Raw genomic sequence first — 72,089 nt, forward strand, 5'->3', positions numbered from 1 at the left:
AAAAAAACGGAAAATCGCCCGAGGGATAAAACACTCCTAGGTGCATGCATGGAAAAATATCTGTGGTTGTGTGATCTACAAAAATGATCACCAGTAAATAAAACGGGACGCGGATGAGATTGGCGCAGAATATTGTACACACTGGGATTACGGGGAAAATTCGTGTGTATAATTGTCACATATAAATAAATGTGTAATCAGATGTCATATCTAGTCTGCGGCTGAATATTACTGCAAAAAATCACATGACAGGATTCATATCTATCTATATACAATAAGGGTCCTTCTATCTACTGGGATTTAGCATTCTTATATAGAGCAGGCGAAATCCAAGTCACTAAAGGACCTGGTCCCTCTGCAACCAGGAAATAGCCGACTGGGTGAGAAAGCGAAATCCCAGTGCACAGAGGGACAATGCCGGGGGCGGCTCCGACCCAGAGAGGAGGAGGAGGAAGAAAAAAAAAAAAAAAAAGAGACGTGGGCCCTTTGAATCTTCGGGCGGCGCCGATCGCTGCCACGACCAGGCTCCCCCCCCCCCCCCCCGATACCAGCGATGGCATTGGGCCCCCCTTTAATACTCACCTCTCCTGGTTCCTGTGGCAGCTGCAGCGTCTTCGGCGCCCTCTGACTCTGCAACGTCTCAGGGCAGAGGGTGCGATGACGTCATCACTGCGCGCTCAGCCTCTCTGTTCTGAGCGTTGCAGAGCCGGAGTGGCGCTGAGTGCACCGGACCTGCGCTGGGAACGGGAGAGGTGAGGATTTTAGTTTTTTTTTTTCTTTATGTCTGACTCAGACAGACTGGGGGCAATATGCTGGAGACAGACTGGGGGCAGATTGCTGGAGACACACTGGGGGCAGATTGCTGGAGACACACTGGGGGCAGATTGCTGGAGACACACTGGGGGCAGATTGCTGGAGACACACTGGGGGCAGATTGCTGGACCCACTGGGGGCAGAATGCTGGACACACTGGGGGCAGAATGCTGGACACACTGGGGCAATGCTGGACACACTGGGGCAATGCTGGACACACTGGGGCAATGCTGGACACACTGGGGCAATGCTGGACACTGCGCCTGTGCGGCCGCCCTGCTTGTGAATCCCAGCCCCGCACTCTGCATAATACATAACACTGCGGGGCTGGGATTACCAAGGTGGGTGGCCGCACAGGCGCAGTCTGCAAGCCTGGCTGTGATGTCAGACGGCCAGAGCTCTCTGCGCCTGCACCAAACAGCGATACACAGCGCAGGCACCGGATTTCATGGGTAAACAGTGCTGAGGGGGCGGTGCCCGGCGTTGAGTGACGGCAAGGGGGGGGGGCGCCAAACTCGGAAACAGCCCCGGGCGGCAAAAGCTCTAGCTACACCAGTGCCTACAGCAGACTGGGATTTAGCCACAACCGATCTCATTCCCTGAGGCCCCTGATCACGTGACCACTGACTCCTCCCCCTGTGACCTCATCACAGGTCCTGTGCGCACAGAGCAGCCATATATGTGGAGTGCGGCTCTGCAGGTGGAGGTATGTGGAGATTCCCCAGTACTGAGCGCAGCCGGGGACATTAACCCCTTCTGCACGGAGGAGACTCTTTTGGGGTTGTTGTTGCCCCTTTATAAGAACCATAACGTTGTTGTTCTGTTTCCTGTAATAGATACATACGAGCCAACTATGGAGGACAGGAAGTGAGGAGCGGAGTGTTCTCCTAGTACAGGGCCCCTTTCTTGGCCCCACACAGTGTAATGCTCCCATTATGCCCTGTAAGCAGGTTCTGCCCCACACCCAGCTGCCTCGGGCACTTTACCAGGAGCTGGTACCTCAGATTCTTCCCCGCACCCCTTTCCTTTGTTGGCGCCAAATCTGTTCTGCCTTTGGGGCTCCGGCCTTTATAATCTCAGTAACTGCGCCATCAAGGTCTCCTGACCAGGTGCACCCTCTAGACTCTTCCCTCCGGAAACCCTCCCTCTTCCCATTGGTGTCACATGGTCCCGTCTGGGCGGCAGATAGCAGTCTGTACAAATGCAGCACAGCCCGGAGGAGGCTTTTTATGACTCTCCTTTTTACACCCCTTATGTAATATATATGATGGTGCTCACACAGTATAATGTTTCCACAGTACCGCCATACCCCCCACACAGTATAATGTTCTCACAGTACCGCCATACCCCCTACACAGTATAATGTTCTCATAGTACCGCCATACCCCCACACAGTATAATGTTCTCATAGTACCGCCATACCCCTACACAGTATAATGTTCTCATAGTACCGCCATACCCCCACACAGTATAATGTTCTCATAGTACCGCCATACCCCCCACACAGTATAATGTTCCTACAGTACCACCATACCCCTACACAGTATAATGTTCTCATAGTACCGCCATACCACCCCACACAGTATAATGTTCTCATAGTACCGCCATACCCCCACACACAGTATAATGTTCTCATAGTACCGCCATACCCCCACACAGTATAATGTTCTCATAGTACCGCCATACCCCCCACACAGTATAATGTTCCTACAGTACCACCATACCCCTACACAGTATAATGTTCTCATAGTACCGCCATACCACCCCACACAGTATAATGTTCTCATAGTACCGCCATACCCTCACACAGTATAATGTTCTCATAGTACCGCCATACCACCCCACACAGTATAATGTTCTCATAGTACCGCCATACCCCCACACAGTATACTCTTCTCATAGTACCGCCATAACCCCCCACACACAGTATTTTGTTTCCACAATAGTGGCTTCCCACAGACACAGGATAATGTTTCCACAGTACTGGCATCCCCCTCACACACAGTGTAATGTCCCGACAGTACTGCCATCCCCCCACTTTCTAATGTTCCCACAGCACTGCCCCCTACATGCACAATATGGTACCATCCACCTCACTGACTACCTCCGACCACCGACAATTAATAAATACTCACTTATCCTCATTCTTGGTGCAGATACTAATGAACCCAGGATCTATGAGATATTTACCATACGATGGTTGGATAGGCAGGAGTGTATCATCCATAAAGGTAGCCCACTCGGTTGCTATGATGCCTATGAAGTGACAGGGCTCGGTGGGGTGTGGTATTGGTCACCCTCTCCTTCCCATCATCACAATTACAGCGATATCCACATTCCCATGACGGTGATACCGCTGAATAGATTAGTGAATCAGGGAGTGGAAAGCTCCTGATCCACCATTCAGCCTTCACTTCTGAGTCTGAGACTCCGTGCACTGCAGGCACAATGACGTCACTACATCACACCTGTAGTACGGAGCCTCAGTCCTCACACCGCACAGACCAGAGCAGCGAACCGGGTTGGCTGAGTAGTGTGTGTTTTATATCAGGAATTGTGGGGGCATCATATTAAGAGAAGAGCTGTTGGGACTCTCATACTGAATGTGTGGCTGGTAGGGGCCATTATACTGGGGTTGTGGTGGACTGTAAATGCCTCCATACTGACTGGGGGGTTATTATTTTGTGTAGCTTGTTGTGGCCATAATTAGAGATGAGCGAATATGTTTGGAAAACGGGGCTATATGAAGGGAAAAACACCAGCGCTCACAAACTAAATAGTGTCCTTAGCCGCTGGGATCAGAACAGCCAGGTGCCAAGGCTGTGATGTATTGTGGACATAAAGTACTATAAAAGATCTGATGCCGCGCTTAAGGATATTTGGAAAACGATCTCCAAACATAAATTCGGCAGGAATATGGTACCTTCGGATTCATGATCGGTAAGATGAGCATTTTTCTTAAGATCGGAAAAAGTCGGTAACATTCGGTAAAAGATATAATAGAAGCCGACAATACATGTGCTGCATTTAGTAAAATCACAGCACCATAAAGCAGACACTGGCGCACTACTATTGCACAGATCCAAAATGAAGGGGTGCAGAAGAGTGGTAATGTAACATGACAAAGCAAAAAGAGAAAAAGAGCTCTCCAAAATACCGCACACCACTGCTGAATATAAATATAAAAGGGCAAACTTTTATTGAAGAAACAATTAACAACATCTAAAAATTCCCACAATCCCCAAGATGATCCCGCCAAACATGACAGAGGTCAGAAAATGCATATCTATTATAGGCTTTTTATAATATGACAACATATGATATAAAATACAATAACCATATACCACGTGTCCTCTTATGACACAAATAGCTGATAAGCCCCCGGGGTTGAAGATATACAGCCATATGTATGCACCAGAGATGAACAGAAGACCCCTCTGGGTAACTGAGTACACAGTACAATGTTATATGTAATCTGGACCTGTATGCCAGAGAAATTGTGATGTGCATAAGAATCAAAAACAATGGCGCAAAACAACGTTATGCCACAAATTGACAATGGACGCAGCAATGTCAGCCAAGACCATATGCCCAATCATGTGCAAAAGAACGTTGCACCATGGTCTGTAAGCGTGAACTGACTTCAATACGGTACCGATAAAGACCTAGGTGCAGCCATGTGTCAAAACCCAGATAGACTGAGGGCTACCACCGGGGAAGAAAAAACAGGCAGGGATCAGCGTGGGGACGAACCCTACGCGTGTCGCCGTTACATGGACGGCTTCGTCAGGGGAAGGTGCAGAGAAAGCACTCAATGTCAGTTTAAATACCTTTTAGCATGGTCAGATACGCGCACGAGGTATGCAGAGGGCCGGAACCGGAAGTGACTCGTGAAGAGCAGAGAGATTGCAGGCAGACGTCTCTGCCAATAGTACACAGTGCACAATAGTAAACTCACAGTCACCAATGTGGGAGACTGGGGTTCAAATCCTGGCTCTGCCCTGTTGGACATAATAGACCAGTAGTGGTCCATAACACTATAGTGCCTACCTCAATAACCATGAGAGTGTCATGAGTAAAGAGAGTTATGCCGGCTCAGATGTCACCTGGATTAACAAGGTCCGCGTCAGATGTCGAGGAACCAGGACAATCTGATGATAAATGGGCTACTGGACCAAACCAAACATGGACAAGGCAAGAGGGAATGGGAGCCTGTGAAGAGATTTGCAGAGGAGAGAAGCAGAGGAGTAGCGAGGAGAGAGATGAATTAGTCGGGCGGCAGAGTTAAGGATGGACTGGAGAGGTGCAAGGGTTTTATCAGGGAGGCCACAGAAAAGGATGTTGCAGTAGTCGAAGGGGGAGATCACACATACTGCATCCCATAGACCAGTGCCCATATACCCATCAAACATCCTCCATCCCATAGTCTTGTGCCCAAATACCCATGACACATCCTCCATCCCATAGTGCCGTGCCCATATACCCATCATACATCCTCCATCTCATAGTCCAGTGCCCATATACCCATCACACATCCAGCATCCCATAGTCCAGTGCCCATATACTTATCACACATCCTCCATACCATAGTCCAGTGCCCATATACCCATCATACATTTCCTCCATCCCATAGTCCCGTGCCCATATACCCATCACACATCCTCCATCCCATAGTCCCGTGCCCATATACCCATCATAAACATCCTCCATCCCATAGTCCCGTGCCCATATACCCATCACACATCCTCCATCCCATAGCCCCGTGCCCATATACCCATCACACATCCTCCATCCCATAGTCCAGTGCCCATATATCCATCACACATCCTCCATCCCATAGTCCAGTGTCCATATACCGATCATACACATCCTCCATCCCATAGTCCAGTGCCCATATACCCATCACACATCCTCCATCCCATAGTCCAGTGCCCATATATCCATCACACATCCTCCATCCCATAGTCCAGTGTCCATATACCGATCATACACATCCTCCATCCCATAGCCCAGTGCCCATATACCCATCACACATCCTCCATCCCATAGCCCCGTGCCCATATACCCATCACACATCCTCCATCCCATAGTCCAGTGCCCATATATCCATCACACATCCTCCATCCCATAGTCCAGTGTCCATATACCCATCATACACATCCTCCATCCCATAGTCCAGTGCCCATATACCGATCATACACATCCTCCATTCCATAGTCCAGTGCCCATATACCGATCATACACATCCTCCATCCCATAGTCCAGTGCCCATATACCCATCACACATCCTCCATCCCATAGTCCAGTGCCCATATACCGATCATACACATCCTCCATCCCATAGTCCTGTGCCCATATACCCATCACACATCCTCCATCCCATAGTCCCGTGCCCATATACCCATCACACATCCTCCATCCCATAGTCCCGTGCCCATATGCCCATCACACATCCTCCATCCCATAGTCCAGTGCCCATATATCCATCACACATCCTCCATCCCATAGTCCAGTGTCCATATACCCATCATACACATCCTCCATCCCATAGTCCAGTGCCCATATACCCATCATACATCCTCCATCCCATAGTCCAGTGCCCATATATCCATCACACATCCTCCATCCCATAGTCCAGTGTCCATATACCCATCATACACATCCTCCATCCCATAGTCCAGTGCCCATATACCGATCATACACATCCTCCATTCCATAGTCCAGTGCCCATATACCGATCATACACATCCTCCATCCCATAGTCCAGTGCCCATATACCCATCACATATCCTCCATCCCATAGTCCCGTGCCCATATACCCATCACACATCCTCCATCCCATAGTCCAGTGCCCATATACCGATCATACACATCCTCCATCCCATAGTCCAGTGCCCATATACCCATCACACATCCTCCATCCCATAGTCCCGTGCCCATATACCCATCACACATCCTCCATCCCATAGTCCAGTGCCCATATACCCATCACACATCCTCCATCCCATAGTCCCGTGCCCATATTCCCATCACACATCCTCCATCCCATAGTCCCGTGCCCATATACCCATCACACATCCTCCATCCCATAGTCCCGTGCCCATATACCCATCACACATCCTCCATCCCATAGTCCAGTGCCCATATAACCATCACACATCCTCCATCCCATAGTCCCGTGCCCATATACCATCATACATCCTCCATCCCATAGTCCAGTGCCCATATAACCATCACACATCCTCCATCCCATAGTCCCGTGCCCATATACCCATCACACATCCTCCATCCCATAGTCCCGTGCCCATATACCCATCACACATCCTCCATCCCATAGTCCAGTGCCCATATAACCATCACACACCCTCCATCCCATAGTCCCGTGCCCATATACCCATCACACATCCTCCATCCCATAGTCCAGTGCCCATATAACCATCATACATCCTCCATCCCATAGTCCAGTGCCCATATACCCATCACACATCCTCCATCCCATAGTCCAGTGCCCATATACCCATCACACGTCCTCCATCCCATAGTCCCGTGCCCATATTCCCATCACACATCCTCCATCCCATAGTCCCGTGCCCATATGCCCATCACACATCCTCCATCCCATAGTCCCGTGCCCATATACCCATCACACATCCTCCATCCCATAGTCCCGAGCTGGGTGGCGCTGAGCAGGGAGTTCCTGGAGATGTGCTGTTATGTAACCTGGCAGTGCGGCTCTGTGTGCGGCCGCTGATGATGCGATTTTCTACGCCGGTAACAATAGAGCGCGGCAGTAATAGAGGAGGGGGATTCATTTCTGTCATGTGCTCTCTGCTCCTTTCTGGGGGGGCAGACAATGGCTGGAGCTTATGTTCCCAGGGATGCGAGATGTCTCCCACCCGGTCAGTGTCTGCTGAGGTGTTGTGGAGCGGGAAAACTGCTGCTCATAGCAACCAATCACAGCTCAGCTTCTTTTATACAGCTCTGGTGAAATGAAAGATAGTTAGTGATTGGTTGCTATGTGGAATGGGCGTGGCTTGTCACACACACACACACACACACACACACACACACACACACACACACACACACACACACACACACACACACACACACACACACACACACATACACTCAGCTTTATATATATACTAGCTGTACTACCCGGCTTCGCCCGGGTTAATGACTGCTGTTAGCAAAATAGAATGTGTTAACAAAAATGTATTCTGCACACAAAAACCACAAAACAAATAGATAGAAATGTAATTATTAAAAGGCAAAAACTAAGCTAATAGAAGCATTTCACAACATATATTAGCTTTGTTATACTGAGAATGTCTTTGTTGCCTATATTAACCAATCAGAGCTCAGGTTAATTAACTGTAGCAAAATAGAAGCTGAGCTGTGATTGGTTGCTATTGGCAGCCTGATAAATCCCCAGCCAACAGGAAGCCCACCCCCTGGCAGTATATATTAGCTTACACATACACATAATAGACAGGTCATGTGACTGACAGCTGCCGTATTTCCTATATGGTACATTTGTTGCTCTTGTAGTTTGTCTGCTTATTAATCAGATTTTTATTTTTGAAGGATAATACCAGACTTGTGTGTGTTTTAGGGCGAGTTTCATGTGTCAAGTTGTGTGTGTTGAGTTGCGTGTGGCGACATGCATGTAGCGACTTTTGTGAGATGAGTTTTGTGTGGCGACATGCGTGTAGCAACATTTTGTGTGTCGAGTTGCATGTGACAGGTTAGTGTAGCAAGTTGTGTGCAGCAAGATTTGTGCATGGCGAGTTTTGCGCGTGGCGAGTTTTATGTGTGGTGCGTTTTGAGTATGTGCAAGTTTTGTGTGAGGCAACTTTTGCATGTGGTGCAACTTTTGTACATGTGGCAATTTTTCTGTGTGTGCAAGTTTTGCATGAGGTGAGTTTTCCATGAGGTGAGTTTTGCACGTGTGGCGAGTTTTGCGTGAGCCTAGTTTTGCATATGGCGAGTTTTGCATGTAGCGAGTTTTGCGCGTTGCGAGTTTTGAGTGGTGACTTTTGTGTTTCGACTTTTATGTGGCGAGGTTGGTGTGTGTGTGGTGAAATGTGTGCTGAGGGTCGTATATGTGTTCAAGCACGTGGTAGTGTGTGGCGCATTTTGTGTTTGTGTTCATATCCCCGTGTGTGGTGAGTATCCCATGTCGGGGCCCCACCTTAGCAACTGTACGGTATATACCCTTTGGCGCCATCGCTCTCATTCTTTAAGTCCTCATTGTTCACATCTGGCAGCTGTCAATTTTCCTCCAACACTTTTCCCTTCACTTTTTCCCCATTATGTAGATAGGGGCAAAATTGTTTGGTGAATTGGAACGCGCGGGGTTAAAATTTCACCTCACAACATAGCCTATGACGCTCTCGGGGTCCAGACGTGTGACTGTGCAAAATTTTGTGGCTGTAGCTGCGACGGTGCAGATGCCAATCCCGGACATACACACATACATACATACACACATTCAGCTTTATATATTAGATATACCTGTATGTAATCTCCTGTATATAGTATATACCTGTGTGTCATCTCGCCTATATATAGTATATATCTGTGTGTCATCTCCTCCTGTATATAGTATATACCTGTATGTCATCTCCTCCTATACATAGCATATACCTGTATGTCATCTCCTCCTGTATATACTATATACCTGTAGGTAATCTGCTCCTGTATATAGTATATACCTGTGTGTCATCTCCTCCTGTATATAGTATATACCTGTATGTCATCTCGTCCTGTATGTAGTATGTACCTGTATGTCATCTCCTCCTCTATATAGTATATACCTGTGTGTCATCTCTCCTGTATATAGTATATATCTGTGTGTCATCTCCTCCTGTATATAGTATATACCTGTGTGTCATCTCCCCTGTAAATAGTATATACCTGTGTGTCATCTCCTCCTGTATATAGTATATATCTGTATGTCATCTCCTCCTGTATTAGACCTCGTTCACACGTTATTTGGTCAGTATTTTTACCTCAGTATTTGTAAGCTAAAATGGCAGCCTGATAAATCCCCAGCCAACAGTAAGCCCACCCCCTGGCAGTATATATTAGCTCACACATACACATAATAGACTGGTCATGTGACTGACAGCTGCCGGATTCCTATATGGTACATTTGTTGCTCTTGTAGTTTGTCTGCTTATTAATCAGATTTTTATTTTTGAAGGATACCAGACTTGTGTGTGTTTTAGGGCGAGTTTCGTGTGTCAAGTTGTGTGTGTTGAGTTGCGTGTGGCGACATGCATGTAGGGACTTTTGTGAGATGAGTTTTGTGTGGCGACATGCGTGTAGCAACTTTTTGTGTGTCGAGTTGCATGTGACAGGTTAGCGTTGTGTGCAGCAAGTTTTGCGCATGGCGAGTTTTGCGCGTGGCGAGTTTTATGTGTGGTGCCTTTTGAGTATGTGCAAGTTTTGTGTGAGGCAACTTTTGCATGTGTTGCAACTTTTGTGCATGTGGCAATTTTTCTGCGTGTGGCAATTTTTCTGCGTGTGCAAGTTTTGCGTGTGGCGAGTTTTCCATGAGGTGAGTTTTGCACGTGTGGCGAGTTTTGCATGTAGAGAGTTTTGCGCGTGGCGAGTTTTGAGCGGCGACTTTTGTGTTTCTACTTTTATGTGGCGAGGTTGGTGTATGTGTGGTGAAATGTGCGCTGAGGGTGGTATATGTGTTCGAGCACGTGGTAGTATGTGGCGCATTTTGTGTGTGTGTTCATATCCCCGTGGTGGTGTGATTATCCCATGTTGGGGCCCCACCTTAGCAACTGTACAGTATATACTCTTTGGCGCCATCGCTGTCATTCTTTAAGTCCCCCTTGTTCACATCTGGCAGCTGTTAATTTGCCTCCAACACTTTTCCTTTCATTTTTTCCCCATTATGTAGGTAGGGGCAAAATTGTTTGGTGAATTGGAAAGCGCGGGGTTAAAATTTCACCTCACAACATAGCCTATGACGCTCTCGGGGTCCAGACGTGTGACTGTGCAAAATTTTGTGCCTGTAGCTGCGACGCCTCCAACACTTTTCCTTTCACTTTTTCCCCATTATGTCGATAGGGGCAAAATTGTTTGGTGAATTGGAAAGCGCGGGGTTAAAATTTCACCTCACAACATAGCCTATGACGCTCTCGGGGTCCAGACGTGTGACTGTGCAAAATTTTGTGGCTGTAGCTGCGACGGTTCAGATGCCAATCCCGGACATACATACATACATACATACATACACACACACACACATTCAGCTTTATATATTAGATATAGATTTTTTCTTTATGTTGGAGGGCCCAATTCCAGCTGTTGCTGTCGGACCTGTGATTTCTGTCTCCTCCACTGTGTACAGGATAATAGAGTATAATAAAGCAGTTATGGACGAGACGTAACTAACATTGTGCAGTGACTCTGCTTTCCATGTAGTGATGGATATTTCTTGTTGGTGAAACTATGATGTTTTTCACTTTAACCCTTTGTTAAACCCCTCTGATCAGTGCGATCACACAACATACAAGCCTCTGATGGCTCCGGTGATGCCCTGTACTACTGTAGTGCCGTGTATCATCACTGCTGTCAGTGTAAGGCCGGCGTCACACTGGCGAGTTTTACGGACGTAAGAGCGCAGAAACTACGTCCGTAAAACTCGCATAACATACGGCACAATTATTCTCAATGGGGCTGCTCCTATTAGCCGTATATTACGGTTCAGTATTATACGGCTTTCTACGGCCGTACAAAATCGCAGCATGCTGCGTTTGTCAGCGTACTGCGCAAAAAAATCGCCAATGAAAGTCTATGGGGGCGTGAAAAATACGGATTCCACACTGACCAGCAGTGTGACTTGCGAGAAATACGCAGCGGTGTTAGTGAAAAGTCGGTAATTCAATTGCCGGCTTTTCATTTCTCCTTCCCAAACCCGACATGATATGAGACATGATTACATACAGTAAACCATCTCATATCCCCTTTTTTTTTGCATATTCCACACTACTAATGTTAGTAGTGTGTATGTGCAAAATTTCAGCGCTGTAGCTGCTGAAATAAAGGGTTAAATGGCGGAAAAAATTGGCGTGGGCTCCCGCGCAATTTTCTCCGCCAGAATGGTAAAGCCAGTGACTGAGGGCAGATATTAATAGCCAGGAGAGGGTCCATGGTTATTGGCCCCCCCCGTGGCTAAAAACATCTGCCCCCAGCCACCCCAGAAAAGGCACATCTGGAAGATGCGCCAATTCTGGCACTTGGCCACTCTCTTCCCACTCCCTGTAGCGGTGGGATATGGGGTAATGAAGGGTTAATGCCACCTTGCTATTGGAAGGTGACATTAAGCCAGATTAATAATGGAGAGGCGTCAATTATGACACCTATCCATTATTAATCCAATTGTAGGAAAGGGTTAAAAAACACACACACATGATTTAAAAGTATTTTAATGAAAAAAACACAGCGGTTGTTGTAATAATTTATTGTACTCTCAGTCCATCAGGAACACCCTCGCTTGGAAAAATAATAAACGCACAAGATACATACCTTCTGGTGAACCGTCTCGTCCCACGAAGTAATCCATCTGAAGGGGTTAACTAATATTACAGGCAGAGCTGCGATAATCCACTCGCTCTGCCTGTAATCCCCGGGTGCTGAAAGGAAAGCAGTGATCTATACTTACATTCAGTTGCGGTGATGCGCCCCTGCTGGATGTTCTCATGAACTGCAGCCTGGGAACTTTTTCCCACGCTACAGGTCATATGAGGACATCCACCAGGGGGCGCATCACCGCGACTGAATGTAAGTATAGATCACTGCTTTCCTTTCAGCACCCGGGGATTACAGGCAGAGCGAGTGGATTATCGCAGCTCGTGCCTGTAATATTAGTTAACCCCTTCAGATGGATTACTTCGTGGGACCTGATCTGACAGCAGAAGGTATGTATCTTGTGCGTTTATTATTTTGCCAAGCGAGGGTGTTCCTGATGGACTGAGAGTACAATAAATTATTACAACAACCGCTGTGTTTTTTTCATTAAAATACTTTTTAATCATGTGTGTGTGTGTTTTTTAACCCTTTCCTACAATTGGATTAATAATGGATAGGTGTCATAATTGACGCCTCTCCTTTATTAATCTGGCTTAATGTCACCTTCCAATAGCAAGGTGGCATTAACCCTTCATTACCCCATATCCCACCGCTACAGGGAGTGGGAAGAGAGTGGCCAAGTGCCAGAATAGGCGCATCTTCCAGATGTGCCTTTTCTGGGGTGGCTGGGGGCAGATGTTTTTAGCCACGGGGGGGCCAATAACCAAGGACCCTCTCCTGGCTATTAATATCTGCCCTCAGTCACTGGCTTTACCATTCTGGCGGAGAAAATTGCGCGGGAGCCCACGCCAATTTTTTCCGCCATTTAACCCTTTATTTCAGCAGCTACAGCGCTGAAATTTTGCACATACACACTACTAACATTAGTAGTGTGGAATATGCAAAAAAAATGGGGATATGAGATGGTTTACTGTATGTAAACCATGTCTCATATCCTGTCGGGTTTGTGCAGGAGAAATGAGAAGCCGGCAATTGAATTACCGGCTTTTAACACATATCGCGCTGAATGAAATCTAAATACAGAATATATATATATGTGTCTCAATGACATATATATATATATATATACTGTATATATGTTTTCCCGAACATTTGAGCACATAAATCCATTAGATGTCGGTTTTGCAAGCCTGCGCGAAAATCTCGCAGTACGGATGCCATACAGATTACATACGGAGGATGCCATGCGCAAAATACGCTGACACACCCTGACTACGGATCACTATTTTGGGAACATTTCACCGTATTTCGGCCGTATTACGGCCGTAAAATACGGACCGTATTGTCTTACGCCGAGTGTGACGCCGGCCTAATACTAACCGCCCCATACACATGAGATAAGAGTTGGCTGAACGGTCATTTGGCAGACGGCCATCTCTCCCCCATACACACAAATATTCCAGCTTTCCTGGGGTCTGTATGAGAGAGTCACCTCCAGACTCCTGTAGCGGAGGATTATCTACAGGAAGGACAAACGGATTATCCTCTGAAATTCAGGATGTCAGATCCTTCTCTGCCCTGACATCATCTGTCGGGAGGCCCCCAAATACATTATATAGTCGCCCAAACCCCCGAAATCAGTGATTTCATGGAACAATAGTATAATGTGTGTGGGGGTGGTAAAAGGTAACTTATTGGACGCTGCCTCTGGCCTAATAGACCTTCATACATTGCAGCCCAGACCCCATTATTAGGCATGTAAGTACCGTAATAACTAGGCCGCCCCATACTATCCAGTACTTGGGGGCGGGGGGCATTCAGCCAAACTCTGTCACCTTCTTAAGGCCCCGTCTCACATAGCGATTTACCAACGATCACGACCAGCGATACGACCTGGCCGTGATCGTTGGTAAGTCGTTGTGTGGTCCTGGGGATCTGTCACACAGACAGCTCTCTCCAGCGACCAACGATCAGGGGAACGACTTCAGCATCGTTGAAACTGTCTTCAACGATGCCGAAGTCCCCCTGCAGCACCTGGGTAACCAGGGTAAACATCGGGTTACTAAGCGCAGGGCCGCGCTTAGTAACCCGATGTTTACCCTGGTTACCAAAAAAAACAAACAGTGCATACTCGCCTTTCGGTGTCCATCAGGTCCCTTGCCGTCTGCTTCCTGCTCTGACTGAGTGCCGCCGTACAGTGAGAGCAGAGCGCAGCGGTGACGTCACTACTGTGCTGTGCTCTCACTGTACGGCCGGATCTCAGTCAGAGCAGGAAGCAGACGGCAAGGGACCTGACGGACACCGAAAGGCGAGTATGTACTGTTTGTTTTATTTTACATTTACGCTGGTAACCAGGGTAAACGTCGGGTTACTAAGCGCGGCCCTGCACTTAGTAACCCGATGTTTACCCTGGTTACCAGTGAAGACATCGCTGGATCGGTGTCACACACACCGATTCAGCGATGTCTGCGGGACCTCAACGACCAAAAAAAGGTCCAGGCCATTCCGACACGACCAGCGATCTCACAGCAGGGGCCTGATCGCTGGTACGTGTCACACATAGCGAGATCGCTACTGAGGTCACTGTTGCATCACAAAACTTGTGACTCAGCAGCGATCTCGCTATGTGAGACGGGGCCTTTAGATGCCATGTTTGCTTTTCACAGCAGCAAGCGGTTAAACTGCCAGGGTTTTTGTTGAAGCCTCATCCATACCTCCCAACTTTTGAAGATGGGAAAGAGGGACAAAGTTAGTGGCGCGCGAAGCGCGCCGCGGCAAATTTTAGGCCACGCCTCTGACCACACCCATTCATAATTAGTCACACCCATATCCACGTCCCAACTACACCCATTTAGCACTGCTGATCACACTGTTTCATATACAATAGTTATAAACAAAAAAATATGGCCACACAGTGCTCCATACTGTATAATGACCGCACATGACGCTCCATACTGTATAATGGCCACACATGACGCTCCATACTGTATAATGGCCACACATGACGCTCCATACTGTATAATGGCCACACATGACGCTCCATACTGTATAATGGCCGCACATGAGGCTCCATACTGTATAATGACCGCACATGATGCTCCATACTGTATAATGACTGCACATGATGCTCCAGACCGTATAATGACCACACATGATGCCCCATACTGTATAATGGCCACACATGACGCTCCATACTGTATAATGGCCACACATGATGCTCCATACTGTATAATGACCGCACATGATGCTCCGTATTGTATATTGACCGCACATGATGCTGCATACTGTATACTGGCCGCACATGATGCTCCATATTGTATAATGACTGCACATGATGCCCCATACTGTATAATGGCCACACATGACGCTCCATACTGTATAATGACCGCACATGATGCTCCATACTGTATAATGGCCGCACATGATGCTCCATACTGTATAATGACCGCACATGATGCTCCATACTGTATAATGGCCGCACATGATGCCCCATACTGTATAATGACCGCACATGATGCTCCGTATTGTATATTGACCGCACATGATGCTGCATACTGTATACTGGCTGCACATGATGCTCCATATTGTATAATGACTGCACATGATGCTCCATACTGTATAATGGCCGCACATGATGCTCCATACTGTATAATGACCGCACATGATGCTCCATACTGTATAATGACCGCACATGATGCCCCATACTGTATAATTGCCACACATGACGCTCCATACTGTATAATGACCGCACATGATGCCCCATACTGTATAATTGCCACACATGACGCTCCATACTGTATAATGAACACACATGACGCTCCATACTGTATAATGACGGCATGCATACCGTATAATGGCCCCACATGATGCTCCATACCGTATAATGGCCGCACATGACGCTCCATACTGTATAATGACCGCACATGATGCTCCATACTGTATGATGACCACACATGATGCTCCATACTGTATGCTGGGTGCACATGATGCTTCATACTGTATAATGACCACACATGATGCTCCATACTGTATAATGACCGCACATGATGCTCCATACTGTATAATGGCCGCACATGATGCTCCATACTGTATAATGACCGCACATGATGCTCCATACTGTATAATGGCCGCACATGATGCCCCATACTGTATAATGACCGCACATGATGCTCCGTATTGTATATTGACCGCACATGATGCTGCATACTGTATACTGGCTGCACATGATGCTCCATATTGTATAATGACTGCACATGATGCTCCATACTGTATAATGGCCGCACATGATGCTCCATACTGTATAATGACCGCACATGATGCTCCATACTGTATAATGACCGCACATGATGCCCCATACTGTATAATTGCCACACATGACGCTCCATACTGTATAATGACCGCACATGATGCCCCATACTGTATAATTGCCACACATGACGCTCCATACTGTATAATGAACACACATGACGCTCCATACTGTATAATGACGGCATGCATACCGTATAATGGCCCCACATGATGCTCCATACCGTATAATGGCCGCACATGACGCTCCATACTGTATAATGACCGCACATGATGCTCCATACTGTATGATGACCACACATGATGCTCCATACTGTATGCTGGGTGCACATGATGCTTCATACTGTATAATGACCACACATGATGCTCCATACTGTATAATGACCGCACATGATGCTCCATACTGTATAATGGCCACAGTTCTCCATACTGTATAATGACATACAGGCACGCAGCTCACACACACACGCTCACACACATGCACACGCACACAGCTCACACACACGGCCCACACACACGCAGCACACACACAGCTCACACACGCACGCAGCTCACACACATGCAGCATCACACACACAGTATCACACATACACACGCAGCATCACAAACGCAGCTCACAAACACATGCAGCTTTGACACAAATGCATCACATACGCAGCCTTCACACACACACCCATCACACACACACGCAGTCATCACACACACACACGCAGTCATCACACACACACACGCAGCCATCACACACACACACACGCAGCCATCACACACACACACACGCAGCCATCACACACACACACGCAGCCATCACACACACACACCCAGCCATCACACACACGCAGCCATCACACACACACACCCAGCCATCACACACACACACCCAGCCATCACACACACACACACCCAGCCATCACACACACACCCAGCCATCACACACACACACCCACAGCCAGGTTGGCACTAGGAGGGTGCTGGCTGGCACTGTTAGAGGTGTTACAGTGCTACCTGTGGATGGAGAGGTGCATGGACACACTGCACTATCTGGTTTGCAGGCTTCTCCCTGCCGCCCCTTATCCGCCATACACAATGCATGCCGGTGTGTGCCGGTAATGATGACCGCCTCCCTCCCCCTCACACGCCGCTGCCGCCTCCGAGTGACACAAGGACCAGACTCTGCGCCTCAGCATCGGGTACCACAGATTCCCGCGCATGCGCGTTGCGGTGCGTGGTGGGGGAGACACCAGGCTGGAGTCGGCGCCGCGCACGCAGCTGGTCCCTCCTTCCCCGATCTCCTGGCCCAGATTTACTAAACAAAGGCTGCAGAGTGTGATCATGCCGGCCGCTTATGTCACTGACCCCGCCCGGAGTGCGGGACTAGTCCTAATCGTCTCTACGTCCCGGAAGTGGGCGGGGCTTCACCGGCGGCCGCAAATTCGGGATTTTAAATGCCCGAAGCGGGACAGCGGGACCCCGGTGCCAAAGCGGGACTGTCCCGCTGAAATCGGGACGGTTGGGAGGTATGGCCTCATCTGTGCCGTCCCTGCGGTGCACATCTATGTTCTGTGTACAAAAAGATTAATTTTTTTTAGTAAAGGTTTAACATGTTAAAAATTATAAAATGTGTCTTCTGCTTTTTCCATGTTTTTTTCTTTTTACAAGAATTGTTGGAGACAATTTTCTTTAGAAACATTTCAATATCTGTTTTTTTCTGGTGCTTTTCCTGTAATATAGGAAAGCCTAAGGCCAGAAATAAACCCCATAAATCTCTGTACATGGAGACTTTGGGATCAGATCATTTCTGTCCGCGTTGATTGTGGAAACAAAAAAGCTTTTCTAAAAGCCTCAAACTTGTGTGTGTGAATCAGAGCTGAGATCTAACGTGATAGAAGATTACAGTGCGGGGAAGACGGGAAACCTTCATATAGACGGCCGGTGGTGATGGAGTCAGTGACCGACTCTGGCCACATATGTCTCTAGAGCCGTAGTAGAAGATGAAGATGTCGTCCTCACCATGAAGTAGTTATTTCTCCTGTCGCGTGTAATGAATATCTCCTGCAGTATTGCTACTGCCGATTCCAGGGTCGGTAAATGAGACGAGAATTAGCGTTATGGAAGATGAGTCTATGAGGAACGTATTCAGCTGCCGACTCCGAGGGAGAAACTGCTTGTTGTCTGTGGCCTAAATATATAGGATTTATTAGTAGATGTAAAGAAGGAAACTAAATACTGTAAAATAATAAATCTCCTCATATGTTTCCCTTATTATCTCCAGTAATTGTATTATTACACAGGATTCTTATGATGTTCCATCGGCTCATCTTCTCATTCAGGTCTCTACAATATCGGATCCTCTCAGTGAAGATCTTCTACAAAAGAGAATTGTCCTGATTTACCCATCAAAGATGGATATGGACAGAGACAAGATGGCGGAGAGGATATTACACCTCACCCTAGAGATCCTCTTCCGGCTTACTGGAGAGGTGAGAGATTCTGATGGCGTCACATTACATCATTCTTATCTATGGGAATAACAGATGGACAGAACTGGAGAAGTGAGGACTCTGGAAATGTCTGTAGTGAGATTTATTAATGTGTCTCTCCATTACCAGGATTACACAGTGGTGAAGAAGACCTCTAGTGATCGCTGTCAGGACCCTGTGTCTGAGGGATGGGGAAGACCCCTGAGCCCAATCACAGGGCCTCCACCTCACCCCCTGATCCATGATGACATCAATGACCAGAAGATCCTAGAACTCACCTACAAGATGATTGAGCTGCTAACTGGAGAGGTGACACTGCTGGGAATGCTGGGACATTATACAGTAACACTATGAAGGGATCGGGGGATGACGGTATCATTGTATGTGTCAGGTTCCTGTAAGGTGTCAGGATGTCGCTGTCTATTTCTCCATGGAGGAGTGGGAGTATTTAGAAGGACACAGAGATCTGTACAAGAACGTCATAGTGGAGGTTCCCCAGCCCCTCACATCTCCAGGTAATAGACAGGACTAAATACACACGGCCTATAATTATCTGTATGTAAAGAATGAATTCAGTCCCTGTATGTGTTTCCTCCAGATCTATCCAGTAAGAGGACAACACCAGAGAGATGTCCCCGTCCTCTTCTTCCACAGGACTGTAACCAAGAAGATCCCAATGCTCCTCAGGATCACCAGGTAGATGGAGAGAAGGTGTCAGGAGATCTCCCCCATGATGTGTGGACGCCGGTGAAGGTCTTGTGCTCAGTCTTGTTTTATCCACCAGTATTATATGTTTTATACTTGTGTAATGAGAACGGTGGAGATGGCAGGATTAGAGCCGATCATAGATGTGACTTCTCCATCTGTCGGTGACTTTTATAATATTTGTTTCAGGGTGAAGATCTGACCCATATTAATACTACAGAGACATATGTGAGGGGGGATGAGCGGTGTAAAGAGGAGATTCCTACATATGACTACCCAGGTGAGTAGTAACCACTAAATGCAGAGAAGTCACAGATTCTTCTCATCACCGGCTGTGGCTGCTTTATCGGTGGTGTAGTCCGGCCGTATTACTATGATCACCATTTTACCTCTAGACCACAACATTCTCCTTCTATACACTGATCTGAGAGGCTTCCTGATCATCACTGCGCATGACAGGAAGCCTCTCAGGTCTGGAGACACAGATGTCGTCGTGACGACATCGGGTCTCCATGGCAGCGATCAGAACCAGCGTCATGCCACGGGGTCTAGGATCCAAAGTCAGAGGGGATGTTGGCCCATGTAGTGATGGATCAGCGACCTGTCATAAGCCAATACAGATGAATATGTAATCAGAGCAGCACATAAAGCCCCGCCCACAGCCCCGCCCCAGAGCACGAGAATGTCATCAACTAAAATCTACAAACACAGATTAAACAACAACCACAAGACTGATTTCATCACCAGGTATCAGTGTAATCAGTATAACTGCACCGACCTGACACTGTAGGTTACTGAGCACAATCCTGCTGACAGGTTCCCTTTAAGCCATCTCCGCTCTGCACTATTATACACAGTTCTCTTTAACCCCTTAATGACCGAGACAATTTTTACAATTCTGACCACTGTCACTCTATGAGGTTATAACTCTGGAACGCTTTAACGGATCCCGCTGATTCTGAGATTGTTTTTTCGTGACATATTGTACTTCATGTTAGTGGTAACATTTCTTCGATTTTACTTGCGATTATTTATGAAAAAAACGGAAATATGGCAAAAAAAATTAAAATTTTGCAATTTTCAAACTTTGAATTTTTATGCCCTTAAATCCGAGTGATATGTCACACAAAATAGTTAATAAGTAGAATTCCCCCCCTGAAGTGACCCCATTTTGGAAATGACACCCCTCTAGTTATTCATCTATGGATATAGTGACCATTTTCACTCCACAGATGATTTCCAAAAACACGTAGTGGAAGTTTTAGAGCAAAAATGTCATTGTAGTGCCCAATATATTGTGCCCAGCTTGTGTCTCTGGAGACGTCCCCCCACCTACCCCCGGATATTGTTATCAGCTCTACTCAGATGTGTCTGTCACTAAATAAACCAAATGCTTGAATGTCAAAACAGATTAAAAACGTGGTTCTGTGTGGAAGATTGTAAATCAGTCATGGAGGCATAAGGCCGGCAGTGATGGGCATTGTGGGCAATAATAGCCGGTATCATGCCTCATTCCTCTCTTGGATCATACACGACATCTTCTCTGGGGATCTTTCTTGTTTCAGTTGCTGGAATGAGTACAATAAAATGTCGCTCAGTGAGTCTTCTGACATCTTCAGATTCTAAAGGATTGGCGGGGACAAAATTTTCAAATAACAGGAATACTGCAGGAATTCCGATACTGCAGGTAACCATGTATGTGACACATGTACTGCTGCAAGTCATACAGTCACCAATAACCATTGTCTCAGGCCTCACTTAATAAATTGCTTGGTATTTCCTGCATATTTACATGCTCCACATCTGCCCCCGCAGCTGAAGAAACCTTTAGTAGACAACCAGGACGTTCTACCAGGACCATCCATCACCAGATTAGGAAGGTGGGAGCTGTCCTTGTGGAGAATAAACCCCCTCCTGAAGAACACTCTCCAGTATTATACATGGTTACCTGCAGTATCTGTGACCTCTCCTATATCGGGGGCATGAGACCTCCGGCAGCCTCAGTGAGCCCCTCAGGGATTAGTGACCAGAGACCTCCAATGTATCCAGACATTTTATCAGGTGCACGGCGGTGATCTGAGCGGTTTCCAGTTTTTCGGAATGGAAAGGGTCAGTAAGCCCAGAAGGGGCGGAGCTTGGCGACAAACTCCTTAGCCGAGAAACCCACTGGATCCTGACGATGGAGACCGCCCGTCCCACCGGTGTAAATAAGCGCAGATAGAATATTGTGTTATTAATATTGATCACCGACCTCTTCTGTATAATGACAGCAGCAGATTGTTGGGTTTAAGTTTGTATTTTTGTACTGGTAGAAGAGTTTTAATGTTGTGGGTGTGAAATAACTGAACCATGTGATGGGGTGTTTTATATAAACCCTGACTCCCTGGTATAACACTAGGTTATGACTAAGGGGCATATTTGGCCCTGAAACGTGTAACCCGGTGTCTGGGACCCCTGCTATTTATGCCATTTTTCTACTGTCGGTTGTCCATGCTTTTAATGAAGATTTTGCAGTAAAGCTTATTGGACTGCAACCTCTTGGTGCTGGATTTTTTACTACTTGTTGGATTCTCCTGGGATGGCGGCCATGGACAGAGGGGACAGGTGAGCTGAAAAATACTTTATTTACTTAAGAATTTCAATGACCTTTTCCTGATAATCAAGGAAAGTATCTGCATTTCCGGCTTTTTTGTATAACACATAAGAATTATATGAGGCCACCTGAAACAAATAAATGACTAACTTCTTATACCAGGTATATGATTTTCTTGATACCCGGTATGGCTGTAGAACCTGGTCTACAAGGTCCACACCCTCCATATATTTGTTGTAGTCAATGACAGACACAGGTTTTGGAGTAGTGGATCCCTGTTGGTCTGCAGTGGACCTTGTGGCATCTGTGTGGATCGAGCTCAGGATAAAAATATCTTTGTTATCCTTATACTTAAAGGCAAGCAGCTCTCCATTGTGTAAAGCCCCTGACTGTACCTTTCGGAACTTTTCGTTGACCAATGATTGTGGAATACATATCATTACATACATACCATACAGATCATTATGGCCTCATAGATGCTCCATATAACAATGTGCCCCATATAATGCTCCATACAGATCATTATGGCCTCATAGATGCTCCATATAATAATGTGCCCCATATAATGCTCCATACAGTTCATTATGGCACATAGATGCTCCATATAACAATGTGCTCCATATAATGCTCCATACAGATCATTATGGCCCCATAGATGCTCCATATAACAATGTGCCCCATATAATGCTCCATACAGTTCATTATGGCCCCATAGATACGCCATATAACCATGTGCCCCATATAATGCTCCATACAGTTCACTATGGCCCCATAGATGCTCCATATAACAATGTGCCCCATATAATGCTCCATACAGTTCATTATGGACCCATAGATGCTCCATATAACAGTGTTCCCCATATAATGCTCCATACAGATCATTATGGCCCCATAGATGCTCCATATAATAATGTGCCACATATAATGCTCCATACAGTTCATTATGGCCCCATAGATGCTCCATATAACAATGTGCCCCATATAATGCTCCATACAGATCATTATGGCCCATAGATGCTCCATATAACAATGTGCTCCATATAATGCTCCATACAGTTCATTATGGCCCCATAGATGCTCCATATAACAATGTGCCACATATAATGCTCCATACAGTTCATTATCGACCCATAGATGCTCCATATAACAATGTGCCCCATATAATGCTCCATACAGTTCATTATGGCCCCATAGATGCTCCATATAACAATGTGCCCCTCATAATGCTCCATACAGTTCAGTATGGACCCACAGATGCTCCATATAACAATGTGCCCCATATAATGCTCGATACAGGTCATTATGGCCCTACAGATGCTCCATGTAATAATGTGCCCCATATAATGCTCGATACAGTTCATTATGTCCCCATAGATGCTCCATATAATGATGTGCCCCATATAATTCTCCATACAGTTCATTATGGCCCCATAGATGCTCCATATAACTATGTGCCACATATAATGCTCCATACAGTTCATTATGGTCCCATAGATGCTCCATATAACAATGTGCCCCATGTAATGCTCCATACAGTTCATTATAGCCCCATAGATGCTCCATATAACAATGTGCCCCATATAATGCTCCATACAGATCATTATGGCCTCATAGATGCTCCATATAATAATGTGCCCCATATAATGCTCCATACAGTTCATTATGGCACATAGATGCTCCATATAACAATGTGCTCCATATAATGCTCCATACAGATCATTATGGCCCCATAGATGCTCCATATAACAATGTGCCCCATATAATGCTCCATACAGTTCATTATGGACCCATAGATGCTCCATATAACAGTGTTCCCCATATAATGCTCCATACAGATCATTATGGCCCCATAGATGCTCCATATAATAATGTGCCACATATAATGCTCCATACAGTTCATTATGGCCCCATAGATGCTCCATATAACAATGTGCCCCATATAATGCTCCATACAGATCATTATGGCCTCATAGATGCTCCATATAATAATGTGCCCCATATAATGCTCCATACAGTTCATTATGGCCCATAGATGCTCCATATAACAATGTGCTCCATATAATGCTCCATACAGTTCATTATGGCCCCATAGATGCTCCATATAACAATGTGCCACATATAATGCTCCATACAGTTCATTATCGACCCATAGATGCTCCATATAACAATGTGCCCCATGTAATGCTCCATACAGTTCATTATGGCCCCATACATGCTCCATATAACAATGTGCCCCATGTAATGCTCCATACAGTTCATTATGGCCCCATAGATGCTCCATATAACAATGTGCCCCATGTAATGCTCCATACAGTTAATTATGGCCCCATATTTGCTCCATATAACAATGTGCCACATATAATGCTCCATACAGTTCATTATGGCCCCATAGATGCTCCATTTAACAATGTTCCCCATATAATGCTCCATACAGTTCATTATGGCCCCGTAGATGCTCCATATAACAATGTGCCACATATAATGCTCCATACAGTTCATTATGGCCCCATAGATGCTCCATATAACAATGTTCCCCATAAAATGCTCCATACAGTTCACTATGGCCCCATAGATGCTCCATATAACAATGTGCCCCTCATAATGCTCCATACAGTTCAGTATGGACCCACAGATGCTCCATATAACAATGTGCCCCATATAATGCTCGATACAGGTCATTATGGCCCTACAGATGCTCCATGTAATAATGTGCCCCATATAATGCTCGATACAGTTCATTATGTCCCCATAGATGCTCCATATAATGATGTGCCCCATATAATTCTCCATACAGTTCATTATGGCCCCATAGATGCTCCATATAACTATGTGCCACATATAATGCTCCATACAGTTCATTATGGTCCCATAGATGCTCCATATAACAATGTGCCCCATGTAATGCTCCATACAGTTCATTATAGCCCCATAGATGCTCCATATAGCATTGTGCCCCATATAATGCTCCATACAGATCATTATGGCCCCATAGATGCTCCATATAACAATGTGCCACATATAATGCTCCATACAGTTCATTATGGCCCCATAGATGCTCCATATAACAATGTGCCACATATAATGCTGCTGCAATTAAAAAAAATTACATACTCACCTCTCGTCGCTGCCTGCTGCTCCTCAGCGTCCTGTCTCTCTGCAGTGACTGTTCAGGCACACTAATACGTCATCGTGCCCTCTGACCTGAACAGTCACAGCCAGAAGACGCGGAAGACCGAGCGGCGGTGGAACGAGGGAAGGTGAATTTGAAATACTCACCTGCTCCCTGCGTGGTCCCTGGCAGCTTCTCCCTGACAGATGGTCCCCAGCGCCGGCAGCTTCTTCCCCTGTTCAGCGGTCACTGGTACTGCTCATTACAGTAATGAATATGCGGCTCCACCCCTATGAGAGTGAAGTCCATATTCATTACTTTAATGAGCGGTACCACGTGACCGCTGAACAGGGGAAGAACCTGCCGGCATCGGAGACCACGGGAAATGCAGGGACCGCGTCAGCAGGGCCAGGAGCAGGTGAGTATGTGACCGTCGTTGCTCCCCCTCGTACGCCCACCCCCCCGCCGACCATGACTCAAGTATAAGCCGAGAGGGGCACTTTCAGCCCATTTTTTGGGGCTGAAAATCTCGGCTTATACTCGAGTATACTGTATACGGTATATATATATTTTTTTATTTAGGTTTTTTTAAAAAAAAAAAAACATGTAAATTTTTCTTTTTTTTAATTTGTCCCAGGGTGGGACATCATGCTATAGTGTCAGATCGCTGATCTTACACTTTGCACAGCACTGTGTCAGATCAGCGATTTGACAGGCAGTGCTGGAGGCTTGCCGGCACCCCCCTGCAGGACCCAGAAGGAGCCCCGCAACCATTTTGGATCCAGAGCCTACAGGGAGGAGACACATCGCGTTGTTCCGAGGGTCTCAGGGAAGCACCCAGGGAGCTCCCTCCCTGTGCGATGCTTCCCTATGCCACCGGAGCGCTGCGATCATGTTTGATCGCAGTGTTCCGGGGGTTAATGTGCCAGGAGCAGTCCGTGATCAAATGCTCTTTTTTTTTTAACAAGCACCATAGCGAATGTAAGTCTTAAAAATGTTTTCATTTCTAGGACATTAGTTGGTGTCCATAAATTTGACCTAGCATAATAGGATCGTGGATTCTGGCTGATGAATTGTGACACATATAAATTTGTTTGTAGAATAATATGCTCTAGCAAGCTATCTGTCATAAACAAATTAAAAAAATTAATTGGTCCAAAATTTTCCACCTCCACATTTATACCAGGAATGGCATTAAAATTAGGGATGACTGGAGTAGCCGAATCCGAAGCCTTCCATCTGGGAAATGCCACATCAAGAGGCAAAGCCACTTGGACATTTACGAGCACTAGGTACAGCACTAGCACTGGGCATTGTTCCCTGAGTTGGAGACATTTCTCCAGAAGCGCTATTTGTCCTTCTTGTTGTACTGGTCCTTGTGTGCGAGGATGGACCAGAATCACTGCTCATTTCTGAGCTGTCACTGCTACTAAAGCCCTCGAAATACACATCGCCATCTGGCACTGCACTTTCTTCACTGTCAGAACATAAAAGTGCTTAGACCTCCTCTGAACTATAATACTGACGGGCCATTTTATTCCTTTTTATTTATTTTTTCCGGAAATAAAAAAAACTCTGACGTGACTGACTGACATGAAGTGACTGACGTGACCAAATTTTTGGGGAGACATTTGAGAAAAGCCTAATTCTTTAGCCTAACCCTAACTTTAGAATAAACTCTAACCCTAACTTTAGCCTAAAAGTAACCCTAACAGTAAGGCCGGGGTCAGACTTGCGAGAAACACGGCCAAGTCTCGCAAGTTAATACCCGGCACTGCCGCCGACACTCGGGAGCGGAGTGTGCGGCTCCATGTATTGCTATGCGGCCGCACACTCCGATCCGAGTGCGGGCAGCAGTGCCAGGTACTTGTGAGACTCGACCGTTTTTCTCGCAAGTCTGACTCCGGCCTAACCCTAGCTTTAGCCTAAGGCCATGTGCACACGTTGCAGATTTTCCTGCAGATCCGCAGCGTTTTTGACGCTGCGGATCTACAGCAGTTTTCCATGCGTTTAACAGTAGCATGTTAACCTATGGAAAACCAAATCCACTGTGCACATGTGGAAAAAAACGTGCGAGAACGCAGCATTGTTTTTTCCGCAGCATGTCAATTCTTTTGGCGGATCTGCAGCGTTTCTGCTCCCATAGACTTGCATTGATTCAGGCACATCCGCAGCAAAATCGCAGATGTAAAAAAGATCTGCGGTTTGGTTGTGGGTGAAACGCTGCAGATCAGGAGGAGGGAGTGTGTGGGCAGTGACTGTGTGCATGTATGTGTGTGCGGGCGGGGTCTTCAGGCTGTCCATGGGTCTGCCAATGCGTCTGCGAGCTGTCCGGGGTTTTGCAGGGCTGTCTGGTTGTATGCGGCGCTGTCCAGGGGTCTGCGGCTCTGTCCAGGGGTCTGCGGGGGTGGGTCTTTGGGGGGTTATGTGTGTGTGTGCAGGCATCATCCGATGGGACTACAAGTCCCATCGGGCTTTACCTGCTACAGTGACAGTTATTGACACATTAGCCAATGATAGGACAGTAGGAGTCCTATCATCCGGCTAATGTGTTGAATGTAAAAAACAAAACACATACATAGACATACAGTACATACAACATATACAGGGGTTGGACCAAATAATGGAAACACCTGGAAACATCAACAAAAGTTAGTGTAATATGGTGTAGGTCCACCTTTTGCGACGATTACAGTCTCAATTCTCCGAGGTATGGATTCATACAAGGTGTGAATTGTTTCCATAGGAATTTTAGCCCATTCTGCAGTTAAAACACCCTCCAGTTCTTTGACGGCGGCGGAAATCGACGTCTAACTTGAATCTGTAAAATCGACCATAAATGCTCAATAATGTTGAGATTTGTGGGGGCCAGATGAGATGCTCAACTTCATTAGAATGTTCCTCGTGCCATGCTTTAACGATTCTAGTTGTATGAATTGGTGCATTATCATCCTGAAAGATGGCGTTCCCCTCCGGGAATAGTGCTTGAATCATTGGATGCACTTGGTCGCCCAAAATGCCTAAATAATCTCGGCTGTTAATTCTTCCATGAAGGGATATCATTGGCCCGGCAGATCTCCATGAAATAGCACCCCATCTGTCTCTTTCAATTGTGCCATTTGGAATTCTCGCTCTGTGTGTAATAAACTCTCCTTCATTCATGACTTCTTCCTTTCTAATTCTCTTAATCTCCTGGCTCTTACTGAAACCTGGATCCAGCAGTCAGACACCACCGCTGCTGCTGCTCTTTCATATGGTGGACTACACTTTTCTCATACCCCAAGATCAGACAATAGAGCAGGTGGAGGCGTTGGTCTGCTCCTTTCACCCAAATGTACCTTCCAAGTTATACCCCAAGTACCCTCACTTGTATTCCCTTCCTTTGAGGTCCATGCTGTCAGACTACGTCCCCTTCTCCATGCGAGTTGCGGTGGTGTATCGTCCTCCCGGCCCCTCTCATCAGTTCCTGGATCATTTTGCCACCTGGCTTCCACACTTTCTCTCCTGTGACACCCCCACCCTTATCATGGGTGATTTCAACATCCCCATTGCTTCTCCCCTCTCCCCATCTGCTTCTCACCTTTTATCTCTAACCCCCTCTTTCAGCCTCTCGCAGCATACTAACTTTCCAACGCATGAAGATGGAAACTCCCTTGACTTGGTTTTCTCCCAGCTTTGCTCACTGGATGATTTCACAAACTCCCCTCTCCCGCTCTCTGACCACAACCTTCTTTCATTCTCTATCAAGAACTGCCATCCCGCTCAGGTCACCACCACTTTCCACACTTATAGAAACATACAGGCCATTAACACCCAGAAACTTATGAAGAACTTGCAGTCCTCATTGGCCCCAATCTTCTCCATCTCATGTCCTGATTCTGCTATGAAGCATTACAATGAAACCCTGCAAAGTGCCCTGGATGAAGCTGCACCTCCTATACATAGAACAACTCGGCACAGACGGCGACAACCGTGGCACACGCTGCAAACACTTTTCCTGCAGCGGTGCTCCAGGTGCGCCGAACGTCTGTGGAGAAAATCTAATCTACCCGAAGATTTCATCCATTATAAGTTCATGCTAAAAACATACAACTCTGCCCTTCACCTCTCCAAACAAACCTATTTCAACACCCTCATCACCTCGCTGTCCAATAACCCTAAACATCTCTTCGACACTTTCCAGTCCCTACTCAACCCAAGAGAGCAGGCCCCAACCACGGATCTCCGCGCTGACGATCTGGCCAATTACTTCAAAGAAAAAATTGACCACATTCGACAGGAAATCATCTCCCAATCTCTTCATACCATGCACTGTCCTCCCTCCCCCACTGCATTTAGTTCACTCTCTGACTTTGAACTAGTTACAGAAGAAGAAGTAAGCAGGCTCCTTGCATCTTCTCGCCCGACCACTTGCACCAGTGACCCCATTCCATCACATCTCCTCCAGTCGCTTTCCCCGACTATCACCTCTCACCTAACAAAAATATTCAACCTTTCCCTCACTTCTGGTATTTTTCCCTCCTCATTTAAGCATGCCATCATACATCCATTACTTAAAAAACCCTCCCTTGACCAAAATTGTGCCGCTAATTATAGACCTGTCTCTAATCTTCCCTTCATCTCTAAACTCCTCGAATGCCTGGTCCACTCCCGTCTTACCCGCTATCTCTCAGATAACTCTCTTCTCGACCCTCTTCAATCTAGCTTCCGCTCTTTACACTCGACTGAAACTGCCCTCACTAAAGTCTCTAATGACCTACTAACAGCTAAATCTAATGGTCACTACTCCATGCTAATTCTCTTGGATCTCTCCGCAGCATTCGATACTGTGGATCATCAGCTCCTCCTCACTATGCTCCGCTCCATCGGCCTCAAGGACACCGTTCTCTCCTGGTTCTCCTCCTATCTCTCTGACCGATCCTTCACTGTATGTTTTGCTGGTTCCTCCTCCTCTCACCTTCCCCTTACTGTTGGGGTTCCTCAACGATCAGTCCTAGGCCCCCTCCTCTTCTCTTTGTATACTGCCCCTATTGGACAAACAATCAGTAGATTTGGTTTCCAGTACCATCTCTATGCTGACGACACCCAATTATACACCTCTTCTCCTGCTTTCACGCCGACCTTCTTAAAAAACACCAGTGATTGTCTTACCGCTGTCTCTAACATCATGTCCTCCCTCTATCTAAAACTGAACCTGTCAAAAACTGAACTCCTCGTGTTCTCTCCCTCTACTAACCTACCTTTGCCTGACATTGCCATCACCATGTGCGGTTCCACCATTACTCCAAAGCAACATGCCCGCTGCCTTGGGGACATCCTTGATTCCGAGCTTTCATTCACCCCCCACATCCAATCACTGGCTCGTTCTTCCTATCTGCATCTCAAAAACATTTCTAGAATTCGCACTTTTCTTACTTTCGACTCTGCAAAAACTCTTACTGTCTCACTTATTCATTCTCGTCTGGACTATTGTAACTCTCTACTAAACGGCCTCCCTCTTACCAAACTCTCCCCGCTCCAATCTGTCCTGAATGCTGCTGCCAGGATCATATTCCTCACCAACCGTTACACCGATGCCTCTACCTTGTGCCAGTCATTACACTGGCTACCCATCCACTCCAGAATCCAGTACAAAACTACTACCCTCATCCACAAAGCACTCCATGGCTCAGCACCACCCTACATCTCCTCTCTGGTCTCAGTCTACCACCCTACCCGTGCTCTCCGCTCCGCTAATGACCTCAGGTTGGCATCCTCAATAATCAGAACCTCCCATTTCCGTCTCCAAGACTTTACACGTGCTGCGCCGATTCTTTGGAATGCACTACCCAGGTTAATACGATTAATCCCCAATCCCCATAGTTTTAAGCGTGCTCTAAAAGCGCATTTGTTCAGACTGGCCTACCGCCTCAAGGGATTAACCTAACTATCCCTGTGTGGCCTAAATAATAATAAATAAATAAAAATAAACATAATCAGGTTCCTCGCATCATGTTCTCATTCACTTCATGCAGTTAATAGCCCTCTGTGTCTGTACTGTTACATACTTAGGCAGTTAACTGGTTCATGCAGCTTTACATGAACACCCGAGCCTCACACTATGGCTGGTCCAAATAACTAAAGCAATTGTTACCATCCACTTCTCGTGTCTCCCCTTTTCCTCACAGTTTGTAAGCTTGCAAGCAGCAGGGCCCTCATTCCTCCTGGTATCTGTTTTGAACTGTGATTTCTGTTATGCTGTAATGTCTATTGTCTGTACAAGTCCCCTCTATAAGTTGTAAAGCGCTGCAGAATATGTTGGCGCTATATAAATAAAAATTATTATTATATTATTATCACAGAACCTCCACCATGTTTTACGGTTGGGAGAAGACAGTCTGGATGGAATGCTTCTTTCAGCTGTCTCCAAGCGTACACTTAGCCGGAGGTCGGAAAAGATGGTAAACGATGATTCGTCTGAGAATATCACATGTTTCCACTGCTCGAGGGACCAATTCTGGAGGTTTCTACACCACGCTAAACGCTTGGAAACATTTGTCTTTGAAAGCAGCGGTTTTCTAATTGCAGCTCTTCCATGGAATCCAGATTTGTGCAGCTCCCGACGAACAGTTCTCGTGGAAACTGGGTTCTGTAGGTGTTCATTGAGCTCAGCAGTGATTTTCAGAGCCGTGGTTTTGCGATCCTCTCTCACAATTCGCTTTAGAGTCCAACGGTCTCTCTCAGTCAACTTTGACTTTCGGCCGGACCTGTGTTTTGCTGCGGACATTTTTCCTTCTCTTTCAAACGCAGTCATTACTTTGGAGACAGCACCTCTTGACACGCCAAGCATTCAGGCACTTTCTGTTACACTAGCGCCTGCCATACGAGCACCAACAATTTGGCCTCTTTGAAAATCCGAGAGGTCTGCCATTGGTATCCGGTTCTCATCAATGTTCTTACAATTCTGCAAAACAAACAGTTAATTTACATACACATATCACTTAATACAAATATTCAACTACAAAACATTACCATATGTAACGGTTTGCATGTTTATAACATGTTTCAAAGGCTTGTCGGAAGAGGTGAGTCTTCAGGTTCTTTTTGAAAGTTTCTATGGTAGGCGAGAGTCTGATGTGCTGGGGTAGAGAGTTCCAGAGTATGGGGGACGCATGGGAGAAGCCTTGGATGCGGTTGTGGGAAGAAGAGATGAGAGGGGAGTAGAGAAGGAGGTCTTGAGAGGATCGGAGGTTGCGTGTTGGTAGGTACCGGGAGATCATGTCACAGATGTATGGAGGAGATAGGTTGTGGATGGCTTTGTAGGTCATTGTGAGGGTTTTGAACTGGAGTCTCTGGGCGATAGGAAGCCAGTGAAGGGCTTGGCATAGGGGAGAGGCTGGGGAATAGCGGAGAGACAGGTAGATTAGTCGAGCAGCAGAGTGTAGGATGGATTGGAGTGGTGCCAGAGTGCTAGAGGGGAGTCCAGAGAGTAGGAGGTTGCAGTAGTCGAGGCGGGAGATGATAAGGGCATGCACTAGTGTTTTTGTGGTGTCACGGTCAAGGAATGCGCGGATCCGGGAAATGTTTTTGAGTTTGAGGCGGCAGGAGGAGGCAAGGGATTGGATATGTGGCTTGAAAGAGAGCGCAGAGTCGAGGATCACCCCGAGGCACCAGGCGTGTGGGACTGGGGAAAGTGAGCAGCCATTGACATTGATGGATAGGTCTGGTGGAGGGGTAGAGTGAGATGGGGGAAAGATGTTGAATTCTGTTTTGTCCATGTTCAGTTGTAGAAAGCATAATTGTAAGAACATTGATGAGAACCTGATACCAATGGCAGACCTCTCGGATTTTCAAAGAGGCCAAATTGTAGAAAGTTGTATATGCAGTACAAGCAACATATAACATGCAACATGCAGTACATGCAACATAGAGTACATACTCGCCAATCACCTTGATCCCAAAGCCCTTGCTCACCAATAAAAAAATATTAAAATAATAAACCAACAATATACTCCCTGATCCGCAGATATCCAATTAATACGAGTGTCCCACGACGATCTCCGGTGGAGAGCTGCCACATCAGCTGATGCGACCGCTTTCCAGGGGCTCCGGCGATACAATGGCTGAAGGTATCCCTCCGCCGCTGTGAGAAATAGTTCCTACTCTCACTTGTGACACTGCTGTGTGGGAAAAGTCTCACGCAGCTTTGCCATAAAGTGAGATCCTGAACTAAGGTAACCTCTTCAGTGATGCACTGCAGGAGCCATTGTCTCCTTTCAGTGTGTTACTGGAGGCCCTATAGAGCCGTGACATCACCCGATGTCACTGTCCCCTATAGAACAGTGACACCACCCGATATCACTGTTCTATAGGGGAGATCGTCGTGGGACACTCGTTATTAATTGGACTACAGCAGAAAGAGAGTATACGATTGGTTTATTATTTTTACTTTTTTGCAGGCGATCGAGGGCGTCACAGGAATTAGGCGTATTTGTAAGTATGGTGAAATTAAAAATATTAAAATACTTTTTTTCTGGCTGTCTGTTTTTTTTTTTTTTTTTTTTTACTCTTTCAGTACTATAGGATTAGTAATGGATAGGTGTCTTATTTACGCCTCTCCATTACTAATCGGGCTTAATGTCACCTTACAATACAAAGGTGACATTAGCCCCTTATTACCCCATACCTATCCGCTACACAGGAGTGGGAAGAGAGGGGCTAAGTGCCGGAATTGGCACATCTTACAATGTGCCATTTCTGGGGCGGCTGGGGCTGGTATTTGTAGCCGGGGGGGGGGGGGGGGGGGTAAATATCAATGGCCCCTTCCCAGGCTATGAATATCAGCCCACAGCTCCAAAAAATGACGTGGGGTCCCCATATTTTAATAGCCAGTAAAGGCTACGCAGACAGCTGCGGGCTGATATTCATAGCCTGGGCAGGGGCCATGGACATTGCCCCGTTCCCAGCCTACAAATATTGGCCCCTGCCAATTTTTTTCCCGTTTTAATTTTTGTTTTTTTAATTAATCATGTTGATTTATAAACATCGGCCTTGCTATTATATATCTATAGATAGATATCTATAGATATATCTATAGATATAACTATGGATATATGTATAGATATATTTATAGATAGATATATCTATAGATACATAGATATCTATCCATATATCTATCTACATCTATCCATAGATATATCTAGGAAGAAGATTCTGGATTTTCATAGATATATCTATCCACACATATATATCTATTCATAGATATATCTATCCATACATATATCTATAGATGGATAGATATATGAATAGCTAGATCTATGTATCTATAGATCTATCTATATGTAGATCTATCTATATATCTATCTATCTCATTCCTTCTATCGATGGATAGATATGGGATAGAGAGAAGGAATGAGATAGATAGATCTATAGATAGATATATGAATAGATATATCTATGGATAGATGTAGATAGATATATGGATAGATACATAGATATATCTTTCCATATATCTATCTACATCTATCCATAGATAGATCTATAGATAGATATATGAATAGATATATCTATCTATCTCAACCCTTTTATCTATCCCATATCTATCTATCCCATTCCTTCTATCTATCTATAGATAGAAGGAATGAGATAGAGATATATACACTCACTGGCCACTTTATTAGGTACACCTGTCCAACTTCTTGTTAACACTTAATTTCTAATCAGCCAATCACATGGCGGCAACTCAGTGCATTTAGGCATGTAGACATGGTCAAGACAATCTCCTGCAGTTCAAACCGAGCATCAGTATGGGGAAGAAAGGTGATTTGAGTGCCTTTGAACGTGGCATGGTTGTTGGTGCCAGAAGGGCTGGTCTGAGTATTTCAGAAACTGCTGATCTACTGGGATTTTCACGCACAACCATCTCTAGGGTTTACAGAGAATGGTCCGAAAAAGAAAAAAAATCCAGTGAGCGGCAGTTCTGTGGGCGGAAATGCCTTGTTGATGCCAGAGGTCAGAGGAGAATGGGCAGACTGGTTCGAGCTGATAGAAAGGCAACAGTGACTCAAATCGCCACCCGTTACAACCAAGGTAGGCCTAAGAGCATCTCTGAACGCACAGTGCGTCGAACTTTGAGGCAGATGGGCTACAGCAGCAGAAGACCACACCGGGTACCACTCCTTTCAGCTAAGAACAGGAAACTGAGGCTACAATTTGCACAAGCTCATCGAAATTGGACAGTAGAAGATTGGAAAAACGTTGCTTGGTCTGATGAGTCTCGATTTCTGCTGCGACATTCGGATGGTAGGGTCAGAATTTGGCGTAAACAACATGAAAGCATGGATCCATCCTGCCTTGTATCAACGGTTCAGGCTGGTGGTGGTGATGTGCAGCCGACAAATCTGCGGCAACTGTGTGATGCCATCATGTCAATATGGACCAAAATCTCTGAGGAATGCTTCCAGCACCTTGTTGAATCTATGCCACGAAGAATTGAGGCAGTTCTGAAGGCAAAAGGGGGTCCAACCCGTTACTAGCATGGTGTACCTAATAAAGTGGCCAGTGAGTGTATGTATATATATATATATATATATATATATATATATATATATATATATATATATATATAATAGATAAAATAGATAGATGGAATGAGATAGATAGATGATAGATCTATAGATAGATAATATCTATCGATCTATTACTATTATTATTATTTATTATAGCGCCATTTATTCCATGGCGCTTTACATGTAAGGAGGGGTATACATAATAAAAACAGGTACAATAATCTTAAACAATACAAGTCATAACTGGTACAGGAGGAGAGAGGACCCTGCCCGCGAAGGCTCACAATCTACAAGGGATGGGTGAGAATACAGTAGGCGAGGGTAGAGCTTGTCATGCTGCGGTTTGGTCGATCGGTGGTTACTGCAGGTTGTAGGCTTGTCGGAAGAGGTGGGTCTTCAGGCTCTTTTTGAAGGTTTCGATGGTAGGCGAGAGTCTGATATATTGTGGTAGAGAGTTCCAGAGTAGGGGTGATACGCGAGAGAAATCTTGTATACGATTGTGGGAAGAGGAGAAAAGAGGGGAGTAGAGAAGGAGATCTTGTGAGGATCGGAGGTTGCGTGCAGGTAAGTACCGGGAGACGAGGTCACAGATGTATGGAGGCGACAAGTTGTGGATGGCTTTGTATGTCATGGTTAGGGTTTTGTACTGGAGTCTCTGGGCAATGGGGAGCCAGTGAAGGGATTGAAAGAGGGGAGAAGCTGGGGAATAGCGGGGGGACAGGTGGATTAGTCGGGCAGCGGAGTTTAGAATAGATTGGAGGGGTGCTAGAGTGTTCGAGGGGAGGCCACAGAGCAGGAGCTTGCAGTAGTCAAGGCGAGAGATAATGAGGGCATGGACTAGGGTTTTTGCAGATTCTTGGTTGAGGAATGTACGGATCCATGAAATATATTTGAGTTCTAGTCGGCAGGAAGTGGAAAGGGCTTGGATATGTGGTTTGAAGGCGAGATCAGCATCAAGGATTACCCCGAGGCAGCGAGCTTGTGGGACTGGGGAGAGTGGGCAGCTGTTTACTGTAATGGATAGGTTCGTTGGGGGGGGGGGTCGCGTGAGATGGGGGAAAGATGATGAATTCTGTTTTGTCCATGTGAAGTTTCAGAAATCTAGCGGAGAAGAAGGTTGAAATAGTGGACAGACATTGAGGGATTCTGGTTAGTAGGGAGGTGATATCTGGTCCAGAGATGTAGATCTGTGTGTCATCAGCATAGAGGTGATACTGAAAACCGTGAGATTCTATGAGCTGTCCCAGGCCAAAGGTGTAAATGGAGAAGAGCAGGGGCTTGTGGGACTGAGGGTGAGGATGTGGTGTGTGAGTGGGAGACTCTGAATGTCCGGTCTGTTAGGTATGATGAGATCCAGGATAGGACCAAGTCTGTGATGCCAAGGGATGAGAGGGTCTGTAATAATAGGGAATGGTCCACTGTGTCAAAGGCAGCGGACAGGTCCAGGAGGAGGTGGACAGAGTAGTGTCGCTTGCTCTTGGCGGTTAAGAGGTCACTGGTGACCTTAGTTAGGGCAGTTTCAGTGGAGTGGTGTGACCGGAAGCCAGATTGTAAGCGATCGAAGAGGGAGCAAGAAGAGAGATGGGAGGACAGTTCAAGGTCGACGTGTTGTTCCAGTAATTTGGAGGCATAGGGGAGAAGTGATATAGGGCGATAGCTAGATACAGAGGATGGGTCAAGAGAGGGCTTTTTGAGGATAGGTGTGATTGAGGCATGTTTAAAGCTTGAGGGGAAAACACCAATTGTTAGTGATAGGTTGAAGAGATGGGTTAGGGTTTGGATGAAGACTGTGGCGAGGTTTGGGATGAAGTGGGATGGGATGGGGTCAAGTGCACAGGTGGTGAGATGCGATCTTGAGAGTAGAGTGGAGAGTTGATCTTCTGTAATGGTGGAGAAGTTGGTTTTGAAGGTGGAGGGCTGGGAAGTCGGGAGGAAGGGCTCTGGAGGTTGTTGACCAAAACTATCTCTGATGTTCTCAATCTTCCGCTTGAAAAATGAGGCAAAGTCTTCAGCTGAGATAAGTGGGGAGGGAGGAGGTGCTGGGGGACGGAGGAAAGAATTGAAGGTGTTGAATAACTGTTTAGGGTTGTGAGACAGGGAGGATATGAGAGATGAGAAGTAGGTTTGTTTAGCTGTGGCGAGTGTGGTCTTGAAAGTTGTGAGGGACTGTTTGAATGTGATGAAGTGCTCGTTGGAGCGGAATCTTTTCCATCTCCGCTCAGCAGCCCTGGAAGCTCGCCTCAGTTCTTTGGTCAGGCTGGTGTGCCAGGGCTGTCTGTTGATTTTGCGAGCTTTGGTATGTGTAAGTGGGGCAGCAGATTCCAAAGCTACAGCTATTGTGGTGTTATATAGAGCGGCAGCATCATCCGCATTGTGTAGGGAACTTATGTCTGTGAGAGGGAGGAGGGATTCAGAGAATGAGTGTAGGTCAAGGTGTTTAAGATTTCTGCGAGGGTGTGAAAGTTTGTGGGGTGGGGATTGTAGACATGGAGTGGAGAGGGAAGAGAATGTGAGAAGGTTGTGATCAGAGAGAGGAAGAGGTGAGTTAGAGAGGTTAGATAGGGAGTAGACACGGGGGAAGATGAGGTCCAGTGTGTAACCATCTTTGTGGGTGCTGCAGAACACCATTAAGTGAGGCCGAAGGAGGAAGTGAGAATAGAAGTTTAGTGGCAGCTGAGAGGGAAGTGTCAATGGGGATGTTGAAGTCACCCATGATGATAGTGGGGATGTCCGCGGAAAGGAAATGAAGTAGCCAGGTGGTTAAGTGGTCAAAGAAGGTGGTGCCTGGGCCTGGGGGTGGTAAATGACAGCCAGTTGGAGGTTGGAGGGGGAGAAGTTGCGCACAGAGTGCACCTGAAAGGAAGGGAGGGTAACAGAGGGTGGCAGTGGCATTGGGGTGAAGGAGCAGTTATCTGACAGGAGAAAACCAACTCCTCGCCCATGTTTGCTGCTGGGGCGGGGTGTGTGAGAAAGGTGGAAGCCACCATATGAAAGTGCAGCAGGGGAGGCTGTGTCAGAAGGGGTGAGCCAGGTTTCGGTGATGGCGAGGAAGGAAAGTTTGGTAGCAACAAAAGATCATGGATGTAGGAAAGCTTGTTGCAGACAGCAAGTGTTCCACATAGCTCCTGTTAGTGGGACCGGGGAAGCAGGGGCTGTGTGATTGGATATAAGGTTAGAGAGGTTACGGAAGTTTGTGATAGAGCGTGGATAGGAGGTAGAAATGACTGTGGATGTGGTGAGGAGGGCCAGGATTTGGAGAGATATCACCAGCAGTGAGAAGGAGCAGAGAAAGTGTTAGCAGGTGGGAGCAGGAGAGGGCATGAGGTGGCTGTCTGTGTTTAGAGACAGAGGATTGTATGTTGAGGAACAGTTCTGAGGAGGAGGTGAGATGGATGGGGGAGGATTGAGGAAGAGATGAACAGTTCCTTACATGGTGTAGGGATTAGGGGAGTTAGCAGAAAGTGAAGGATTATAGGGGTGAGAGTGAAAACAAACAGAAACATTGTTTACAGTGACTGGGCAGTTATCTTTAGTTCCCTTCTGGTTCAATTCTGGTTTTAATTCTACTGTAATCTTCACACTTCTAGGACACACTTATAGGAATCACACTGCAGATTAAAGTCTTTGCAGACTTGAGCTATGCAATATATCTGCCACAAAGTGCATTCAGGTGTGAACCAGAGAGGAGTGGTCTCTGTTCATCTTGGTCAGAGAATTAAGAGTGGATGCATATAATCAAGCCAAAGTAAACAAGGTCATAAATAGCACGGGTGGAGGGGGTGTTTGGGTGAAGCTGGGGTTGGTTGAGAGACATACCAAGTGGAAGATAGGAGTAGAGGCAAGTCTGTGTGGAAAGATGGATGACACTACATGCACTTCATAGACAGCAGGAGAGCTGGGTGGATCAACATACCATGTGAATGCTAGGTACAGGGGCGAGTCTGTGTGCAAAGCTGGGTGATGTAGTATATGCACTTCATAGACAGAGAGCAGGAGAGCTGGGTGGATCAACATACCTGTAGGAAGAATATGCATGCTTGTTATCTATGTATCTATCTATCTATCTATCTATCTATCTATCTATCTATCTATCTATCTATCTATTATCTATCTATCTATCTATCTATCTTTATGTCTATCTATTATCTATCATCTATCTATCTGTGTGCATAATGGAGTGTGGGTTGGACAAATGTAAAAGAGGAGGTTCGACAAGAAATTACATAACAAATCTTTTTTTTGTTCAATAATACATCTTTATTTAGCTTTCAAAAACAAATTAAAAACGCGCAAAAAACGCATCAAAAACGCACCTGCATTTTCTGCCAAGAGATGCAGATTCAGTGCAGAAAAATACATTGTGCACTGGATGCGTCGGTATTTGGCGGACCGTCGTTGCGAAAAAACGTTCAAGGGAATGTTTTTTCGCACGTCGGGTCCTGCATTTCCGTCCGCGCTTGTGCTGTCGGAGCTCCGCCCCCTCCTCCCTGGGACTTTACAGTGGGCAGCGGACGCTTTCAAACACTGTGTCCGCTGCCCACGTTGTGGCGAATTTGCACATCGTTGGTACGTCGGGCCGACTTTTAGCGACGGCCCTGTACCGACGGAAGTGTGAAAGAAGCCTAACTTTAGCCCCAACACTAACCCTAACTATAGCACTAACCCTAACCTGCCTTATCTGTTTTTTTTACTTTATAACAAGATCGCTGACTGGCACAGCTGTTGCCAGCAGCACTTGTAACACTATTTCTCCTCTAATCTCTGACTGACATCTGAGGAGAAACAGCGTTTTTATGAGGCAGATCACCCGGGAAAGTTCATTGCTACAACACACTTTCATAGTGATTTGTCTCATTGGCTGGTGTGATGCTGATGTCATCAGGACCTGAACCAATCGGGTCTCGATGAGGTCGGGGGTCACAGTAAGGGTTGTGCTCCGGAATCCCATCATTATAGCTAGCGCCGATGTTTATCTACCGTTGGCGGTCACGAAGCAGTTAAGTTAAGGGTACCATCATTTCTGTCCAGGCCCATTTTACTTTATCTTTTTTTTTTTATTTCTGTGGAAGCATGGTTAAAAAGCAATGTCTGACTTTCATTTGTTCATTCTCATAGATTTTTGATTTATCATTATTTTTGTCAGATTCAAGTTATTTCTGTGACCATTGTGGGTTTTTCTGTCATTAAACCAGGGATACCAACAATTTTGACCATGTGTGTAGGAGGAATTAATATTTTGACTCCACAGCCACTTTCTGGAAATCAGCACGAAGTGGATGTTGGAGAGTGAAAATTACAATTTGCCATTTTATTACCCAGCACATAGTGCCCAGATTGTGCTCCAGGAGACACACACCGCAAATTAAGTGGATTCATCTCACTATATAATATTACTAAATACAGGGATCCTAAATGTTGTTGGAGCACACTGCAAGACTCAGAAGTGAGAGCGGATTTTGCTGGATTGGTTTATAGAAACTCTGTTACTTTTCAACAGCCTTTGAGCCACTAGTAGTGTGGGAACCTCTGTTTCTACATTGACAGATGATGGACCTGAGTGGGGACTTGGCTTTTTGTGAGATGAGAATAGGTATTATTTTCACCTACATAACATTGATTGGTTTCTTTTTATTTGATAGTTGGGAGGCAGAATGAACAAACAGTTGAACACCACGCACTACTGGCTCATCCAACAAGGTTTTCTATTAGACTGTGAACTGTCATTGTCTTGATGAATAATTAAAGGGAACCTGTCACCCCCGAAATGGAAGGTGAGCTAAGCCCACTGTCATCAGGATCTTATCTACAGCACTCTGTAATGCTGTAGATAAGCCCCCGATGTTACCTGAAAGATAATAAAAAGAGGTTAGATTATACTCACCCAGTGGCGGTCCCGCTGCGGTGGGTGTCGCTGGTCTGGACCGGCGCCTCCTATCTTTATTCCATGACGTCCTTTTCTGGTCTTCACACCACGGCTCTGGCGCAGGCATACTTTGTCTGCCCTGTTAAGTGCAGAGCAAAGTACTGCAGTGCTCAGGCGCCAGGAAAGGTCAGAGAGGCCCAGCGCCTGCGCACTGCAGTACTTTGCTCTGCCCTAAACAGACAAAGTACACCTGCGCCGGAGCCGCGCTGTGAAGACCAGAAGAGGATGTCATGGAATGAAGATAGGTGGCGCCTGACCGGACCAGCGACGCCCTTCGGACGGGACCGCCCCTGGGTGAGTATAATCTATCCTCTTTTTATCATCTTTCAGATAACATCGGGAGCTTATCTACAGCATTACAGAATGCTGTAGATAAGCCCCTGATGACTGGGCTTGGCTCACCTTCCATTTTGGGGGTGACAGGTTCCCTTTAAAGTTTTTTACATAGCTTGCCATTTTTATGGACAGTTTAAGTAGAAATGTTCAAAAATATAAAACTCAAGGATATTTTATTTAAAAAAATGTTTTTTTTTTGTCTTGGCAGATGACTGTACCAGGATATCAGAGGGACAGCTGACATCTTCAATTTTTAAATCTGATAATCTTGAGATCCTACAAGATACAACTAAAGTGATTGCTGTTACTCCAGATATATCATCATCCATTCACAGCAAAGATCTGTCATCCGATCGTATGAAACAGGTCCCATCTTCTGATTCATTACTGACTACTAAGGAAAATCAAAATCACAAAGGAGGCATTAAAAAACAAACTGCTCCTAAAGCAAAGAAGTCATTTTCATGTTCAGAATGTGGGAAATGTTTTAACAAGAAATCAGATTTGGTTAATCACCGTAGAATTCACACAGGGAAGAAGCCTTTTTACTGTTCAGAATGTGGGAAATGTTTTAACCAGAAAGGGAATCTAGTTAGTCACCAGAGAACTCACACAGGGGAGATGCCTTTTTCCTGTTCAGAATGTGGGAAATGTTTTAACCAGAAAGGGAGTCTAGTTAGTCACCAGAGAACTCATACAGGGGAGATGCCTTTTTCCTGTTCAGAATGTGGGAAATGTTTTAACCAGAAAGGGAATCTAGTAAGTCACCAGAGAACTCATACAGGGGAGAAGCCCTTTTCCTGTTCAGAATGTGGGAAATGTTTTACCCACAAAGAGAAACTTGTTACACACCAAATAACTCACACAGGGGAGAAGCCTTTTTCCTGTTCAGAATGTGGGAAATGTTTTAACCGGAAAGGGAATCTAGTTAGTCACCAGAGAACTCATACAGGGGAGAAGCCCTTTTCTTGTTCAGAATGTGGGAAATGTTTTACCCAGAAAGAGAAACTTGTTACACACCAAATAACTCACACAGGGGAGAAGCCCTTTTCCTGTTCAGAATGTGGGAAATGTTTTACCCGCAAAGAGAAACTTGTTACACACCAAATAACTCACACAGGGGAGAAGCCTTTTTCCTGTTCAGAATGTGGGAAATGTTTTAACCAGAAAGGGAATCTAGTTAGTCACCAGAGAACTCATACAGGGGAGAAGCCCTTTTCTTGTTCAGAATGTGGGAAATGTTTTACCCACAAAGAGAAACTTGTTACACACCAAATAACTCACACAGGGGAGAAGCCTTTTTCCTGTTCAGAATGTGGGAAATGTTTTAACCGGAAAGGGAGTCTAGTTAGTCACCAGAGAACTCATACAGGGGAGAAGCCCTTTTCTTGTTCAGAATGTGGGAAATGTTTTACCCACAAAGAGAAACTTGTTACACACCAAATAACTCACACAGGGGAGAAGCCTTTTTCCTGTTCAGAATGTGGGAAATGTTTTAACCAGAAAGGGAGTCTAGTTAGTCACCAGAGAACTCATACAGGGGAGATGCCTTTTTCCTGTTCAGATTGTGGGAAATGTTTTAACCGTAAAGGGAATCTTGTTAGTCACCAGAGAACTCACACAAGGGAGAAGCCTTTTTCCTGTTCAGAATGTGGGAAATGTTTTAAATGGAAACCGCTTCTTGTTAGACATCAGTGCAGTCACACAGAGGAGAACCCTTTTTCGTTTTCTTAATGTGGGAAATATTTTACTTGGAAATCAACTGGTAATAAACATCAGAGACGTCACATAGGGGAGAAGCCTTTTTTATATTCTTAATATTGCAATAGTTTTAACCAAAACTTAATCTTCTTAAAGGGGTTGTCTCTTGTCATTCCTCGTGTTTGCTGACAAAAGGATAAAATTAAACGTTATTAATTCCAAATGTAAAACTATACCCATAATTCACCCCCTTAAGGTTAGTCAGTAGATGACTAATAGAAAAAACATGTACCCCACAGTTCAGTATATAGGGTGAGGTGACGTATATATGCAGCGCCCCAGAGTCCTCGTCGTTGCAGTACTGTGGTTCCGCCGCTAAGGGGAGCTATGGTACGTCTGATGGCACTGAAGGAGTTCATCTGATCAGGTATCACAGACACCAATACATTTCACCGCCGGGCCTCCAGGGGGAGCTAAGGGTTCTATTTACTAGGCCACTCTCCACACACAGGTAAAACTGGGGGTCAGGCAGGAAGTTAGACAGAAAGCTGACTGGGTTGGAACCAGGCAACACCTTGTGGCAGAGGGTGTTGCGGGAGAAGATTCGGTAGGGTCTCTGTCAGGGGTGGGATCCTGACAGAGACTTGGCGACAAGAGCGAACGTAACGGGACCGCGCCTGCTCAGGATAGCGGCGGTGCCCAAGAAGGGATTGGAAGCGAGATAGATTGTGCTGAGTGAGAAACGAGATCATCGCAGAAGGAGAATACCAGTAGGGGTCGTGCTGTAAGACCGAGGCAACATCCTACTGAGGCGCAAACAACCGGTGGCCGGAACGCTGTATTTCTACATACAGCTTCAGGCAATACTTCGAACCTACGGCAGGACAGTCAGTCTCAGGCGGGCTGTCTCACCTAAATCACCTATGCAGTCTTGGGGGGCAACTTGTGGAGAGGGGCGACTCTAGGGTCCCGGAAGAGCTCCGAGCCTACCCGTCAAACGGGTGCCGTCCTAACCGCAACATCAGGGAGGGACGGAAGATTAACAGAAGATCATCTAATCGAGTTGTGAGGGAACTTAAGAAACAGACACAACAGTTGTGGGGACTTTCCGTAAGCACAGCAGGGAAGGACTACAACACATAGCGCTAGAAGGAAGGCACAGATTTCCACCTGTTAAGAGAACTCTGGAGGTGCCATTGGACCGGTCGGACTTGCGCAGCCTGGTGATCCGGATTCCGGACTGAGGACCCAGAGATCTTCAGTAAAGAGGTAAAGAGACTGCAACCTGGTGTCCTAGTTATTTACTGCGACCTGCACCCCACAACTGCACCGCACCGCTACAGCCTCACCACTGCCATCATCTACCCATCACTACACCACTCTTAGTTACCGGACGTCCCCCACTGACCGGCAGGGCCACGGACCGGGTCTAGCCACCGTGACAACCCCAGAACAGAGACTCTCAGAGGCCCGGTGCCGGGTACCCCTCGGCCCTGCGGCGGTGTGGGGGCGCTCCATATACACTCACTCTCCAAGCCTCTCATTTCTATGGGCTTCATCGTCCTCACCAAAGGCGACTCATCAGGAGACTATTTAATATTGACCTATATTGAAGCAAGACTAGGCGAAAAAAAAACAAAATCAGGTATCATGTTATCCGAAACAGTCAGAAACCCAGCCACATATTGGCAGATTCCAGACCTCAAACTATACACTAAGTAAGTTTATAAGCCACTCCAGTGTCAGGAATAGATAGTATGTGAAAACACAGTATAATTCTTGTGTTTTTCTCCTATAGGGACTGCCCTAGTTTGGTATTGTAACAGCTGTTAATTAGTAGTGCAGACAAATTGTCCTAGACTAAACTCCGTTTTCAGACCCCCAATATGTACCACTCAGGGAGAACTTACCTGCTCCAAAGATCAGTAGCAGCTTCTAACTAATGGCCATGCTGCGGTCTGTCAAGGAATACAATATCGTTATAAAGACTAGGGATGTGTGCAATCATAATGTCTGGAGGATCTGTGCCATTATTTAGTATGAATAGGGAGATTATCTCTGGAAGTTATGTGTTCCCTGAGCGGTATATACTGTATTGTCACATACTATCTATTCCTGACACTGGAGTGGCTTATAAACTTACGAAGTATATAGTTTGAGATCTGGGGTCTGCCAATATGTGGCTGGTTTTCTGACTGTTTCGGATAACATGATACATGATTTTAGTTTTTTTTTGTCTAGTCTCGCTTGAACATAGGTCAATATTCAATAGTCTCCTGATGAGTCGCCTTTGGTGAGGACGATGAAACCCGTAGAAATGAGAGGCTTGGAGAGTGAGTGTGTATACGTCACCTCTCCCTATATACTGAACTGTGGGGTACATGTTTTCTCTATTAGTCACCTACTGACTAACCTTCAGGGGGTGAATTATGGGTATTTGTACATTTGGAATTAATAAAGTTTAGTTTTATCCTTTTGTCAGTGAATCTTCTAATCAAGGGATCATTTTATATATAATTATATCTTAGAATTTTTTTCTTAGTGAACTCTTTCCTCATGTTTGGCCCCATTAAAATAAAACCACTCATACTCCGCTGGCGGCCGGCTCCACTTCAGCGGTGTCGAGACTCACTGTCCCGGGGCTTATGTGAGGTTGTTACATCACACGAGCCCTGCACCCGATCAGCGGCAGCTTCACTGTTCCTTCCTTCGGACGTATTGAACATGAACAGGAAGCCAGGGCCGCGGCTGCTCTCTGACTCATGATGCTTGATTTGTCTGAAGGTGGGGACAGTGACGTCAGCGCTGATTGGGCACAGGGCTCACATGACGTAAAAACCTCAAAAGAGCCCCAAGAACACAAGCGCCAACACCAGTGAAACGGCGCCACCATGGGAGGTTTGTATGAGGATTTTTATTTTAACAGGACCAAACATGAGGAATGAGAAGGGCTTGTCCAACTAGTTGTCAACCTTTATAAACATCCAAAATCCCACACAGGGAAAAGTCATTATTATACCTAGAGGGTGAGAAATGAATGACAGGAAAATCGTATTTTCCTCAGACTGCGAGAAACTGCCATTTTCTGATACCCGTCGCGTCTACACTTTTCATGATCTCGGGTTGGGTGAAGGCTTATTTTTTGTGTGCTGAGCTGATTTTTTTAATAATACCATTCTGGGGGTAATTTTTTTTTTATTGATAGATCGGGCAATTCTGAATGCGGTGATACCAATTATGTATATGTTTGATTTTTTTTTTAATTGTTTTATTTTGAATGGGGTGAAAGGGGGTGATGTGAACTTTTATATATTTTTCATTTTCTCTTCGCCACGACAGCACCCACTGAGAGAGGGGATCCGCCCCTAGGAACAGGAAACCCTACGGAGAGATAAAAGGGGCGGTCCCCCTCGCTCCCACTGTTATGTTTCCTGTTCCTACGGGAATCCACGGAGAGAAGAGGATACCCAGCCTGGATGCCGCTTGCGCAGTTTACCTTAGAGGACGGCAAGGGCTCCAGAGCTGGAAGCAGCGTCGGGGGTCCTGGCTCAGTTTCCCCCCTCTGCTGGCAGACGCCGTGAGGCCAGGATGTGTGGTGGCTGGCTCACGGGACACCAGCCGGATTCGTCTGCGGGAGCAAACACTGTGGTACGGTCAGCGTCGCGCCGTCCTCGGCGGGCGCATACACAGCATGGAGCCCCAGTGTATTCCCCCGGAAGTACAGGTAAGCTTCCGGGGTGATGGAGGAGGAGGATGGCGCCTGCGCTGACACCGGCGGCAGCGCAGGCGCATACAGTATGGCCGCAACCCGGACGTGACTAGCGCTTCCGGGTACAACCGGAAGAAGATGGCGGCCCCCATATGAAAGGACGCCGGCGATGTCGCTCCGGCGTCCACTATGGATTCTGCGCAGGATGCTGTGATGTCTTCCTTAGAAGCCACCGCATCCACTCCACGCAGCCATGCCAGCACCAGCCGCTCTAAACAGAGCGGATCTTCTAGGAAAAGCAAGTCGGATCGAGCTATTCCTCAACCCGTGCCTCAGTCTCCTCCTCATCAGCCGGTACCTTCACAAACAGCTTCACTGGGTGAGTGTATATCTACCCTGTTTAGGCTGATTACTGTTCCCTCTCCCTCACACCCTAGGCCAAAAGGACTGAAAAAACGAAACACAGACAGTGTGCGTTATGTCTCCAGCCCCTTCTGGATAGTCACAAAAAGAGGCTTTGTAAACCGTGTATTGACTCTACCTTACGGGAAGAAGCCTCGGTTAAATCAGAAGACATTAAAGTCATGATCAGGGAGGAATTACGAGCCCTACATAGTTCTGACAAAGAGCCGCGTACTAAGGCTACGTTCACATTTGCGATCCTCGCCGCAGCGTCGGGCGCCGCAGCGGCGCCGCATGCATCATGCGCCCCTATATTTAACATGGGGGCGCATGGACATGCGGTGCACTTGCGTTTGGCGCCGCATGCTTCCCTGCGGCGCCCGCGTCGGGGCGCAGAGGACGCAGCAAGTTGCATTTTTGCTGCGTCCGAAATCAATGAAAAAAAGGACGCATGCTGTGCATAACGCAGCGTTGTGCATGCGTTTTGCCGCGTTTTTGTTTGCGTTGTGCGCTGCGGCGCCGACGCTGCGGCGCACAACGCAAATGTGAACGTAGCCTAAGGGAAAAAAGGGGTACGTTTCCCCTATATCTGACCAGTTGTCTGATAGAGAAAATGCAGACTCTGACATTTCCCGTGAATACGTTTCCTCAGATGAGGATCAAGATACATGCTTTCCCACCGATAGCATTGATAACCTGGTAAAGTCCGTTTGCAACACCATGGGCATTGAAGATTCTAAGGTCCCTAAAACGCAGCAGGATATAATGTTCGCTGGTCTGTCAGAAAAGAAAAGGCCCTCCTTTCCTGTAATAGCAGCGGTAAAAGATCTAATCAAAAAAGAGTGGGAAAGCCAGGGGCAAAGGGGTTTACCACCAACCTCAAAAAGACGTTATCCCTTCAATGATGAAGAGTTCTCATTATGGTCAAAAGCCCCGAAGGTGGATGCAGCAGTGGCATCCACATCCAAAAAATCCTCACTGCCCGTGGAGGATTCGGGCTCATTACAAGACCCACTGGACCGTAAAACCGACTCTCTTTTAAAAAGAGCCTGGGAGTCATGTACGGGAGCCTTTAGGCCGGCAATATCGGCTACATGCACCGCCAGGTCCATGCTAGTCTGGCTGAATGACTTGGAGGAGGGACTAAAAAGCGGTCTCTCTAGAGACAGATTAATGTCCTCTATACCCCTGATTAGAGGGGCTACAGCCTTCCTGGCGGACTCATCTGCTGACTCCATACGCTTGGCGGCTAAGTCAGCAGGCCTCACGAATGCAGCACGTAGAGCCCTGTGGCTTAAAGGATGGAAGGGTGATCCCCAGACAAAATCTAAATTGTGTGGCCTCCCATGTCAGGGTGAGTACCTGTTTGGTACTAAACTAGACGAGATCTTAACTAAAGCGGGAGAGAGGAAGAAGGGCTTCCCTAATGTTAATTACCTTCCATCCTATAGGAGAGCATTCCGGAAGCCCGTGTTTAATAGAAGGAAAGATTTTAAGAACCAAGACCGCTGGGCCACTAGAGACACCAAACAAAGGGGTGCATTCTTTGGGAAGCGCCCTTTCAAACCTGAGGACAAACCCCGTTAGAGCGGATCTACCTGTGGGAGGTAGATTATCCTCCTTCTCAGATAAATGGCGGCCGATAACATCAAATAGTTGGGCAAATGATCTTGTCACCTCCGGCTTAAAATTTACATTTTCCCGAGTCCCTCCGGGCTCATTTCTATTGACTTCATTAAAATCTCAATCACAACAGGAGGCATTGGAGCAGGAAGTAATGAGTCTTCTGTCCAAGGGGGTTTTGGTGGAAGTTCCACTTCTTCAGGAGGGCAAAGGATTTTATTCCCCTTTATTTTTAATACCAAAACCGGATGGATCATTCAGAACCATTATAAACCTTAAAAAACACCTTCTTAGAAAATCAAACCTTTAAAATGGAGTCTATCCGATCCACCATAAAACTCCTGTTTCCCCGTTGCTTTATGACGGTTCTGGACTTGAAAGATGCGTATTACCATCTACCAATTTTTAAAGAACATCAACAATATCTCCGCGTGGCGGTTGTGATGAAAGGATATATACGGCACTTTCAGTATACGGCAATGCCCTTTGGACTATCAATTGCTCCAAGGGTATTCACTAAACTAATGTCAGAGGTCATGTCATATCTAAGATTAAAAGACACCCTCATAATCCCATACCTAGACGACCTAGGTATCGTTTACAGTCAGAATGATTAATACCAGCTCCTCCAACCTTTCCCATCCTGTGCAGGGGGAGGCTGGCCTGGGCCCGTTATTGTCCATGGCTGGAATTACAGCCTATCGGCAACTTACCGCTGCTGAATCTCCATCAGATGATTTCTAACTTGTACTAGAAAACTGACATCATGTCCGTTACATCTACACCACTGCGCAAATTACTAAGTGAGCCCGATCCAGCAGGTAGAGACTCGTCACAGCGCAGCTTTCATCTTACTACAGCGGGTTACAACAATTAAAGCGGTGCTGTGATTGGTTGCTATGGGCAACAAAGACTTTTTCTCTTAGGCCCATGATGTGGCAAGCCACAACACAATTTACAATATAGTGCTACACAATCAGGATCTCTTCAGCCATTTTTTTTAACCCCAAATGCTTTTTAACCCCTTTCTGGCATCTGACGTAATATTCCGTCCATGTGACCTGGGCCTATCTGACCAGGTGCGTAATATTACGTCATCACAATTGGCCATGCACACTGGGTGCGTGCGTGCGGTCGCCACAAGTGTCAGCTGATTCTGACAGCTGACACCCGGCGCTAGGTGGCAGGAGCAGTCACAGACGCTCCCGGCACTTTAACCCCTGAAATACTGCAATCAAACACGAGGGCAGCATTCCGGAAGCTGACAGCCCCTCTGCCTTTGGGTCGGAGACCCCGCGGCGTAACGCGGCTCCAGATCGTTACCATGGTGACTCAATATCATCATGACGACATCCGGGTCACCACAGCTGGGGAACCTGGCGATCATGCGCAGTGCATGTCAGGAAGTCGCCCTGTGTAAGTGCAGCAGCGCTGACAGCTTCTATGGTGGTGATGCTGCTTCATCTGCATGCTATAGGAGTGATCAGCCTGCAAAAAATGATTGTCCCACACTGGGACAAAGTAAAAAGTTAGAATTTTTTTTTATTTTTTTTAAATAATTTTAAAAATATTTTTTTTATTCTAAAATAATAATGAAAAATCAATATATATTCTATCTCCAAATAAATATTTGAATGAAAAAAAAATCTAAACAATAAAAATACACATATTTGGTAACACCCCGACCTATAAAACTATCCCACCAGTTGTTCTGTCATCCTCAACTTTGTGCTTAAGAAAAGCGACTTGACAGAGAGCTAAACTCCTGTCTATGCATTGAGGTAGACGCAGGGAGTCCGTTACAACTTTTATTGATAGGATCAGTGTAAAACTATAAGAAAAAATGGAAGTACTCGGTACAAGGCATACAACATATCTACATACACAGCATTATGTATGGTACAGGACATTCACAGTGTAAGTGCACAACATGGCGGTAGTATAAACATCTGTAATATCAAAAGGCTACTTTGGTATAAAACATATATAGAACAGAGTAGCTATATAATACAACATGGTGAGCTCTAACAAGGGGAAAACAATAACTCACCGACTGTGCTATGTGGAGGTAACAACCAGATGGGCTGAAAATCAGGGAGAGACAATCAGCATGTCAGCATCCATGAGGCCAAAATGGCTGCTGGAGAAGAAGGGGCAAGACTAATGCAGAGGCTGATGGGAAACTACGGAGGCCTTGATGAGCCGTAAAGATTGAATTGCACAGTAAGCAATGAAACAGAAAGTAAACTACAAGGAGAACATTGTTGGATAAGTTATCACAATACACCACACTTCAATAATACAAAGCATTGTAAACTGATTATATGCATTTGTATAAAGGCTTGACACTCCCCGTCTGGTGTCCAGTGGAAGCAGTTTGCCGTTTTGCTTGGGGATCTTGATCTCCACCTTCCGGACCTGTCCATCTTGACTTGGGAAGAGTTTGGTTACCAATCCTAGAGGCCACTTGTTCCTTTATTCAGTCGCCATGACAGCACCACGAGAGAGGGGATCCGCCCTTCAGGGACAGGAAACCTTCAGACATAAAAGGGCGGCACCTCTCTCCTCCGTCAGTTGGTTTCCTGTCCCTGACAGGGTAACCTCTTCAGACAAGACCTCATGAAGAAGGTTGAAGATTAAGGAAGATTTCCCAGTCCTGGTAGTCCGATGCAGGTAGCGGGAGGGCCCCTACCTCGGACTAGCCAGGGCGCCGGAAGCACCACACGGCAGGGGGACTGCTTGTGTCAGGTGTCAGCAGAGAGAAGCAGCCTTCAGACATGGCTTGCTTCTGGGTGACCCTTTTTTGCCACAGGTACAAGGTAAGTATACACTACCTGCTCTGGAGCTGTGTCTGCGCCTCGGGTCCGGTCACATCCTGCCTCCGCTCCGGCCATATGTCTCTGGGCTCGCCGCGTGTGCTGGGGCGTCCCGGCGGTGTCCCTGGGGCGCTTCCTAATGACGCGGCCGGCGCGGTCCATTAGCGCGGCTGGGCATGCGCGGTGGCCGCGCCGGATGGGGCGGTTCTGTTTTTTCCTGCCTTTCAATGGGAGCGCCTGTAACCGGAAGGGGCGTTCCCGGGCGACGTCCTCGTCGGCGCTTCCTGGTGACGCAGCGGCGTGGCCCATTGGCGCGGCTGCGCACGCGCGATCGCCGTGCGGGCCTATCGGTATTATGGGGCGGGAGCGGTGATGTGCCGGGGCCTGGGCTGGGGGCGCGGCTCTAGTAGTGGGGGCCAATTAGATGTATACCGGGCAGGACACCTGGATTATCCTGCTGACCCCCCATCTGGGGGTGGTACCGCTTGGGGGCAGTATTTAAAGGCAATATGGCGGCCGCTGCATGTCTCTGACCCTTTATTATAATGGAGTCACCGGAGCAGGAAGCACCGCAGGTGCGGCAGCAGCCTCAGCCTCTTGAAGAGACCCGTGCCATCTCCCAGCGTCGATCTAGTGGCAGTAGTCGCGCTGGTGGAGTCAAAAATGTTCAAAAGTCAAGCAAGTCCTCAGGTCATAAGACTACCTTGGCCAGGAAGGACACCCCATTATCTACGGTACCATTCACTACGCATCTGGGTAAGTGATCTACGTGAAAGTTCACCTAGTGATCCTTTGTCCCTGTTATGTCCCCCTTTATCCTATTAGGGGAGAAAATGTACCGCCAAGTCCAAACACAAGGAATGTGGCGAGTGTGGGGATCTACTCCCGGATGCCTATGAGAAAAAGCTGTGCAGGCCTTGCATACAGCGCCTTATAGGGGAAGAAGCTTCTGACCTTACGTCTTCCTTGAGGGATATGGTTAGACAAGAGGTCAGGGGTTCTATTAGGTCTCTTTCCCAAAAAACAAAATCTAAAGGGAAGAAACTTGCTTCTCCAGTTTCAGATATTGAGTCAGACTCGGCTGAGTTAACCTCGGATTCCTCTACGTCTTCCTCTTCATCTATAGACGTTGAATCAGGATATTCCTGTTTGCCACTTGATAAAGTGAATCGGCTAGTTAAAGCGGTAAATAACACTATGGGGATTGAGGAGCCTCAGTCAGAGTGGTCTATGCAGGACATAATGTTTAAAGGGTTGGACAAAAAGTCCCGTAGATCTTTCCCGGTGATTGAAAAAATAAAAACTCTAATTACAAAGGAGTGGAAGAAGCCTGAAAGGAAAGGTTCACTCCCACCGGCATTCAAGAGAAGGTATCCCTTTGAGGAAGAGTCATCGTCCTCTTGGGATAAAGCCCCGAAATTAGACGCCGCAGTGGCCAAAGCGTGTAAAAAATCATCGCTACCATTCGAAGATTTGGGCAACTTAAAAGACCCGTTAGATAGAAAGGCTGACGTTTTTCTTAAAGGGACCTGGGAAACAGCGGCAGGATCTCTAAGACCAGCAATTGCAGCCACTTGTACGGCTCGGTCACTAATGGTGTGGCTTGACCGGCTAGAAGACCAACTTAAGAACAAAGTCCCTAGGAGTGAAATCCTGTCTTCCCTTCCTATAATTCAGCAGGCGGCAGCTTTTCTCTCAGACGCTTCGGCAGATTCGGTAAAGTTAGCCGCAAGGTCCTCGGCTCTATCAAATGCAGCCCGCAGGGCTTTATGGATTAAATGTTGGCCGGGAGACCTACAGGCAAGGTCAAAATTATGCGGCATTCCCTGTGAAGGGACACATTTGTTTGGGCCTGTACTGGACGAATTATTAGAGAAAGCTGGTGATAATAAAAAACGGTTCCCCTTCCTGGGAAAACCCCCATATAAACGGGAATACAACAAAGGATGGTACAACCGTAGAAGATCATTTAGAGAAAGATCCAGGCGGGACAGTAACAGAAAAAGAGGTAGAGGCTATATCTTTGACACCTCTCGGGACTATAAAAAGCCTCAATGACTGCTGGACCAGGTGGGGGGAAGACTTTCAGCCTTCTTCCCTGCCTGGTTGAAAATTTCTAACAGCCCATGGATCCTCAGTGTCATCTCGGCTGGTCTAAGATTTGAATTTCAGACTTTTCCCTATAACAAATTTTGTATAACGCCCATCCGTTCTTCCTCCACAGAACAGCTGGCTCTAGAATCGGAGGTCCGAGATCTACAGCAAAAGGGTGTGCTGGTTAGAGTACCCACGGTACAGAAAGGTAAGGGGTTCTATTCCCCTCTCTTTCTGGTCAAAAAACCTGATGGATCTTTCCGTACAATCATTAATTTGAAAGGTCTGAATAAATTTCTACTGATTCCCTCCTTCAAAATGGAGTCGATAAAAACGGCAATAAAGCTCTTATTTTACAACTGCTTCATGGTTGTCTTGGACTTAAAAGACGCCTATTACCATATCCCAATACACACAGACCACCAACAATTTCTCAGAGTGGCAGTTTCAATTAATGGCTCTATAGAACACTTCCAGTACCGTGCACTTCCCTTTGGAGTCGCGGTCGCACCCCGGGCATTCACTAAAGTAATGGTGGAGGTCATGGCACACCTTCATGAGCAGGACATCTTAATAATACCCTATCTGGATGACCTGCTGATCGTTGGTCATTCGGAATCTCACTGTACTGACCAATTGGGGAAAGTAACATCTGTATTACAGGAATTGGGGTGGATAATTAATCTTAAAAAATCCCGGTTACAACCCTCTAGGGTACAGGAGTTTTTGGGTCTGGTCATAGATTCTAGCATACAGGAATGCCGCCTTCCAGATACAAAAGTAGATAAGATCTCTCAATTGGTGATTAAAATAATTAACAACCCATCAATCTCGCTAAGAAGAGCAATGTCTCTTTTAGGGTCCCTTACATCGTGTATCCCGGCGGTTCTCTGGGCCCAATATCACACTAGGCCGCTGCAGTGGGACATATTACATAACACCCGTTACTTGTCAGGACACCTGGACAGTATATTTTCACTATCTACTGAATCTATACAATCTTTATATTGGTGGACACTCACAACAAATTTACGTAGAGGGGTTCCCTGGACAAACGACGTGTCGCGAATAATAACTACTGATGCTAGCCCCAGGGGATGGGGAGCGCACATGGGAAATAGCTGCACTCAAGGACTGTGGCCCCAATCAGAACAGAACTTGACATCCAACCTAAAAGAGTTGTTAGCAGTGGAACGTGCCTTAAGTAGTTTCCTCATACATCTTCGGGGTAGACATGTCAGAGTGCTCTCAGATAACCAAGTGACTGTAGCCTATATTAATCACCAAGGGGGTACTCGATCAAATTCATTAATGAATGTTACGGATCATATTTTTCAGATGGCCGAAAAACACCTTCTGTCTCTCACGGCTCTCCACATAAAGGGGAAACTCAATGTCATGGCCGACTACTTAAGCCGCAACAAACTCGGTCAGGGAGACTGGAGCCTGAACCAGACTATCTTCAATCAGATTGTTCGCTTATGGGGGTGCCCAGACATAGACCTTTTCGCGAACAAGGAAAACAGGAAACTACACCGTTTCTGCTCCTTAAATCCCAGAGAAAACCCTTACGCAGTGGATGCTCTCCTAATTCCATGGCACTTCGATCTCGCTTATGTCTTTCCCCCTCTAAATTTAATACCATTAGTTCTGAGGAAGATACGGGAAGACAAGGCCCGGGTAATCATGATAGCCCCGTTCTGGCCTCGAAGATCATGGTTTCCTTGGCTGAGGAAAATGTCTATCTCTCAGCCGTGGATTCTCCCAGAAACATCGGATCTCCTCTCCCAGGGCCCAATTCTCCATCCACGAGTCGCCAATTTACACCTAGCGGCGTGGAATTTGAAAGGTCACTACTAAGAGCAAAGGGGTTTTCTCAGGACCTTGTAAACACACTACTAAAAAGTAGAAAACCATCCACAACAAATATCTACGTTAGAATTTGGAAAAAATTTTTAGAGGTGTCAGGGTCACGTATTGACCAAAAAATCTGTGTCAAGAAAATTTTGGAATTTCTGCAAAAAGGGTTACAGATGGGATTGGCCACAAGCACTCTCAGAGTCCAAGTATCAGCTCTGGGGGCTCTGTATAATAATAAATTAGCCAATAATTACTGGATATCCAGATTTTTCAAGGCCGCATCTAGGTCCAGACCTCTAATTAAACAAAAATTGGTTCCGTGGGACTTAAATCTTGTGCTTTCCGCTCTAATGGAAACACCATTTGAACCTATTGACACAGTGCCAATTAAAATCCTATCCTTCAAAACTGCCCTATTAGTCGCACTCACGTCCGCAAGAAGGGTTAGTGACCTGCAGGCTCTATCTAGACAGCTTCCTTACATGCAGGTTAGAGAAGACAGAGTTATCTTAAAACCTGATCCTCTTTACCTTCCGAAAGTAGCCTCAAAGTTCCATAGGCTACAGGAAGTTGTTTTGCCTTCGTTTTGTTCTAACCCCACTAATGATAAAGAACGAAAATTCCATTTGCTAGATGTGAGAAGATGTCTTCTTAAATATATTTCGGTTACCGATGCGTGGAAGAAGGATAATTCCCTATTTGTATCCTTCCAGGGGGTTAGGAAAGGACTTAGGGTGTCCAAAAACACATTAGCTAGATGGATCAGGGAGGCGATTTCTCTGGCTTATTCAGCAGGTGGTGCACAGATCCCGGAGGGTATAAAAGCTCACTCCACTCGAGCCATGGCTACTTCCTGGGCAGAAAGATCGGAAGTATCGATTGAAGACATTTGTAAGGCGGCCACATGGTCTTCTCCGTCTACTTTTCTTAGGCACTATAGACTAGATTTGGGTAGCTCCTCAGATCTCACATTTGGGAGAAGGGTGCTTGAAGCAGTTATCCCTCCCTAGTCTCTTTTACTTCTCTGAAAGTCTCTCGTGGTGCTGTCATGGCGACTGAATAAATACGTAAGCTACTTACGGGTAGCGGTGTTTTTCAGGAGCCCATGACAGCACCCTTATATTCCCTACCCTCTTTTCTTGTTTGGGTCAGCACCTTCTTTACATTGGGTCCTAAGTTTTATTCACTGGGTGAATTGTACCATGTTTTAATGTTGATATGCTACTAACCTAGGAGATTCTCTCATGCTCTGTAAACCAACTGACGGAGGAGAGAGGTGCCGCCCTTTTATGTCTGAAGGTTTCCTGTCCCTGAAGGGCGGATCCCCTCTCTCGTGGTGCTGTCATGGGCTCCTGAAAAACACCGCTACCCGTAAGTAGCTTACGTATTTTAGACTGAGTGTTTCCAGGTTCCATATTGGGCTTACTAGCTTGCCATTTGTCTCTTGTCTGTAACGTAGAAACTGCACTCATCAAAGTGACCAATGACCTTCTGACAGCAAAATCTAACGGTGACCACTCTCTGCTCATTCTTCTCGACATCTCTGCAGCTTTCGACACTGTTGACCACCCTCTCCTACTCTCTAGGCTCCAGTCACTGGGCATTAAGGACACTGCTCTCTCCTGGTTCTCCTCCTATCTTTCTGACCGCTCCTTCAGTGTTCTGTTCGCTGGCTCCACTTCATCTGCTCTTCCTCTCACTGTTGGGGTACTACAAGGCTCAGTCCCCCTTTTCTTCTCTCTCTACACTGCCCCAATGGGACAGACCATCAGCAGATTTGGCTTTCAGTACCATCTTTACGCTGATGACACACAACTCTACAACCTCTGGCAAAAATTATGGAATCACCGGCCTTGAAGGATGTTCCTCAGAAATGAGTGATTCCATAATTTTCCGCCTATGCTTGGTTAAAAAAAGTAACCATTACTGACTACCTCATTTTTTATTCTTGATTTCTTTTAGTGTTTCTTAAAGCCAGAAAGTTGCCGTTTGAAATGACTTTAGTTTTGTGCCATGTCTGTGATCTGCTTTTTTTCTACAAAATTAAACAACTGATTGAACATCCTCCAAGGCCGGTGATTCCATAATTTTTGCCAGGGGTTGTACATGTCATCCCTGACCTTACCCCCGCTGTACTACAGAATGCCAGTGAATATCTGCAGTCTCCAACATCATGTCCGCTCTCTATCTGAAACTCAACCTCTCCAAAACCGAACTTCTTCTGATCCTGCCATCTACTAACCTCTCTAAATCTGACGTTTCCCTCTCCATGGGTGGCACCATAATAACACCCCGGCAGCAGGCGCGCTGTTTGGGTGTTATGTTTGACTCCGAACTCTCCTTCACCTCCCACATACAATCTCTTGCCCACTCGTGCCGCTTACACCTAAAGAACATCTCTAGAATCCGTCCTTTTCTCACCATGGAGACAACAAAAACTCTCACTGTCGCCCTAATCCACTCCCGCCTGGACTACTGCAATGCTCTATTAATTGGCCTCCCCCTCACTCGACTTTCCCCTCTCCAGTCCATCCTTAATGCAGCAGCCAGGGTCGTCCATCTGGCTAATCGTTACTCGGACTCATCCGCTCTTCGCCAGTCGTTACACTGGCTGCCCATTCATTACATGATACAATTCTAAGTACTTGTTCTCACCCACAAAGCTCTCCACAGTGCGGCACCCCCTTACATCTCCTCCCTCATTTCTGTCTATCGGCCTAGCCGACTGCTGCACTCTGCAAACGACTTTCGACTAACCTCTGCACTAATCCGTACTCCCACTCCCGACTCCAAGACTTCTCCCGTGCTGCGCCAATCCTCTGGAATGCTCTACCCCAAGATATTAGGACCATCCACAACTTGCATAGTTTTAGGCACTCGCTGAAAACACATTTGTTCAGAGCGGCCTATCACGTTCCCTAATCAGTCATTTTATGTTTGTGTGTAGCCCATTCACTATCCCCATCTACCCCCCACCCCTGAAGATGGCTGGACCATCATTGTAAATACATCATTGTAGATACACACCTGTACTTTGTATCTCCCCACCTCATTGTAGATTGTAAGCTCTCACGAGCAGGGGTGGCTTATTGTGCTCTAATTATTAGATTTCTGTTATGCTGTAACGTCTATTGTATGTACAAGTCCCCTCTATAATGTAAAGCGCTGCGGAATATGTCAGCGCTATATAAATAAAGATTATTACTATTAATTGTAAGAATCTAGGGCAATAAATATGAGCCTCTGTGTTAATATAAATGAGGTTTTCTGGTATTTTTAAAAAATTTAGGGAACATAAAGTGTTACAGAAATAGTGTTTAATTTTTTGTGTTTGATTGACACCAACCGAGGCCTCCTAGATGATCAAACCAGGCCACCAAATGCTCAGTTCAAAATATATAATTTATTTATAACACAAAAAATAATAAAACAATCCATCACTTAATATATACAATTTCCTAATGTGAAAAGTGCCTCCAAACCAATAACTGGTTTCAGGTGCGGTGCATATATCCGAACAATAACCCCTTTATAGTAGATAGTGAGGTAAGTCACAACATAGCTTATTCCTCGGCTATTGTTAGCTCAAATATGTCACATGATTTGCCTAAAACAAGTATTTTATCTACTAAAGTGCCGGTGTGACAAAATGAATGACTGGTTCCAAAAACAGCCTATAAGGCTTGTATAATAGTAATGCACATTCATTCAATCATAAATCTAGACACAACGTGTTATATGGCGCCTAAGATATTACCAATACGGTCAGGTCTACACCTAAATCCTAACTGCGGCAGAATCAGGAGATCATAGTTCCCTCTATGCACCCGCACAGGACCAGCGTGAAACCTTATAGGCTGTGCATAGAGGGAACTATGATCTCCTGATTCTGCCGCAGTTAGGTGTAGACCTGACCGTATTGGTAATATCTTAGGCGCCATATAACACGTTGTGTCTAGATTTATGATTGAATGAATGTGCATTACTATTATACAAGCCTTATAGGCTGTTTTTGGAACCAGTCATTCATTCTTTCATGTATATATTAATTGATGGATTGTTTTATTATTTTTTTGTGTTATAAATAAATGATATATTTTGAGCTGAGCATTTGGTGGCCTGGTTTGATCATCTAGGAGGCCTCGGGTGGTGTACCATTGAGTTGAATGTGCTCTGTAACAAAAATGTTGTCTTTTGGACTAATATGTATAAGTGTTTGATTGACAGTTGACATCTTGTTGCACTTTTTTTGCAGTGTTTTCATTTTTCAGTGACCTCTTAGGCTAGTTTCACACTAGCGCTTACCTGATCTGCGGCAGGCTGCGGACTTCCTCCGTGAATCCCCGCCCTCGGCCGCACCTCCGCCGCTAGCTCCGCCTACTTCTGCATGTGGCCCGCATGCGACCTCCGTACCCATCTTTAACATTAGGTACGCAGGTCGTGCCGCTGTATGCGGATGCTGCCGCATGCGTCGTTTTGACGATGCGGCGCCCAGCATATGACGCAGCCTGTAGCATTTTTTTTTTCCGCATCGTCAAAACGACGCATGTGGCAGCATCCGCATACAGCAGCACGACCTGCGTACCTAATGTTAAAGATACGTACGCAAGCCATATGCGGGCTGCATGCAGAAGAGGGTGGAGCTAGCGGCGGAGGTGCAGCCAAGGGCGGGGCTTCACGGAGGAAGTCCGCAGCCTGCCGCAGATCAGGTAAACGCTAGTGTGAAAGTAGTCTTACAGAATAATTTCACACAAAACCGACTTATTGCACAAAAGGCCATTATGCGGCTCATTGTCCCTTTCTCTCCCAGGGTTACATCATTCTGGCTCCCTACAGACTGCACACGTTTTATGGAATAATCCTCTAAGTAAAGCTTAAAGAGTAACTAAACTATTTGTTATGGAATTCGCCTCCAGACATGCTACTTTAGAAGAGATCGGTACACTATACTCCAATAGTTTCTATATGAGAATTTCCTTGTCTGAGTACAAGAGTAGAGAGCAGGCATGGAAAGCAATGTATACTGATTGGTTACAGTGTACCGATCTAGCCGAGCAGCATTTAAAAGGTGCTTCTAAAGGAGCACGAACTGTGCGTTGACACTGCTCTGCAGCATAGTGTATAAATGGGGAATTGTGGGCAGCATGGATCAGAGCCTGGCTGCACGATGGAGCGTTTCAAAGAGAAGAAGCTTTACCAATCTGTCCGGGAAACCTCGGTGTATATGGGGAGGCCTGTCAGTCACCGCTGGACTAGTTTGGTCTCCGGCTATGATCCCCGGCAGGATCTTTCAAGTATCTTTTCTCTGAAATAATGGCGTATTTCAGAGCAATGTATTCCTGACTCTGGTTCATGTTGCCCACAATTTGCTCAGCATGAATCAGATGACAGGTTCCCTGTAAGGCAAACGTCGTAAAATAAGGCGACATGCACATTTGTGTCCTGACATTCTGGTTATCTATGACCTTTTCTGGACCAGATAAAAGGAATTAATGTCCAAAATGGATTTGTGGCCTAAGTAATGCATGCGTGAAAGTGGCCTTAGGGAAGGGTAGTGACAAAACTCTCTCCTCTGAAGCCGCTCACCACACTGTAGTCATGTAACCAGCGGCATCAGTGGACAGGATGGAAACCGTGCCCGGCCACTGTGTGCGGGTACAGCTGGCAGCAGGCACATATTCAGACAGTGCTCGCTCTGGGAAGCGTGCTGATCAGTCAGAAGCATGGAAGTCGCCTAATGTGCCAAAGAGGTGGCCTTACAGCCCAGAGAATTCTTGGCTACACCAGGGGTACACTGCAGCCCCATCATATGCACACATGCCAGTCGCATTCAGACAGTGCTCGCTCTGGGAAGCGTGCTGATCAGTCAGAAGCATGGACGTCGCCTAATATGCCAAAGAGGTGGCCTTACAGCCCAGAGAATTCTTGGCTACACCAGGGGTACACTGCAGCCCCATCATATGCACACATGCCAGTCGCATTCAGACAGTGCTCGCTCTGGGAAGCGTGCTGATCAGTCAGAAGCATGGAAGTCGCCTAATGTGCCAAAGAGGTGGCCTTACAGCCCAGAGAATTCTTGGCTACACCAGGGGTACACTGCAGCCCCATCATATGCACACATGCCAGTCGCATTCAGACAGTGCTCGCTCTGGGAAGCGTGCTGATCAGTCAGAAGCATGGACGTCGCCTAATATGCCAAAGAGGTGGCCTTACAGCCCAGAGAATTCTTGGCTACACCAGGGGTACACTGCAGCCCCATCATATGCACACATGCCAGTCGCATTCAGACAGTGCTCGCTCTGGGAAGCGTGCTGATCAGTCAGAAGCATGGAAGTCGCCTAATATGCCAAAGAGGTGGCCTTACAGCCCAGAAAATTCTTGGCTACACCAGGGGTACACTGCAGCCCCATCATATGCACACATGCCAGTCGCATTCAGGCATTGCTCTCTCTGGGAAGCGTGCTCATCAGTCAGAAGCATGGAAGTCGCCTAATGTGCCAAAAAAGTGGCCTTACAGCCCAGAGAATTCTTGGCTACACCAGGGGTACACTGTAGCCCCATCATATGCACACATGCCAGTCACATTCAGACAGTGCTCGCTCTGGGAAGTGTGCTGATCAGTCAGAAGCATGGAAGTCACCTAATATGCCAAAGAGCTGGCCTTACAGCCCAGAGAATTCTTGGCTACACCAGGGGTGCACTGTAGCCCCATCATATGCACATAAAGTTATTCCTTCAGGTACTCTACTAGTAGCAGGCACAGTGCTATTATGGGTTTTATAGCTACTAAGTCCCCTACAACACTGTATAGCCCATTTATAATGTATTTTGGGGTGACAAACTCCTTTTAAATGTTTGATACGTCAAGGGGACCTGTAATTGGTTTGAACACTCATTTTGTTCTGACAGACTTGCTTTAAAGTGACACTCCTCTTTCTCCACAGTACATGTAACTAGACAATTCTAATGCATAGTCATTATACCTAATGGCCTCTACTCTCCTGCTGCTCCATCCATGTCTGACATCAGTACCCTATTGTCTTCATGCCCCAAAATAGCTGTTCCCCATGAATTGGGTCCCCCAATCTCTTTTATCGGGATCACTGTGGTAAATTGGTACCTTGGCTTCCCAGCCATGCCATCGGTGTGAGACGCACCAGTGCCGATAAACATGTTGGTTTCTCCATCCAAGGGCAGAGAATGGCAGGAGGGTGAGGTTCAGACTTTGCACAGCTTCCCCCCATGAATCTGCAGTGGCCAATGTGGACAAGAAGAAAATGATGTACCAATGGTAAATAAGTAAAGATCAGCAGCAGAGCGGAGGGCTTTCAGTACAGTGACAATATATTAGAAATGTATCGTTACAGTTAACATGGGGGGAGTGTAGGTCGCTTTAGAGGAGTTGTTTGCTGACATTTTTAGGCATGGATGACTAGAAGAGCGCATTGGATTCTTCTTGGTTAGCATCTTCCTTTAGTCACCGGGCTGTGGCAGCCAATCACAGGCTTCAGTTGACCTGTTAATATCTGGATGACACGAATATCACTTCTGAAGCTGGCGCAGACCTCCAGAGCTGCCTGCAAACTATCCACTGGGTGACCGAAGGTGAGTTTATTTGTTTAATATTTTGTTTTTCCTGTTGGTTATTTTGAAAACATCCATGCTTATGTAAATGTTCTCAGCACTGGACAACCATGAGGTCCAATGGGCATTTTAAGGCTGCGGTCACATATGGGTCAAGGCTTTTGGACATGAATCTGGGCAGAGTGAATGGAAGTTATTGCAGCAGGTCATACTTCATCGTCAGCCTGGGGAAATCTCAGCACAGGAAAGTTTCCCATATTTATTGTGAAGATAACGCACAAGTTGTAACAACCTGTAAAAATACTACAGGCTTAGTAATCGCACGATGAGCTAATAACTGCTGATAAAGTCGCCCGTATGGAACGATGCCACCTGCAGAAACTAAACACGGATGGCACCGGCTTTTTTACTCCTCCTTCCTTTTCCAGATTACTGGCAGTGGTGGTATTATTCTTTTGGATCTATGTACCTTATTTCTTTCCTCTGCTTGATTATAAATGTCTATCAGTTTAGTGACTGTTTCAAGTTAAGGGAGCAGGGAAGTCTGCCTATATTAACGAGTGGTCTCTAGGCTTATAATCAGCTTCCTATCTGGTTAGCTTTTCCTACATCCAGTATATGTTTGCTTTTTGTTGTTGTGTCATGTCACTTTAATAGTCTTATTAAATGTGATGTTTCCGGTTCCCATTTTTTGCTATTTTCTATTATCCACCATTCAACCAACAACCTTTTCACACTGCTCTGGCTCCAATAGTGCTGTCCTGCTGCGGTCCCCTAGTAATTGGGACAGGAGGGTCGAGCCAGGAGATGTGGGTGTTTGTTGTGGCCTACTTTCAGCTTGTATACGGCCTCGACCTCTGCGTGCACCATCACCATCACGTCCACTTCCCCATCTCTTGCCATGCGCCTTGCTCATTTTAAATGGACTACAATATTTTCCACGTTCACTACAGTCATGGCCAAAAGTTTTGAGAATGACACCAAAATTATATTTTCACATGATCTGCTGCCCTCTGGTTTTTATTAGTGTTTGTCTGATGTTTATATCACATACAGAAATATAATTGCAATCATATTATGAGTACCAATAGGTTATATTGACAGAATGAGTTAATGCAGCAAGTCAATATTTGCAGTGTTGACCCTTCTTCTTCAAGACCTCTGCAATTCTCCCTGGCATGCTCTCAATCAACTTCTGGACCAAATCCTGACTGATAGCAGTCCATTCTTGCATAATCAATGCTTGCATTTTGCCAGAATTTGTTGGTTTTTGTTTGTCCACCCGTCTCTTGATGATTGACCACAAGTTCTCAATGGGATTAAGATCTGGGGAGTTTCCAGGCCATGGACCCAAAATCTCTATGTTTTGTTCCATGAGCCATTTAGTTATCACCTTTGCTTTATGGCAAGGTGCTCCATCATGCTGGAAAAGGCATTGTTGGGCGCCAAACTGCTCTTGGATGGTTGGGAGAAGTTGCTCTTGGAGGACATTCTAGTACCATTCTTTATTCATGGCTGTGTTTTTAGGCAAGACTGTGAGTGAGCCGATTCCCTTGGCTGAGAAGCAACCCCACACATGAATGGTTTCAGGATGCTTTACAGTTGGCATGAGACAAGACTGGTGGTAGCGCTCACCTCTTCTTCTCCGAATAAGTTGTTTTCCAGATGTCCCAAACAATCGAAAAGGGAATTCATCAGAGAAAATGACTTTGCCCCAGTCCTCAGCAGTCCACTCCCTGTACCTTTTGCAGAATATCAGTCGGTCCCTGATGTTTTTTCTGGAGAGAAGTGGCTTCTTTGCTGCCCTCCTTGAAACCAGGCCTTACTCAAAGAGTCTCCGCCTCAAAGTGCGTGCAGAAGCACTCACACCAGCCTGCTGCCATTCCGGAGCAAGCTCGGCACTGCTGGTAGTCCGATCCCGCAGCTGAAACAGTTTTAAGATACGGTCCTGGCGCTTGCTGGTCTTTCCTGGGCGCCCTGGAGCCTTTTTGACAACAATGGAAGCTCTCTCCTTGAAGTTCTTGATGATGCGATAGATTGTTGACTGAGGTGCAATCTTTGTAGCTGCGATACTCTTCCCTGTTAGGCCATTTTTGTGCAGTGCAATGATGGCTGCACGTGTTTCTTTAGAGATAACCATGGTTAACTGAAGAGAAACAATGATACCAAGCACCAGCCTCCTTTTAAAGTGTCCAGTGATGTCATTCTTACTTAATCATGACTGATTGATCATCAACACCCACACCTGTGTTACTGGATCAATCACTAAAACGATGTTAGCTGCTCCTTTTAAGGCAGGACTGCAATGATGTTGAAATGTGTTTTGGGGGTTAAAGTTCATTTTCTGGGCAAATATTGACTTTGCAAGTACAGTAATTGCTGTTAAGCTGATCACTCTGACATTCAGGAGTATATGCAAATTGCCATTAGAAAAAAATGAAGCAGTAGACTTTGGAAAAATTAATATTTGTCTCATTCTCAAAATTTGTGTCCATGACTGTACAAATGGCTGAATTTGGAGGGAAATTATATATGATCCATGAGCGGGAAAACCACAGTTTACAATATCTGCCCTGTAGGTAACAATATTTTTTTTTAGCAAACTGGTGTCAATACCTAGGGTAACACACAGCAAAAACAGTTCAATGGAGGCCTCAAATGCCACAATTTGTAGCCCACAGATAGACGAGGCGTGTCACGGAGATACCACACTGTAAAATATGTGGCCTGTATTTTATTTTTCGGCCAGGAAAATTGTGTCAATAAGTAGGCAATGGCACAACAACAAAAATTCTATGGAGCCCTGAAATGGCACAATAATGGGCGCAATGATATGTGATCCCTGTGGCGTACAAAACTCAGTTTACAATATCTGCCCTGTTACTAAATATTTTTTGGGCGGCAAAATGGTGTCAAGAAATTGGGTAAGACACTCCAAACAAAATGTTACAGTACCACAAAAAATGGCAGAATTTTCTGCGCACTCAGATGTGATCGCTGGGACGGGCAAACCCGTGTAAAATAGCTGGATTTTACACTGAACTATGGAAAGGATCTGGCTGTAGTCTGCAGTGTCAACAAGCAAATGGGGAACAAAAGGGGCTTTGGAATAAAATAATCAGGATTAAGATGCAAAAATATTATATCTGGCCACTGACACCTGGGGCTATGTATATATGTGACAGGCAGCAGCAGACAGTAATGGAATGGACCCTCTTGATGTATGCAGTGATATCTATATACCCACACACAGTGCCTGCAGGCCTTGCACTGATATGTATAGAGCCACATACACTCCCCTGCCTACCTAGCACTGCAATCTATATACTCCGTAATTAGTCCTTAGAAGGACTGTTGGTTTAGCTGGATTTGTGGATTCTATGATGGTAGACCCTCACTAACTGAAAACCCCCCACATCTGACCCTATCTCGGCAGAAGCTCTCCCTACACTGTCTGATTCCGGAGCTGAATGTGACGAGCAGGGCAGTGCCAGGTCTCTTATAGACCTGATGATGCTGTGCGGCCAGCCAATCACTGTAATGCCACAACCAACATGGCTACGGCATTACAGTGCGTGGCAGACAATCCCTGCGTGTTTATTGGCTCTCTAAATAGCACCAAACATGCAGGGCGGGGACCCGAACTCTCTCTGAGCAAACCCGGAAATGCTCGGTGCTCGCCGAGTACAGCGATGCTGGGCCAGTAACGACCATTACCGAGTATGCTCGCTCATCACTAGTGTTGAGCGATACCTTCCGATATCGGAAAGTATCGGTATCGGAAAGTATCGGCCGATACCGTCAAAGTATCGGATCTAATCCGATACCGATACCCGATACCAATGCAAGTCAATGGGATGAAAATATCGGAATTAAAATAAACCCTTTCTTTCCTTGTAGGTTCATTCTACATGAAGGAAAACAACTAAGAATAATGTAGGATGTATTGGGGGAGGTGGCGGAGACATTAAAGGCACAGAGGTTTAGCCCAATCAAATAGAATAGCCGGAATTTAAATTTTTTTTATGACGTTCGGCGTTAGAAAGATTTTGACTATGTTAATTTTTTTTTAATTTTGTCAGCTATTGATGTTTCACTACTTCCACGCCCTTCATCTTCTTTTTTACTTCTCCCACACTTTCTTCTTCTTTATTATCCTCATCATCAGCTTCTTTGACATCAACTTCTTCACCTTATTCATCTTCTTCTTCATCTTCTACCTATTATTTTTTTGGTTACATTGTTCATATTCTTTTTATTTAACTATTATCTTCTTCATATTCAACTTCTTCATCATATTCTTATTTGTGACAGGCATTCCCGTAGTTGTTATCTATAAAAGTTTGAAGATTACGCCTTCCGTTCTGCCTGTCACAAAAGAGTTACATTTGTCCGCGTTCAGTTTGGCCTGCAGCATCAGGCTTTATCCAGGGGCACCACGAGGAGGAACGGACTCACCCCCCATACACTGCTTAGTCTTCTTCTGCTTATAATTTAGATAATATCTTTTGCTCTGATATTTAGTCTTATGCTTAATGTTCTTCTGCTCTTTGTTCTGCAGCCTCTTGTTCTTCTGCTTCTCGGTCTTCCAGGTCGTCGTCGTCTCCAGGGTCGTCGTCTCCGGGGTCGTTGTCATCGGGGTGGTCTTCAGGGTCATCGTCTCCAGGGTCGTCGTCATCTCAGTGGTTGTCGTCTCTGGTGTCGTCGTCATCTTAGGGGTGGTCTTCCGGGTCATCGTCTTTAGTCTCTTGAACTTGGAAATGTAGCAGAAGGTACAAGAAGGCTGAGAAAATGCAGAGAAACAGCTGATGGAACTGGAACTCGGATGGCTACCCGAAGGTCCAAGAGCCAATGGAACTACTGAGGACCAGCTGACGTTACTGGAACCCGGTTACTAAGCAGGAGGTACCCGTGCCTGAAAGCACTACCAAGGACCACCTGACGTTGGTGGAACTCGGATACCCAGAGGGAGGCACCTAAGCCAAAGGCTCTGCCCGGAACCAGCTGACGGTACTGGAACCAGGATGGGGAGCAGAAGGTACAAGAGCAAAAGACACTGCCGAGAACCAGCTGACGGTACTGGAACCCGGATGGGTAGCCGAAGGTCCAAGAGCCAATGGAACTACCGAGGACCAGCTGACGTTACTGGAACCCGGTTACTAAGCAGGAGGTACCCGTGCCTGAAAGCACTACCAAGGACCACCTGACGTTGGTGGAACTCGGATACCCAGAAGGAGGCACCTAAGCCAAAGGCTCTGCCCGGAACTAGCTGACGGTGCTGGAACCAGGATGGGGACCTATTCAAGCTTGTCTTCCTAGAGCCCCAACTAGCAGTGTTGGAGCAAAGGGTCAGCAGGGGGAGCAGAGTGTAGGCCGAAGCCTGCACTGGCGGCAGCTTTGGGTCTGTTGTGTCTGCGTGGCTGTTGCAGGACACGTTGCCGGCTACACAGCAGGGGAACAGCTGGCGGTGCTGAACCCCACTGACACATTGGCGAGGTGTTTGGCTCTGTGCAGCCAGCACTTCCGGGCACCAACTGGCGTTGTTGGCGCCCGGGCTCTGCAGGTGGAGCAGAGTGTAGGCCGAAGCCTATTTGAACCGATTTTAAAGGTAACCTTTAACCCCCCCTCAGGGGTTACAAACTACAAGAGCCACACCTTATGCAGCAGTAGTGCTGCACAAGTCAAAGGTTGCTCTTTTAATTTTGCTCCTTGCACACGCAGAAAGAAACACGTATAACATTTAGGCCCTTAAACAGTCAAACTGTTTTGGAGGCGTGAGTTCCCTTCGTAATGAGACGCAGCACAGCTGGCAAAAATGCGACCTTGGTGCTTGGCGCGGCCTCCTGAGCATCGTTATTTGCTGCACAGGAGTCTGCGCTGTCGTGTTATCCCTTGGCCTTGCGCTGTTAGCGCTGCCCGTCCTCTGACATCATTTCATGTCGGCCGGTGCGGTTCGCGATGCCCATGAATCCCAGCCCCGCAGTGTCTTTACATTGTGAAAACACTGCGGGGCTGGGATTCATGGCCTTGCGCTGTACATATGTTCGCCTCTCACACTCGGGTCCTTACACCTGCTTCAGACTGAGCGGCGTCAGCTGATCCCTTATCGCATGCCACGGCCATGAAGCCGCACAGTCTGAAGAAGGCGGAAGGAGATGAGGGACAGCCGAACATATGCACTGCTCATGCCCATCAATCACACCCTCGCAGTCAAAATATATAAGACACCGAGGGGCGTTGTGTCGGGCAGGGCGGCAGCAGAGGCGCAGGCAGCCAAACAATGATGCCAGAAGACGGGCAGCGCTACCAAGGGGGTTGCAGCGTGTCATTACAAAGGAAAGTCACACCTCAGGGACGGTTTAATGGTCTCAGAGGACACATTTTAGACGTGTTGTTGAGTTCCACATGTGCAAGGAGAATAAGTTTATGAGCCACCTTGCACACATGCAGCATTACTGCTGTACAAGGTGGCTGTGAAACATACAAACGCCTGGGGGAGGGGGGACAGGTTCCCTTCAATTTCAGTTCTTGTGTCTGCGTGGCTGTTGCAGGACACGATGCTGGCTACACAGCAGGGGAACAGCTGGCGGTGCTGAACCCCACTGACACATTGGCTGGTGTTTTTCTCTGTGCAGCTAGCACATCTGGGTGCCAACTGGCGGTGTTAGAGCCCAGGGTCAGCAGGAGGAGCAGAGGGAGCAGAGTGTAGGCCGAAGCCTGCACTGGCGGCAGCTTAAGGTCTGTTGTGTCTGCGTGGCTGTTGCAGGACACGTTGCCGGCTACACAGCAGGGGAACAGCTGACGTTACTGAACCCCAATAACAGAGGAGGGACTGGTGAGACTGTGCGGACAGCACTTCTGGACAGCAACTAGCGGTGTTGGAGCCCAGGGACAGCAGGAGGAGGAGGTGGAGGAGATAGGAGGGATTGCCACACACACAGCTGGGGAACAGCTGACGTTACTGAACCCCAATAACAGAGAAGCGACTGGTGGGACTGTGCGGACAGCACTTCTGGACAGCAACTAGCGGTGTTGGAGCCCAGGGACAGCAGGAGGAGGAGGTGGAGATAGGAGGGTTTGCCACACACAGCTGGGGAACAGCTGACGTTACTGAACCCCAATAACAGAGGAGCGACTGGTGGGACTGTGCGGACAGCACTTCTGGACAGCAACTAGCGGTGTTGGAGCCCAGGGACAGCAGGAGGAGCAGAGGAACACAGTGTAGGCCGAAGCCTGATTGGAGAAAGTTGAAAGGGAACCTTTAACCCCCCCCCAAGGCGTTTGTAGCTGAAACAGCCAGCTTGTGCAGCACAAAGGATGCAAAAGGAAAAGGTGGCTCTTTTCATTATGCTCCTTGCAAACACAGAACTAAACACTTAAAAAATGTGTCCTCTGATACCGTGAGACCGTCCCGGAGGTGGGACTTTCCTTCCTAATGTGACGCAGCACAGCCGTCATTCCTACCCCCTTGGCGCCGTGCGTCGGCTCCTCAGCGTTGTTTGATTCCGTCCCGGATCCTGCGCTGTTATGTTATCCCTTGGCCAGGCACACTTAGCGCTGCCCATCTTCTGACATCATTTGGTGTCAGTCTGGCTGCGCCTGTGCGGACGCGCTGGCCGAGAGCCCGCCTCGCAGTGTCATCTAATGTAATCCCACTGCGGGCCTGGGATCCGTGGCCATGCGCAGTGCATATCCTCGCCTCTCACTCCCCTCCCTACGGCTTCTTCAGACTGAGCGGCGTCACGGCCGTGGCATGCTATTAGGGATCAGCTGACGGCGCACAGTCTGAAGAAGGCGTAGGGAGATGAGAGAGAGGCGGAGGTTCAGATATGCACTGCGCATGTCCATGGATCTCAGGCCCCCAGTGGGATTAAATCAGAAGACACTGCGAGGCGGGATCTCAGCCAGCGCGGCCGCACAGGCGCAGTCAGCCTGA

General features: G+C 46.5%; 1 protein-coding gene across 1 annotated transcript; it reads left to right on the forward strand.

Annotated features, from left to right (window-relative positions):
• The first annotated feature begins 1,333 nt into the window (after positions 1 to 1,333).
• On the forward strand, positions 1,334 to 44,295 carry LOC143766860 (uncharacterized). The gene is made up of 7 exons (XM_077254849.1): positions 1,334 to 1,519; positions 19,002 to 19,151; positions 19,281 to 19,460; positions 19,543 to 19,666; positions 19,750 to 19,847; positions 20,046 to 20,136; positions 42,573 to 44,295. Exons 1-7 carry the CDS (start codon positions 1,493 to 1,495, stop codon positions 44,096 to 44,098), a joined length of 2,196 nt encoding a protein of 731 aa, XP_077110964.1. The 5' UTR covers positions 1,334 to 1,492; the 3' UTR covers positions 44,099 to 44,295.
• Positions 44,296 to 72,089: the final 27,794 nt, after the last annotated feature.

The sequence above is a fragment of the Ranitomeya variabilis genome, chromosome 4 (genome assembly GCF_051348905.1).
Source record: "Ranitomeya variabilis isolate aRanVar5 chromosome 4, aRanVar5.hap1, whole genome shotgun sequence".
In the NCBI taxonomy this organism is placed as follows: Eukaryota; Metazoa; Chordata; class Amphibia; order Anura; family Dendrobatidae; genus Ranitomeya; species Ranitomeya variabilis.

What these genes read in the sequence shown, in the direction of transcription:
- LOC143766860 (XM_077254849.1), top strand. Translation starts at nt 1,493, where the DNA reads ATGTGGAGTGCGGCTCTGCAGGTGGAG. An exon ending in ATGCTCCTCAGGATCACCAG is followed by an intron (nt 19,848 to 20,045) that starts GTAGATGGAGAG and finishes TATTTGTTTCAG; the next exon opens with GGTGAAGATCTGACCCATAT. An exon ending in TCCTACATATGACTACCCAG is followed by an intron (nt 20,137 to 42,572) that starts GTGAGTAGTAAC and finishes TTGTCTTGGCAG; the next exon opens with ATGACTGTACCAGGATATCA.